At 36.4% G+C, this 72,089-nt stretch overlaps 1 protein-coding gene across 2 annotated transcripts; it reads right to left on the reverse strand.

Annotated features, from left to right (window-relative positions):
- Window positions 1–17,832: 17,832 nt before the first annotated feature.
- On the reverse strand, window positions 17,833–23,326 carry LOC149934909 (transcription factor Sox-11-B-like). Of its 2 annotated transcripts, none has more exons than XM_090181271.1 (3): window positions 23,126–23,326; window positions 21,768–22,797; window positions 17,833–20,024 (listed from the first exon to the last, which is right to left on the reverse strand). In XM_090181271.1, the coding sequence occupies exons 2-3, from the start codon at window positions 22,143–22,145 to the stop codon at window positions 19,239–19,241; spliced, it is 1,164 nt and encodes a 387-aa protein (XP_090037397.1). In that variant the 5' UTR covers window positions 22,146–22,797; window positions 23,126–23,326; the 3' UTR covers window positions 17,833–19,238. The 2 variants fall into 2 exon arrangements, with proteins under 2 accessions (XP_090037397.1, XP_090037396.1); XM_090181270.1 differs by having other exon boundaries at window positions 23,121–23,326.
- Window positions 23,327–72,089: the final 48,763 nt, after the last annotated feature.

The following is a 72,089-nucleotide window of genomic DNA, read 5'->3' on the forward strand; positions in this document are numbered from 1 at the left end:
GGAGTTCCCAAAGGTATCGGTTGTACTCCGCCACGATGAAAAATAGTTCTCTATAAAATACGTGAATATTAAACTTTTGCTTTCGATAATTTGGTTAATTTAGTTCCTAAATAAAGTAGATATATGATAGAAACTAAAATGCGACATTTTAATAATAATAACACGACTTTTGAAAAGAAATAAACTAGAATAACGCTCACTTAAATCGTGGAGAGCGTGGCGCCATCTAAGACCAGAGATCGGGACTAATTGGTAAATCTACGATGTTAAGGTCTAACAATTTGCAAGTTTAACTGAAATAATAGCTATAGCTACGAGCTTTTTTTGTTTATTTTACAATTGATATAGTAATTATTATTTAAAATCAACCGTTATCGAAGGAAATAATGGTTATCATTTGACAGAGAGACTATTTGAAATCGCGAGGTGGTGACATGGTTGCCAGGGAATAAAATTCAAAATTTTCATCTTGAGCGCGGACCGGAATACCACAAATGCACTACTTCGCGCGTAATGTGCTATCCTTATTGGTTAGAAATATAACGTGATCACTAGCTCTTTAAAAAGGGTGTCAAGCATGGTGGAAGGTAAAATCTGGAGGCAGTGATAGACTTTCTCCCCCTATTTACTTTTGCCGTGAGGTAATCAGGTATTTTAAACTTTTCATTATTTTCTGCGAAAAATTCACGATAAATAGCACTGCCCAAATCCAATTTTAGAACTGCAAATCCGAGTTTTAGAACTGCCTAAAACTGCCCACTATTTTAGGCCCAGGCTTTAGTATAGTCAAGTATCGTCCATGAATATATTCACTTCCAACCATAAAATATCTAACTGCATTAGGGAGGGACTCGTTATTATGACTTTGCTCAATAACCGCCACTGATTGTTTTGATGGGTAACGTTTGGAAACTTGACTATTTTAATTGCCAAGGCTTAGCGCGAAATTTAATTTGTAGAATTTTAATACGTTTATTTATGATTACAGGCCTGATACTTACTTACAGAGTAAAATTTAGTTAATAAAGTAAAATAATGGTAATAGGACCGTTAAATTTATTAAGAAAAAAGCGCAGTACTTCGAAAGAATATGCCTAAGAGGCGGTTACAAAATTAAGATTAAGGGAGTATGAACTAAATCGAAAAAGCGTCTCTAAAACGCGCTACGGCTTGCTTGAAACGTAACTAAAGCCAATCATCTAAAGCTTCCGTTAAATCTGGTGGCAGAAATGTGTTTTCTGATTAACTTAAAGCAACTGTCGGCCACCTGTATTCAGGGGCGTATTAACCATTAGCCAGAGTAGGCACGTGCCAAGGGCGCCAAAACTCTGATAAAGCCCCATGGTCGAAGTACTTAGCTTGCCCCTACTTAGCTGACCAGCCCGTTAGACAATGCTCAGGGGTGGGAAATGTTTCTGTGCCTTAAGTCGCCGAAAGCAGTGGCGGCGCTAGGGGGTAGGCCAGGTAGGCCACTGCCTACCTTAAAATTTTGAGAGGCCCCAAATTGACCTAGAAAGGGTCTCAAAATTGTCCCAAGAGATAAAATTGTTTATAAATAACAATGAAACAAATGTCGATAATGTATTTAGAAATTTTTGAGGTATCTCCTAGTAAACAAAACCAGTTATGTTATATTTGGACTATCAGATTCTTCGAAAAAACGACTTTACTGTAGAGCGAGGTGCAGTCTATTAATGGCACCGGAAGCTAAAATTAAAAATAGCTAAAAAATAATTAACGTCGTCAGAGAACCAATTATAATTATTATAATTAGACATCTCACACTCTACTTACGACGTTAGTGGACTTTAACCTTTATTATACATCCCATATAAAATATAGTGTTAAAAATTACAATAATTCAAGTTATGGTCAAATTTAAAAACGAGCCAATCACGCGAGGGGTACTTTTATGACCCACCTTTCGGTCAAAATGTAGCTTAAGCATCTTGTTTTGATCTCGACGCTAGTGACATCTTTTGAAAAAAGAGCTAGTACACGGCGAGCCGACACTTGCTTTAAGTGATTACGTAAAACTCAGAAAGGTACCGCCCATCCTAGCCACAGATGGTAGAAAGGGACAAGGGTAATGACATATTTCGATATTCTTAGTTGAAATGAATACATTCCTGGTATTACCAAGAAGTAATATTTCCGACAGCCAGGACTCATAAGTTATTATTTATATAGTGCTTGTTGAAATATTAGACAGCTGGAAACTTTCTCGAACGTAACATCGGTTTTTTGCTAAGCCTTAACATGCCAAAAAAGTTACCTGGTTAAAAGGAAACACTTGTTGCATACCGTACTGCAAAAGTAATATGTTTAGTTCTAAAGGAATGCGTTTTCATCTTATTCCAAAAGATAATTTTATAAGAAATGAATTAACTCTGCCTCCATGAGAAGATTTAAAATTGCCCGATATTATAAAAATATTACACATAATTATAATTATTTATACCATAAGAGGATGATAATAATAATAATAATATCTTCTTATACTTAGTTTTAGTAACATTATATATTTTACCTTAAACTATATTATCGAAAATTAACATTAGTATGTTCCTTATACACGTGAGCCGACGCGTTTCTTATCTGACGCAAAATTCTCATGAGGGCATTCTTATCTGACGCAAAATTCTCATGAGGGCAAAAACACGGCTCCAGTTGACTTAAATATGACTTTTTGGCTAGCCATTCTAACCGTTTAACCGACCGACCGGAAATAGCTCCTTCCCAGATGAAATTGGAGAGGGGGGTAAAAAACGAATATCTTTTATTGAAGCGTCCATTGGCGCCTGGTGCCATGATTCAATCGGTTACAGAATAACTCCGCCCAAAAAAACGCGTGCGGCGCGCGCTAAAGGTTAAAAGCGTTTCTAGTTCAAGCGCGCGCTCCATGCGGATTTTAGGGCGGAGTTATTCTGAAACCGATTGCATCATGGCCCAAGCGATGCCTTCTGTTCAACGTTCTTATACATATATACGTTCTTGGTATTACTTAGAGACGTTCTTTGGGAACAATATTACTTTATTTTGCTATTGCTCATTGAATAATGTTGTCTAATGATTAATATTAAGTTAAACTTAGAAATAACATTGTCAACATTTAACTTAATTTTTCATTAAAAATTACTATCTTAAACATGGTCAACATTTTATTTTTCAAAATTTGTGAATATATGTCTCGAATTTTACTAAATTTTCATTTTGGTTAAAAAGTACTCCTAGTGCAGGTTAACTGCAGAAAAGCCCAAAAATTTATTATTAAAAATGGGAAATTTGGAGTGGATTTATAGTATTTTATAATGATTTTTAAAACAGAAAAGGAAAAAAAAGGATATTTTGTGGAAATTACAAATATTTAAAGTTAAAACCAATGGTTTCAAAATCGAATTTTGTTTATTGTCTGTGCAAATGAAATAAGCTGGTTTCTACTAGGGTAGATTAAATTTAGCCCTGAATTTGAGTGATGTGTTCAAAATGCTTTCAAACTTTTGGATTTTCGATTGTCATCTACATCAAAACATATAATTCTAAAGGGTTAAGTACAAAACTTTCTTCAAATATAGGGAAATTATAAAATAAGATGAGGTGTGAACACCCTAATAACTGCTAATAATGTATTCTCAGATGTAGTTTGAATCAGTTGAAAGAATCTTAAAGTTATTTATAAATTTCTAAAAAATATAATCTTTCAAAAATTAATTAATATTGTAAAGATGTTTATTTTTTTTACTATTATCATAAGAAGAAAATAAGACCACAAGGCCAATAAATATCTAACAGGGTTGCCACAATATTCTCAGATTCAAAATCCCGGTTTTCCATCATTCCATGACTATTTTAAGTTAGTTTCCCTGACTCTTTAAGGCCAAAATTAGACAGTTTTTAACTTTTACATTTATCAGAAGTTAATAAATTAAATTAACTTATATTTCAGTACAAAAATATTTCAACGTTAAAAAACCTTTCAAGGATCTAAATAATAATAGCAGGATTTGCCAAAGATCTACAGTAAAATTACCTTAAAAAAGTGTCCAGATTAAATTGAATTCCCTGACTTTCTACAAATTCTTAAAATTCCCTGACCTCGTAGGTCCAATTTAAAATTCCCTGATTTCTCTGACGTGTGGCAACCCTGTCTAAGGTTTAAATGGTGTAGTGAATACTAATGAAGTGTGAAATTGGTCCAAAGTAGAGTAATCTTTAACGGACCACGGTTTTAATATTAAAATTGCGTGCCATTTAAATTTATTAATGCTCTAATAAAATCTATAATGTTCTGACCAAAGGTTTAATATGGTAATGAATAGTAATAATGTAATGTTGACAATGTTATTTATCTTATTCTGCTCAAATACTGCTGTGATGTCTTCCATTCATCTACTCAATTTTTAGAAAACCAAATTTGGTTGATTGAATTTTCCAGGACGACTGTTCTCCACATTTTCAATCCCAACGAGAGCCTGGAATAAACAGTAGAAAAATTAGGATAAGTGGACAGATTAAGCTCATTAGAGAATGAAGAAAAACTAACATTAGTTTCCACAATGTTTTTTTTGCCTTCAATTTGCTACACAATCAGTGAATTTTGACTTTTTCTCAAGGATGAAATAAATAGTTCTTTTTATAAAGTAACGTGGCCTTCTTGTTGAAATGTTGCTCTTACGTCACAGTCTCTTACTTTGACAAGCCTACGAGCGCGCGCTACAGTCGCGAGGAATATAGCTTTTTCTAGAGCGCGTGCAAATCGCTCGTGCGAGGAATACACTAATGAAGCTGGGTCTTGTGACGTAAGAGCAACATTTTAACAAGTTGGGCAAGACCACTTTTTATTTTATAAAATCAACTATTCCTTTTCCTTGTTCACAGAGTTAAAGTCCCAAACATTATATCTAATGATAAATAAATTGTATTATAAATTGAGTTTCATAATAATTGTAACAAAAATAAACAAGTTTAAAAAATCATCTATCAAATGTGACGAAATTCTCATGATTTTAGACTTTTTTGAAATAAAATATTTTATTAAGTCAATAGATGCTTCAATAAATCATCCTCCCAAGAAATCGCCAAAAAGTAATATTTCCGAGAGCCAGAACCCGCAAGGTATTGTTTATATAGTGCTTATGGAAATAATGGAAACTTTTTACCTGTAAACAGAACGTCGTGTTTTTGCCAAGCTTTAATATGTCAAAAAACTACCTGGTTAAAAGGGAACGCTTGTTGCTGCCATAATGGTGATTTTGTGTTTAGTTCTTGTATATTTACGGAATGAGCTTTAACGTATATGGATATAACTGATTTATTACATTGATGAATATATACATAATATGAAATGATGCATGACGCTTGTGTCGTAGTACCGGACTAACTAACTAACTTCTCGTTTCCTATCTATCTCGTTGACTGCCTCTACTATATGCGCCACCTAGCGGTGTCTATCTAAAGAGTCTATGATGTCATACACTACAACCACTTTCTTTTTTTTTATAAGAATTATAGTTATCTATATCAGTAGCTTGAGAGTTCAATTTTTCACTTCACAAATTCAATTTAACAATTGGTTTTGATTTTCGCGTACTTCTTCTCTTACATGGTTTGTACACTGTTTCTGAAATGTCTTTGGAAAAGTCTCTTCGAATTTGGATTGTCGATTTTGCGTCACGATTTGATCGTAATGATGCTGTTGATGTACTGGCCACATTCTAGGTATGATTGTCCTCATCTCTTTGGTCTTCAGGATCTTTTCTAGGTCTAGTCTCGCTGATGTCGTCTAATTGATTGAGTTCTCTCTCATGATTACTCTGGTCATGTTGTCGTGATGATTGATTGTTCACTGGAATGTCAGGCTTACTGGTTCCGGGAATCTGTTCTACTGGGATTGGATATTCTTCCCTGAATTGATCGTTGTCTCGAGAACGAATGCTCTGATTCTCTATGTCTGGATCTGGTCGGTTGGCAATCTCATGATCGGATTCAAGATCACTGCCTGGGATTGTCTGATAGCTGGAATTCGGTGATGACTGGTTACTAGAACTTAGTGATGACTGGTTACTTATATTTGGGTGCGCTCTAGTTACAGATCAGTATCCGGCATCAGGATTATAACAGGATACACCATCTCTCGGATAGAGTGCACATTCTTGGTTTTCTCTTCTATGAGGTATCTCGAGATGGGTTTTCTGCATAACTCTTCTCGGTCTCATCTGATTCTGGTGTCTTCTGACTATACCTCTTCCGGTCACAACTTCGTACATCATGTTTCCTAGTCTTCTCTTTGTGACTCCTTTTAACCATTTGTCTCCTCTACCGTAATTCTTGACCAATACCATTTCTTCGATCTGATACTTCCCGTAATTGTACTGATAGATGTTTTGTCTACCTTGATGATTCTGAGAACTACTTTTCTCCCATCTTTCTTCGTTTGAGTGATTTGGTTGTATTATGTCCAATTTAGTTCGGATAGTTCTACCAAACATGATTTCTGCAGGTGATTTTCCGGATTTCTGGGGAGTTCTCCTGTAGTTAATAAGAAATCTTGCTATCCTCAGGTCTAAGGTTCCTTCATGAAATTGTTGAAGTCCTTGATCAACGGTTTGAATTGTCTCATTAGAAGTTCCGTCTAATTTCTTCAGTGTGGTTTTTACTGTTCGAACAGCCCTCTCCGCTTGTCCATTGGAGGCAGGATGATATGGTGCAATTGTTCGATGTAAAATGCCATTTTTCTTCATATAGTCCTTAAATTCACCCCTAGTGAAACATGTTGCGTTATCGCTGACTAAAGTATGCATTATTCCGTAACGAGCTAAGTTTTGTCGCAGAAATGTAATAACGGAATGCGAACTTGTGTTATTCGTTATTCCAATCTCCAACCATTTTGATGTTGAATCAACCATTATTAATAGGTATTTCCCATTTATTGGTCCAGCGAAGTCTATATGAACTCGCGTCCATGGTTGTGATTCTTCTTTCCACTTAGAATATTTAGCTCTTGGTAATGCCATAAGTTAATGATACCTCTAAGTAGACAAATAAGCCCTTTCAAGGTGGAATCTTTGTCCAGAAAATGTGATGTCAAATCTTGTCTCTCCGATTCCCGCAAAAATGAAAGTTTTGAAAAATATCTCGGACCCAGCGCGCTGTGCGGTCGAGAATGAAACTATAGACTCTTAAACGCACCTCCCCAATCGACCGCCATTACCTTACAGTCTACGGGGAGGGTGATGAAAAAACCGGTTTTGGGGGGAAGAAATTTCTGTGGTAGAGGGCTTGCTCGATGGTTGTCTGTACGATAATGGCGGCGCCCAGTAAACGTTTCTAAAAAGAGTGTAGCAAAAAAACGTTCTTTGTCCTCTGCGGGGGGAACGAATTTTCTAAGGGAATACCGAAATTTATCTCTTTTGGGGAAGTTCAAGCTAGCCTTGCACCAAACGGGATTAAAGAAACGTCAGCTTCGGCAGTTCCAAGTCTATGTTAAGGCTACTTTTATACGCAGTACGGAGAGACATAGGTCAATTTGGACAAGCATATCCGCCATAGGCAGCATAGCCATTTGTCTACTTAGAGGTATCATTAACTTATGGTAATGCTGCGTTCTTTTGGCAAATTGAACATGTCTTAATTTTATCTTCTATATCCCGATTTAATTCAGGCCACCAAACTTTACTTCTGGCTAACTGCTTAGTTTGTACGATGCCTTGGTGAGTACTATGCAATTCATTGAGTATAGCTTCTTGGCATATCTTTGGAATAACAACTTTGTCGGAGGCTAGTATAACACCTTGATGGATTGTAAAATCGTATCGTCGTTTCCAATATGGTTTGAAAGGTTCTCTGACATTGTCAGGCCATCGATTCTCAACGTGTTGGTATACTTGTTTCAAAATCGGATCGTTGAGAGTTTCTTCAGCAATTTTGCTTGCAGACACAGGTCCTTCTTCCAACTGTGATAGTGCGAATACATATTCACACGGGATAGGTGTCTTTGCTGGCTCCAATAACAGTGGTAGTCTACTTAATCCGTCTGCATTCGAATGATTGTTTCCCTTTTTATACCGTATCTCATAACTGTATGCTCCCAACATGAGTGCCCAACGTTGAAGTCGGCTTGCTGCTGTCTGAGGTATTAGCTTTGACTGAGATAATATAGTGATCAATGGCTGGTGATCAGTCAATAATATGAACCTTCTTCCAAGTAGATAGTCACGGAATATTATCACTCCGAAAATAATGGCAAGGGCTTCCTTGTCCACTTGAGCGGGCCCTAAATGGGTTAGTGTGTGCAATAACTGGTGGCTTTACCGGGGAGTAGGGGTCCGGCTCTTGTAACCCTTAAGGGCGGTGGCGCACTGGGAGATGTTAGCTCTGATCAAATGGTCCTATCTCCACCTCCGACTTCGGTCAGGTTTGGGCTGGATACTGAGCTTCGGTTCAGGCTAACGGAGAGGGTCCAGGCAAACTGGCCGCCTCGGCGTCTTGGGTAGCCTGCTGTGGGGCGGCGGGCCTCCATATGCGGGCACGGCGGTCCTGTTTCCCGGGCTTTTGGGGTCCACCGGGATCTCCGGTGCCAGCTGTGCCGGGTTACTTGGGCTGCTGTGTGCTCGTCGTTCCCCTTTAGGAGCTCTCTCCAAAGGGTTTGACTCCTTACCTACGTAGGTAGGGTGTCGGCTGGAGTTGCTATAGCATCCACTCTTCATCCCACTGCTGTGTGCGAAGTGGGGATTGGTCCACCCATTGCTGCACCTTCTGCTGGGTTGAGTGGCTTGCGTCTAATGTGCGACCATTAGTAGTAGGGTTCTGCTACCCATGCTGGCTTTGTCACCTGTCCGGGCTTGGGGACGCTGGCGTAGGGCACTATGATGATAGGCCTCCGGTGGTATGGTCTTTGTTACTAGGTACACCGGGCTATAAATTCTGACACACTGTCCACTTGAGCGTAGTTAAGTTCTGCTGGCATCAAAGATCGACTTGCGTATGCCACAGGTTTTTCTTGACCATCAATTATTTGTGATAGGACTGCACCGACGCCTTTTGGAGACGCGTCGCATGCAAGGTATAAGTCCAATTCTGGATTGTAATGAATGAGAAGATTTGATGACACTAGGGCTTTCTTGGCTCCTTCAAATGCTTCTTTTTGCTCCTTTCTCCAATACCACTTGGCGTCTTTGCGTACAAGTTCGTATAAAGGTGACAGTAGTTGAGCACAATGGGGAATAAACTTTCTATAGTAATTTACGAGCCCTAAAAATGCTCTGAGTTCTACGTTATTTGGTTGTGGTGCATCTCTGACTGCCTTCGTTTTAGCTTCCTGTGGGTGCAACCCATGTTCATCCAGCCGATAACCCAGGAAATCTAATGAATTTCGCAGAAAAGTGCATTTTTCTTTACGTAGTTTGAGTCCACCCTTTCTAAATCGTTCAAGCACAGCTTCCAATTGATTTAGGTTATCTTGTTCATCAACACCTCCCAAAAAGATATCGTCTTGATATGGCACGTTGGAAAGCGGCGGATGCGGAGGCTAATCCATACGGTAGGCGATTGTTTCGAAACAACCCTTTTGAGGTATTAATTACTACCAATTCTTTGGATACATCATCCAATTCAAGCTGGCTATAAGCCTCTTTCATATCCAATCTACTGAAGACTTTGCATCCGGCTAAATTTGAAAATATGGCTTCAGGTTTGGGCATAGGGTATTGTTCAATGTCGATATTTGGATTCGCTGTTATCGAAAAGTCTCCACACAGTCTAACAGTCCCATCAGTCTTCATAACTGTCACTATTGGTGCGGCAAATTCTGAGTGAGGAATACTAGTGATAAGTCCTTCCTCCTCTAATCGCTTTAACTCAGCTTCCACTTTAGTCTTCATTGCGAATGGCATACTTCGAGCTCTACAAAATACTGGTTGACTATCTTTCTTCCTGTACAAATGTACTTTATAGCCCAGTGATTTTCCAGAACCACTAGAGAACACTGCTTCATTCTTCTCTAGTATTGCCGTCAAGGTTGTGTTTGCGCTATTTAAGTGTGCAACTGTCTTGAGGTGGGGTCTATCCTTCAACACCCACTTAGGATATATCTTCAATGTTTGAATCCATTTCCGTCCACCATTGCCTTGATATATGACCAACGGTAACTCAGCTGATCTACCTTCATATTGTGCCTTGACAGTGGTTCGCCCTTTAACTTGTAAGGTCTTCCCATGAAAATCTCCTAGAGTGATGTGAAAGTCTTCTAGTTCTTTTAGGTTTGGTATTGTCGTGGCAAACTGTTCTGAGATCAACGTGAAAGCCGATCCGGAATCCATCTCGAATTCAATGTCTCTTCCATTAACTTTACAAAAGACCATCCAAGGTTCTGGTATATCTGAATCACTTTTAATGTCACGTACGACTACATTCACTCTATCATGGTATTCGTCAGTAAATGCTTGAGTTTGACGGCTATTGGCATTATTGTTATCCTCATTTTCCTCCTCGACTGAGTCTTCCACCATAGGAGTTGTCTTGTCTGTAATAATATGGTACAATTGGTAATCAGACACAATGTCTTCACTCGGTGCCATGTAATGAGTGCTAGCGTGAGTATTTCCTCCTCGCTGAGGTGCTCTTCTTTGGTAACCACGATGTCTGGTACTTCGAGATCTTGCTCGTCCAGCATTAGTTTCCTTTCTGAAAGCAAGCACGTTCTAAATGTCCTTTCTTTTGACAATGTCTGCATATGGATTGCAAGTATGGACATGCAGATGAACCGTGATCAGTATTATTACATCTGTTACACTGATTGTTCTCTGCTGAATTCCGCTGTTGAAATCTATTTGTACGTGGCTGTGGAATCTCATTCCTATCGTGATGCGATCTCGTTTGCCTATTTCGATAGGTATGCGATCGGCCATAAATCTTATTGATGTTCTCTTTGTTATTTCCTCCACCATTAACTGCATTCATTTCTCTAGAATCCCTTGTGGCAGCTTCCATTGCCTGAGCTATGGTTAATGCTTTGTCGAGCGTTAATGCTTCTTCCTCCAATAATCGGATCTGAGTACGTTCATCCTGGATACCGGCAACGACCATGTCTCTTATCATGTTGTCTAATTCTGTTCCGTAATTACAATATTCAGATAACTTTCGTAGTTCTGCAACATAGATGGTTAATGTTTCATTGGCTTGACGTTGTCTGTTTCTAAACTTCAGTCTCTGAGCTGCTTCTGATGGTACAGGGTTAAAACGTTTCTTCAGTATCTCTACTAATTCATCAAAAGTCTTATCGATAGGTTTTTCTGGCAAGAGAGTATTCCTTAAAATTCCATGTCTCTGCTCCAACACAAGATAGTAGGATCACTTTTCTTCTACCTGGTTCATCTATTTCATTTGCAATAAAATACTGTTCCATCCGTTCCGTATATGATATCCATGATTCTTCATGCGAGTTATATTTCTCTAAATGTCCGTAAGTTGGCATGATGTCAGGTTGGTTAGGCTTAAATTTTGAGCTTGAAAAAGCAATATGGCGTCCCGGCGAGGCTTACGAGTTGCGGATCTGCGCAGTGAATTTCTTCTAGAATATTCGAAAATGGCGTCCTTTTCTTCTCGACGTTCCGTTACGTTGCCTGTCACCTAAGCCAAAGCCTATTTCTCGCTTGATTATCCAATGCCTTGTTACCTTCCTTGATGTTTTGTTATTGCACTACCTCTTCCGTGGAAAAGCTTGTTTCCTTTATCCCCGTCGCCATTTTTGTGTTTAGTTCTTGTATATTTACGGAATGAGCTTTAACGTATATGGATATAACTGATTTATTACATTGATGAATATATACATAATATGAAATGATGCATGACGCTTGTGTCGTAGTACCGAACTAACTAACTTCTCGTTTCCTATCTATCTCGTTGACTGCCTCTACTATACGCGCCACCTAGCGGTGTCTATCTAAAGAGTCTATGATGTCATACACTACAGGTGAAAATTTTCCAATATTTTAACAAGCACTATATAAACAGTGACTTGCTCACGGAAATATTACTCCTTGGCGATTTCTTGGAAGGATAATTTATTGAAGCGTCTATAGGAGGTGGATACTTTTCTTTTGTTTTGAGATTTCAGAGTACGGTAAGAACCGAGGGGCGGACCGTCTTACCCCTCGGTCAGACCCCTCAGTAAAAAGAGTGACCCTATGACGTCGTTTTACTCCGATTCTGTGGTGGAAAATAGCTTAGGCCATTATACCAGATACATTCTGGATAAGCAGACGATTTTATGAGCAGGAGTAATTCTCTAACCTTTACGGTGTAGAGTAATTACCTCCAGCAGAACAAGCGAATAGTTTAAATCGAGGTCCCTTACGTTTTGGAAAATTCGGCAATTGTTTCTGCTAAAATTCCAAATTTGTGTAACCTTGGACAGGAATCCATACCTCTACTTGGATGCTTATCCTGCCGTAATGCGTATGGTAAGATCACTCTGACGGCTTTGTCCCCGCCTACGAGAGAAATACTTTCTCCTGTGCGCGCGCTCCCCTCTCACGTTGTTGCTTGTTAAGTTAACATAGTGACGTCAAAAAAAACGGTTTGCCACATGGAGACGGAAATCTACCGCGATAAGCATTCCCAGTAGAGGTATGGATTCCTGCCTTGGATTAATAATAGAAGCTACGCTTATCCAAGGTGTAACAACAACCTCGCAATTTACGGACTCTTCAATTCCGCTCGCAAGCAAAATAATCCATGCTAATTTATATAAAAGTGTTTTAGCTTTTAGATTGGTAATCCCGTGCAAAGTAGTATGGAAATCGCCAAGAAGTAATATTTCCGAGAACTAGGACCTGTAAGTCATTGTTTATATAGTGCTTGTTAAAATAATGGAAATGTTTCACCTTGACGGCAGCAACAAGCGTTCCCCATGGCGTTCCCTTATAACCAGGTAGCAAGCACTATATAAACAATACCTTGCGGGTCCTGGCTCTCGGAAATATTACTTCTTGGCGATTCCCTGAGAGGAGTATTTATTTAAGCGCCTATTCTGGATACGCGGAAGAATTTTGAGCAGGAGTAAAAAGTAATACTCTGTCCTTCAAGGTGTAGAGTAATTACCTTCACCAGAACAACCGAATAGTTTAATATAGCGTAAAAGGTGTACCGTACACCTTTGGTTCCAGAACAAGATAAAAGTAACCACCTAATTACGTGAACGGATTCAAGCTCCGTTACGTGTTGGGAAATTCCGCATTCGTTTCTTTTAAAATTCAAAATTTGTGTAACCTTGGATTAATAATAGAAGCTACGCTTATCCAAGGTGTAACAACGACCTCGCAATTTACGGACTCTTCAATTCAGCTCGCAAGCAAAATAATCCATGCTAATTTATATAAAAGGGTTTTAGATTGTTAATCCTGTGCCCAGTAATATGGAAATTTGAAATTTTTAAAATGTAAAAGACGTAGATTTATTTTTGTCGCGTTCTTAAATAATCCTAAAAATAAACTGAAAATGGGTGGTTTTCCTACGTAAATTAACATGGAGATGTTTGCACAAGTGCTTGAGTGTTAAACGCACTCTCGCAAGCTCAAAATTAGTGTTAGCGTCGAGTTCGGGACTACTTATTTTCTTTCAAATTTTTTCCATTAGATAGTAGCGGCAATGAGAGTAGCGGAGGTTTCTCTAACTACGCTGTACAGCCAAAGGTAGCGGAGAGAGGATTTTCAGCCCCCTGGAGTGACTGATTTCTAACTCTTTGGGGCATATAGTTCATTCCTTCCCACATATACTTTTACTCTAAGCTTCGACTTTCGCAATAAAGATTGAAGTGAGATTGGAATAGCTCGTAGCACGCGTCGCGATAGACTCCATCGCCATCTCTTTTTAATAAAAGAACTAAAAGCTACCTATGTGAGGAAATTCAGCTGGCGAGAGTGCGTATAAGTAGGTAAATTATCACATCTTTGATAAACCAAAAAATAAGCCTTTCCGCTTATGACATCTGACATTTATGTGTCGCACACAAAAGACGTTTTACGAACATTGTCAAGCTGACAAGCTATTCCCTTAGATATTTGTTTACCTGCTATACATATAAACTCAAAAGCCAATTCAATATAAAGTACATTTCTTTATAATTTAATTTGGCGAATAGTCAGCTCCAATAGACGCTTCAATAAAATACCTTCAAGGAAATTGCCAAAAAGTAATATTTCCGAAAGCCACCTATACCATAAGTCTATAATATTGTTCATAAGTTTATCACTAAGGGGAATATTTTACTTAAGAGCTAGTAACGGAGTGACGCCATCACAAGAGTTAAATCTCCACCTAGTGAGGCGCTGTCAAAGGCTAAGAGTGGCGCGGTAACGAGCGGACGCAAAACGGTGACGAAGCCCGTAATACAGTCTGTCTTGTGAATAGCTCTCAGTAAAACTTTTGTACGTGAAGAATAGGAAGTGTCACATTTTTGTAACAATATTATACACTTATACTTGTACGGTATGCAACAAGTGTTCTTTTTTAACCAGGTACTTTTTTAGACATAATAAGGCTGAACAAAAACACGACGTTCTGTTTACAGGTGAAAAGTATTCATTATTTCAACAAGCACTGTATAAACAGTCTTTGCAGGTCCTGGCTCTCAGAAATATTACTTTTTGGCGTTTTTAGGGAGGCGGATTTATTTAAGCGCCTATTGAATTCTAAGAAACATTATGTACGCCAAAATAAATAATTAATATAATTTAGATTTAATTGAAGATTTTGAACTATTATAACCAAGAATATATTGATGTTACCATACGTAACATAATCACTCATAAGTATGCCATAAAAGTATTTTCGTTAATGAAACCTTGTTCACGGGATATGACGTAACTTACGTCACTTACAATTCCGTGACGAAATACGCGTAATCAACTTTACTGATTGGAAACGGAAGTTAGTGAGAATTCCTCGCGCGTTTCTGGCTTTGCCCAAGTCAAGTTTAGCTCGTGTCTCGCGATCACGAGATTTTGTTTCCATGGTAACCTTTTCAATAGCGCAAGGATTATAAGCATTTTAGCCTTTTTGGGTCCGCTTAATGTATGTTCCGCGTGAAACAAGGCCTCATTGAATTTTTTTCAATTTAAATGTTATACAGAGGCATACTTATGAGTAATTATGTTACATATGATGTTACTAAGAATATTTCACCATAGCATTAACCCCTGGTACCATCCTCACAGCTTTTGTGGAGAAAGTTTGTCTGCATTTAAGGGGCATTCAATGTTATACCATATAGCAAACTTAGATGGGAAAGCAGACGAATTTAAGCTACAAAGGCTGCGAGGATGGGAATCAGAATCCTGTAGTCCAATATTCTTAGTAACTTCAATACATTCTTGTTATAACTAAGAAGTGGAAAGCTAAGTGAACTCCCTTAATTGCAGATATACAAGACATATGACACTCACCATACCAGTAGCGTAGCCAGGATTTTGTTTCGGGGGGGGGGGAGCACACCATTGAAAAAAAAGTAAAAAAATAAAAATATTTGTACGTACGACCATACGTTTCGGGGGGGGGGGCATGTGCCCCCTGTGCCCCCCCCCCTGGCTACGCCACTGCACCATACATAAATAAAAAATTACCTTTTAAGTTAGTGAGGAATGGATGAAACAAAAACGTTGGCATCTATAATAATGAATTCTCATTGTACGATATTTGATTTACTCTTCATATGGACACCAGCGTGAAATTATTTTGCTGCTGATTGAGGGGCCAAAATCAAAGGATTTCCAATAACATCCTGAAATAAATAGTTAAAATAGGATAATAAGATAGATATTAGAATTATTTCTATTGTCAGAGGAACATAAGAATACAATATTTGAATGAAACCTTTGCCAGACTAAGACATCCATCAAGGTACGTATCAATAATATGACCACATTTTCTCCCGCAATGGCATTCCCATCTATATAGAATTTAAAAAAAGCGGTTAGCCTTTTATCAAGTATCAGGAGCGGAAGGTCGTTACTTAAGCCCGTGCCAGCCGGCTCAGGAACGAGCCCATAGGTCCAGCCGATTCAGCAAACGTTGCCAACTTTGGCCCAACGACAAATTACATCCGGTCGATGGTGTGCCTAACCGTGCACGCAATACTTACGTAAAGTTACGTTTTACTTCGATCACAGCACAGGCAAACCAAATATAAATTCTTCCATGTCGATCATCGGGAAACAGTTTTCTTGGAAAATTCGTCTTTTTCTGGTTATATAAACCGGAAATCCGAACGTCAAATTCTAAGTTCACCTTCGTCATACTAGGTGAAAAGTATCCGATTCCTGAAGGGAAAGAATGGTTAGCAATTGATTAGCAATAATATTAAAAAAATTATAATTTACGAAAGGTTTGTTAAACGTAGGAGCAACAAACACATTCAAGGAGAACGCAACCCGTCAAAATGTCGTGGATTTTTCTGCGTACAATTTTCACTGGCTAGCCTGCTACCATGGATTAAATAACCTTAAAGTTATTTAATCCATGCTGCTACCGTCGGAAGGGTAAAATTCGGAAATTGTCTTTCCCCTTTCCGTAAAACGCTCAGCATAAAGGTTCGTCCAATGAAATTTGTACACAATACTGTGTTCGCGTGTTTAAAGGCTAGCTGCTTTCTCCTTGTGTTTGTTGCTCCTAGGTTAAACAAACGTATGAAAAGTTCATAAGAATTTTAAAGAATATGAAATAAATTCTTAGAGAAAAAGCCCGTTTTTATCCATAATTTCCATATATAAAATTTAATAAGAATTTTTATAATAGTTAAAATAGGCGGGAATTTATTAGTTTTTAGAGATTTTAAAAATGATATCAAAGTGTAACCAAGAATGTATTTATTTATACTCAGGGAGAATGATCTGAATGAATATGTCAAAACTATCGACGGACACGTTGAGGCCCTAACAACGTCACGCTAAGGGGGGGGGGGAGGAAAAAAGGAGGCGGTCTTATTTTTTGCGTCCTCGCAGCAGCGTTAATCGCCTCGAAAAACGTAATTTTTAAGAACCAATGAGATTGCAGTATTATTTGATTTTATTAAAGCGGAGGAGCATACCGGGGGCCCAACGGGTAGAATTGGAGAAACGCTAAAAATAATCTCGACATATTCATTCTCCCTGAGTATAAATAAATACATTCTTGGTGTAACCTAAATGTTTTTAGGAATAATTAAAAAATAATTATTTCGTTGAATTAGCAGAATTACACAGCAGACGAATTTGTTATTGCTGCTCATACCAATCAGAGGCCCCAATAGTTTACCATTGTGTAAATGGAGTAAAATTATCGAAGCAATAATTTGTAAAATAGTAATTTGTGTACTCTTTAGTACACAAATTACATAACCCTCCTCCTGTTAGACAGGATAATTGGAAAGACCCTCACCCCTAAATTATTATAGCATTAATTATTAAATTACATAAAATATCCATGTAAACCCTTTTATTTTGAGAATGTAGATCTGATATTATAATAAACTTCTAACATTAAATAATGATTTTATCTTTCAAGATATTAATAATCATGACAATAATATGCCCTCACTTTAGCTTAAGTTTACAGGAACATTAACTTGAATGAAGTCTTGACAATAAATCAAAAGTTTTATAATTAACTAGAACCATTGTATTAAAATTGTATCTAACTTTATCCAATCTTCGGACATACCAAAGCAACCAGTAATAGAAATCTGTCTTAACTTCTACGATCAATTGTTGAATCAAAAAGGATTCCCAAAAGAATTATAGGGATTCCTTCGCAAGAGTTAGTTTTACTTATTTTAGCTTACGTACAATAATTAAAAACGAATTGTAAAATATAAAACATTTTTATACACAAGAATTTACATCATGTGAGGAGTAGGTACTATTGGCTATTGTTTGCCAACATAAATACAAAATAGACAATCTTGACTACAACCGTACGCGCGCTTAAAGTAATTCTCGGTGTAACTATACAAAAAATACCACTTGAGAATGTTTTAAACGCTTTCAACGCAAAAACTCAAACACACGGACTTTAAAGACCATCTAGGAAAAAACCGCTTCGATCATTTTTAACTAAACTATCGGTCGTAATAAATAGAACTGGTTATTGGCAGTTTTCGTTATTTCTTTTCAAATAAACGAAATGGTTGAAATAGATTAGTTTTTTATAAGATCTTATCCAAAATGTATTTGGACAAGAAATTGAATTTAAATTAAATACGCTTAACTATAATTTCTTCGACCAAATTTATTTGGTACAATTAACTACTGAGGTATTTCGAGGATTTAAATAAAACCAAAAACGCGATATGGAACAGTTTAAAATTTCTTTTTCTCATTATTAATTCAGTACAATTCTCTCATAATTATAAAAAAAAAAATTGATGAGAGCGGTATTACTATATTACAATTAGGAGATGGACACGAACAGGTTAATCATGGCCCCTACATTTATACTAATTTGTTAGTATAAAACGTGAAAAAATACAATTTTTTTGCTATTATTTCGATTAAATATCAAACTGATATTTTTTTACACCCTTTGATTTTTTTTGGCAAAAAGTTTTGCAATTTTTTTACATTTTTTTAACCGCTTGTATTCTATAATGTCTAAGTCTAAATGTTTGCGATTACAAAAACTATCAGTTTAGGTACATTGGTATATGTTTCGATAGTTTAAATACGAAAACGATAATATATGGTGTCATAGCGTAGTATAGCTAACTATTCACTATCAAATATACAGGAAAAAAACGTTTCTTTCCCCATTTTTTTACGTAGACTGGGTAGGGATTCAAAACTTTTAACCCATTTGGCAGAAAAATATTTACAAAAGTGTGTTTTTTTAATAATACCCTAGTTAAATTCGTACGATTACGACGTCGCGAAACTTAAGATCTTAACAAACTTCAAATAATATTTGAGAAATCAACGAAATTTGGTTGTTAACAAGAGAAACAAAGACTTAAAAATTCAAAAATGTTTTGGGAAATGAAACAAAAAACTACTTTAATAGTTTCGGGGTACGCGCACAGATGGCGCATCTGTTCCTAAAAACCGCGGAATCAATAAACGAATGAAAAAGTCAAATAGAGGAAAATGATTAAAAGGAGTGGTAACTGTTTCTTTTTTTAAAACCTTTCGCGAGTCCTCATTTTCGAGGGACTTGAAAATCGACGAGATCGCAAATCTAATACGAAAATAGATTAAGTTCAGTCACGAATATTTTTAGATTTCCATGAAGGAATCAATGCTGTACGATCCCAAAAATTCGCTGCCAATGATATCGGAAACTTCGGGAGTAGTGTAATCCGGGAAATCAAAATGGGAACCGGAACTCGAATGGGAGCTAGTCGTTTCTTGATAGTCGTAATCATCCTTCGGTTCCTGCTTAATGACAATGTTATTAGGGTGTACGGCACTGAGTTCTTCAGTCCAATTTTGGATGGTCTCGGTGAAGGTGTCGAAGTCTCCGAAATCGGCGTTTCCGGTCACGTTGGACGACACGATCGAGGACTCCGAAGACGAGCTGGACGACGAGGACGAAGCCGGGGAATCGGGACCCGTCGACCCGCGTCCGTACTTGCAGACGTCTTCGTAGAAGGAAATGTTGGCGCTTTCCGGCGAGCCAGGGTCATCGTCGGACGTGGCCGGACTGCAAGGGACTTTGGCCAGCGGTGTCAACTGGGTGGCTATGGAAGGCACCCTCTTACTTTGGCTAATACTTTCGCGAAATTTACGGTCGATGGTCAGCTTCAATTTGAGACGGTTCGCTGGGGCAACGTTGGACGGAGCTACGTGGCTCGACTGGACAGTTTGACGATGCGACAAAGCGCTGGCAGTCGACGGTTGAATGGGCCTGCTGACCAACAGGCTCCTGACGTGCTTCGTGGGCTTGGCTGAAGTTTTGTGTTTGACGTTGGTCTGATTGCCGCCGTTCGAACGAGGTGGTCGTTCTTGCTTAGGCGTGGGCTTGGCCTTCTTCCTCGGCCTGTATTTGTAATCCGGATATTCCTGCAATCCCAAAAGACAAAATGTCAAAACCACTTGTCTAATATTAGCGAGACTACAGAATTATTATTGCCGTTGCTAACGGAACCATTCAAGCTTATTCCGATTTTCCCCAATATTACAAAATTTCTTATCTTGGAAACAATTTGGTTCGACCCGAAAATTTTAATTTCACTTTCAACGGGAATTTGACAATACTATTATTTCTGTCGAAATAAAAATGTCAAAATTATTATTTCTTAAATCGTAGTCATTGTTCTTAGCAAACCCCAATTATTGAAAAATTGAGGAGCGCAATTTTAGGTTAGCTTGATTGATGGTGAACTGACAAGCATCAATACCCACCCATTAATTTCACAGAAGGTAAAATTCTCAACTTAAAAAGTATTAACATTTTTTGCTCGCATCGAAAGCCATGTACGACCGAAAAGTAAATTACGCCCACGTTAAAAATAGTCTCGTCTACTTCCAAGATGTCATCGCCGAGCTCGCTGCTTCCTCTCCTCTTCCTTAGGAAGGACCAAACTCTCAGAAACGCCAAAAAATAAATAAAACGCTCATTTTCTGAAGTTTCGATGCCAAGTAGGCCAAGATCACTCTCATAAGAGTGCTTCATGCCCAACAAAAGTGCCAAAATTTATGGGATAAAAGATACCGCAGTGTCAGAACTGTTGGTAAACAAAACGCGTTTATTTTTTGTTCGCCCGCCACTTGAAAGCCTAACCTAACCTTGGCCAGAGCTACCGAATATTTTTTCTCTCTCTAAATTATCTTTTCTCTTCGAAAAGTGGGCTAAGCTGGAGATAACTAGTTACAAAAACCACGGTTATTTGGTCATTTCAAATATACACGCTTGGTTACCCACCTACTTTCGATTAGCGTGCCAAATTACGTTTTAATTAAAGTTAATATAATTTTCCGAAGAAATGAACCAAAGAAAAGGGTTAGTAAGTGCGAAAAAAACCTGGTTAAAGAGGTTGGTTTACGAGAAAAAGAACAATCGGAAAAGTAAGAGTTTGTGGAATAATTTTCGAGTGAATTTATTCTTTTATAAAGTCTAGAAAATTATTTAACGGTGTCAAAATTACTGGACAACCAGGAGAACACACTTCTGCCGGAAATGAGTTTAGGATAAGAGATGGAAACGAAAATTTGAAAACAACTGGGATATCTCATTCGGGAGTCAACTAGGGGGGAACTACGTCATTTCCTCTTTCAGTTTAAGCGAGAAGAAAAAAGTGGCAAAACGAGAAGAAATTTTCCCTTATCTGTCGAACGGCGCGGCATTGGCAGTCTCTCATTATTATTATTTTGGCCTTCAACAAAAATATTTCTAAACTAGTTCTAAAATCGTAATGACCCTCGGGAAACATTGGCAATGAACTGCTCTCTTTCAATTTCGACGAATATCAAATTACACCACTAATTAGGAGAGAGAGACTGTTCTTCAAGTTAAAAGAGAAGAAAACGCGTTCCTCAGCCGAATGACTAAGGCCTACGCGTAACAAAACTCGTTCGATCGCGATGTCAATTGTCTTGACAACAACCCACCCTTATCCGGGTCTAGCGACGCAAATTCGTAATTACGACATTTGATAAATTTTGCGAAATGCAAAATCAGTTGGGCATGATTTTAGAACGGGCTACGACACTGGCCTAACCTTGGTCCTCCTGCCCCTTTAGCCGTCGCGCATTCTCGGGTTTTAAAAATAGGATTCTTTATATTTGTGGAAAATCGAGGCTTACCCGCATGTGTAGTAACCTTAGCCTTTCGGCTTCGGCAATGTAGGGTTCTTTTTCTTGGTCAGTCAGTAACCTCCACCTTTTGCCGAGCCTTTTGGAGATTTCGGCGTTGTGCATTTCCGGTTGCTGTTCGCATATCTTGCGCCTTTCGATTTGACTCCAGACCATGAACGCGTTCATGGGTCTTTTGATGTGGTGCGTCACTTTTTTGCAACGAGTAGCGTCCGTGTACGGTGTCCTAGAATTGGCCTGCACTTTCAGGGAGCCAAAAGGGGCGCCTGGGTTGGTGGCGGTATGGTCTTCGTCGAATCCCCCGCGACTGTCATCGTCGTCGTCGGAAGAGAGCCTCATCATGGCCAACCCACCGTTCTGCGGCACCATTTCGAATAGGCCTAAAACGTTGGCCACTTCGAAAGCGAAAACAACTCGGAGCGCGTCGAAAATTAGATTTTAAAACGTATTCCTTTCGTTGCAAAATTCGCGGCACAAGTTTATCCAAAGGCTTCTCGTCGTTATCCGTTTTTTGGCGCGAACACAGAGCGGAGAGCAAAATCGCGCCAAATCAACGCGTCGAAAGCAAAAACTCGTCTCTCCTCTCGCCACACACGCGCTATTTTGACGGAGAACGCTTGGATACAAGACCAACAACGCGTTTCCTTCGGAAGAAGACTAACCGAAACGAGCCAGCCTTCCCTTTTACACGAGAAAGACCCTAGACCGGAGGCGACGTCACGGAGACGCGCAGCCAATCAACGCGCGATAATTCAAGGTGAACGCCCCCGTGGCTCTTTCAAGGCTGCGGAGCGCTGTCAGCTGGAACAAAACGGGGCAAAATAAATATACGGCGACGTTCTCTCTCGGCGCTAACCCCCCCTTCGCAGCCTAATGATTTTTTCCCGCCATTTCATCGAGAGAGATTTTTCCATAGCCAAGCGTTTTCTAACACGTGCTCGATTTTTAAAAGGCGGGAAAGGCGTACAGACATGTCAATACCTTCCCGCTACTTTGCCGAATCACGCGTTTCACCATTTTCCTGAAAAACAAATCCTACATATCAAAAATAAGCTTACGCGTCTAAATGAAAAATAAACACAGGCTAGAGTGTAAATAAAACCGAAAGTAATTACTATTCAACCAACTATCAGGTTAAATTGTCAACCCGTACATAAAACAGCCTAATGGCAGGTTTTCACTTTGACGCAAAAAAAATTGTACTAGGCCTAACGGGTTTTTGAAAGTTAGGGAGTTTTAGCCGAAGTGAAAACCAACCAGCCAAAATTTCTAGAAACCTTTTACGTAATGAAACAAAAAAAATTTAATTTATTCCCATTTGTGAGAAATATAATGACATTTTACCATACCGTCGTTGACTTTTAAATTTATCTTGAATGTATGTTTTTTTAATACGCGAATACCGCTCCGCGCGTCCGGAGGCCACCGACGAGTCGAAGGTACTTAGTGGAGCCCATCGCCGTGGCTGTTATTAAAAGTCTTCCGATCAAGGCTAAATTCGAATAACCTCGACGGAAAACGTTGACCTTGTAACCTCGAGAGGCTCAACAACTTCAGTCTCTCTCTTCGCATTTGGAACCGTCCCAAGAAGCTCGCTGACCCTCCGAGTCTGCCAAACTTCGCGCCTGCGCCCTTTGCTCAATCATCCCCCCCACAGTTTCCTCCCCCTCCGACAATTACTACGAAATCGTGCACGTTTTCTCGCCCCCTTCTGTTTTTTTTTATCTCCGTCATTTTTAATAAATCCCTTACGTTGGGCGCGCCACCTTTTGGGCATATTTCGTAACGAAAAAAAAAATTACTCGCCAAGACGTAAATAACATCATTACGTCTTGGAGAGTAACGAACGGTTCGCGAAATATATTTCGTACACTGGCATATAAAACAAGGGGCTTTATGGCACTTATAGGATAAAGCTTTACAATAGTGGCTTATCATTGGCTAGGGTTCTTTATTTTTCAGACAATTTTGTTAGTCTTAACTTCCTTATTGATTAAAATGCCGTATCTCGCCCAAAATGAGGGAAATGCCATGGTTTAATTTTCTACTTTCGATAAGGCGATTCCGTTAACGTTGCATCATTGCAACGTGACTGGGAGCGGCTACAGTGCATTTCGTATCAGTCACAATCACTCTTATGTCTACCTTTGAGGCGTTATTAAACATTTTAACACATGTTAGCATTAACCCCGGATGGCTGAATATTCTACGTTTGCTTTAATTATGATTTTCACAAAAACTAGGTAAAAAATATATTAATTCATTTGACTAAACATTATGAACTTTGACCTCTAATATTTCGGGTCAAAGTTCCGAAATTAAAGTTGAACCATCGTAAGAGCATGGAGGGGCTGGTAGTTCTGTATTTATGCAATGGGCGCCAAAGATTTAGGGGCGCAAAATCAAAGATTTTCACTTAAATTGGATATTGAAAAATTAAAAAGTTCTACCTAAGGTTCTGGGGGCGCCATTTTTTTTTGCCCCAGGGCGCCATTTGGCTAGGTACGGCTCTGTGGGAATTACATTTGCTTCATATTTTTAGGTATTGCACCCAAGGGGCAGGTCACTTCCTTGATTAACGACGCCGCCCTCGAAAGATTAAATCTGATTTAATCGAGATTATTTTGATTAAATGACGTTTAATCGTGATTAGTATGTTTAAATCTTATTTAATCATTATTAAATGGTTAAATCTGATTAAAATGATTAAATCCTGATTGAAAAGATTAAATCGTGTTTAGTATGATTAAATCGCAATTAAAAATTAGAACGATAATCACAATGATTAAATCCTGATTGAAAAGATTAAATCGTGTTTAGTATGATTAAATCGCAATTAAAAATTAGAACGATAATCACAATGATTAAATTGGTGATTAAAATGATTATAATTGTGCGTGATTAGAACGAGCGGAGGATGTTAATTATAAAATCTCGATTCAACCGATTATATTGATTAAATCTGATTAAAATGATTAAATCTGATTAAAATTATTAAATCAGATTAAAATTATTAAATCTGTTTAAAATTATTAAATCCTGATTAAAAAGATAATATCATGATCAGAAGGATTAAATCTCGTTTAAATCATGATTAGATTATTTAAATCGTGATTAGATTTTATAATCTTGATTAGATTTTTTAATCTTGATTACCCTGATTTAATAATTTTACTATGTTTAAGACGCACCCAAAATAGAAGTGACCTGCCCCTCGATTGCACCACAAGAATTAAAATTTCATCTCACTTATACAATAGGTAACAAAATTTATAAGTTCGACATCTCCCCAAGGTCGTTTAGTACTTTTAGCCAAGGTTTAGCGAAATTTAAAATTGTTTCGAAATGAAAACTTACTTTCGCGTTGCTAAAATGATAATTTATTATTGAATCGGCACAAAAAAAAAATTATTAAAAACACTTACTTTCTAGATGTAATATTTTAAAATTTGGAATCTCAAAATGATTGGCTGAGATTTGATTTTGGCTGACCAATAGGAAATAAGAAACCCCCCAAAAAACTTCTAACATTCCTTATTAGCGACTAGTTAATCCCTATACTAATTTTCCAGTGCTTGCAAGTAAGAAACAATCCCCCCCCCCCAAATCTTCTAACTTTCCTTATTATCGACTAGTTAATCCATATACTAATTTGTCAGAAGTAAAAAGTAAGAAACCCCCCTCCCCGAAAAAATACTACATTTCCGTATTACCAACTTGCTTATCCATTTACAAATTTGCCAGTGATAGGAAATATAAACCCCCAAAAAAACCACTAAATTTCCGGATTATTGAGTTGCTAATCCTTCTGATAATTTGCCAGTGATAGAAAGTAAGAACCCCCCCCCCCCCCCCAAAAACTACTTACTATTAGCGACTTGCTAGTACGAACCAAGCTATAAGTGTCATACTTATATTAATTGTGTTACTTATACTGTCACCAAAATTAAAAAAGGAAATTGACGAGTGTTTGAAAACAGAATATGCTTAATCAGCACAAGCCGGCAACGCTAGTATCCCCCGCGAATAATTTGATCAGTCTCTCTCCCACACAACCATTACCGAGAGTCGAAGGGTTACGACTGGTCGATAACATATGGTAGCGTGACAAAGAACCGGAGACCTTTCAAACCACCAAAAAGGTTCAAGGGCAACCAAGTAAACAATGGAATATACTGACAACTCCAAATTGTTTCCGTGATGAAATTCACAACGGATCATTTACCGTCAAATGCCCTAATAGAAGTCCACAACAAGATAGACTTCATTTTCGAGAAAATAAACACCATGTACCAGTGCATTAAAAATGGTCAAGTTCTCATACAAGCAAAAATAAAAACTAATACCAATTGTTTAAAATTGTCAAGTCCAAACTAATATCAATTGTTTAAAATTGTCAAGTTCAAACTAATATCAATTGTTTAAAATTGTCAAGTTCAAACTAATATCAATTGTTTAAAATTGTCAAGTCCAAACTAATATCAATTGTTTAAAATTGTCAAGTTCAAACTAATATCAATTGTTTAAAATTGTCAAGTCCAAACTAATATCAATTGTTTAAAATTGTCAAGTCCAAACTAATATCAATTGTTTAAAATTTCCTCGTACAAGCAATATTATGAAAATTTAAACTACTGCCAAATATACAAATTGTCAAGTCATCGTACAAGCAAAAATATTAAATTAAAACTAATAAAAATTGTTAAATATTTGTCAAGTCATCGTACAAGCAAAAATATTTATTTAAAATTAATACAAATTGTTAAAAATTTGTCAAGCAATATTATGAAAATTGAAACCAATACCAAATAAAATGTACAAATTGTCAAGTCATCGTACAAGAAAAAATATTAAATTGAAATTAATACAAATTGTTAAAAATTTGTCAAGCAATATTATGAAAATTTAAACCAATACCAAATAAAATGTACAAATTGTCAAGTCATCGTACAAGCAAAAATATTAAGTTTAAAGTCGGAAAATGACCGAGGTCTTTTTTCCTGAAAATTTTCCGTATTTTTCCAATAAAAAATAAAAAGGTTTTCATCCCATGATTAGTTTGCAAATTTAAATAAAGCGGCATTTTCACCTCCTTTTTTCGAATCTAAAAGTTAAAATAAACATCTAGACTAGATTTAAACTGATTAACAATGTAACACTATTAATGTTTTGTAGTTTTCTGTTATTAGACATTTTATTTCGATAAAAAGTAGAAAAAAATTAAAAAATCTTAAAAAGTAATTTATGCTTCATTTTTTTATTTTTCAGATTTGCGGAAAATTTTCTGGAAATTTTCCACATTTTATTTTTCCCTAAAATTAAAAACTCTAACTAATAACAATTCTACTTTAAAAATTGTCAAGCCATCGCACAAGCAAAAATATTACACTTAAACTAATAAAATAAACACCCAACTGATTTTCAGAGTTATTACGATTTAGTTCAGAGCAGAGCCACCTAGTGTTTAAATATACCTATAGCCAAAATATTAAGGACGATAATATACAACTCAAAGCGTGTCAATATCGAAAAACGTTTGGATAAAAAATCTTCCATTAAAACAATACGAAGTGTCATACTTATTTTAACAGGGTTGCCACAAAATTTTCAGATTCAAATTCCCTGACTATTCCCTGTTTTCCCTGACTTATTAAGGCCAAAATTTTTCTTTTATATTTCACTTTTATCAGAAGTTAACAAATTTAGATGTTGAAAAAATTAGCCAAACATTCAAGGAAATAAATGATAATCGTGGAATTTATCATAGATCTAGATTTAAATTACCTTCAAAAAGTGCCAAGATAAAATTGAATTCCCTGACTTTTCCCCGAATTTTTACCAATTCTTAAAATTCCCTGACTTTTTAGGCCCATTTTTAAATTCCCTGACTTTTCCCTGTTTAAATTAAGTTACTTAAGCTAATACAAATTGCACTTTTAAATTATCAAACAGAAAAATATATAAAATTTAGACTTATATGGGGCTGGTCGCTTGACAGTACTATGAAGGCAATAGGATAAGTAAAATCTATTCAATTTACAAGCTGCGAGGTGTCCCTTCTAAAAATAAGTTCGCGGCAACAAGCGGGCTCCCTGATCCCAATTCAGGACGCCCATATATCGGGCTACAAGAGTAAGCTTATTTTTTTCAGTTTCTTTCGTATTTGGTCGAGAAAAATAGAGGAAAAAAAGAATAGGATTATAACCGAACGGCGGAAAAAAAACCAGAGAAAAGAGATTTTGGAAGGTAGAAAAAAAATAGAAAACTCGGAGAAGGCCCAACAATAGGCGAAAAGAACTGTGTACGAATGACCGCCCGGACTTTCTACCCCCCTTACAAGCCGCCCCCCTCTATTCTGGTTTCGGATATTTTGTACCCGAGGAAATGGGCCTAGCAAACTCCACGGGGAACCCGCGATTTCTTTAAAAAAAAAACTAGAAGGGGAAATGGAGGGGTGGCCAGCCCCGGTTGAAACTTCTGGTGCGTGGTAAAATGTTGAAAGGAACACCTGGTCGTGTCAAAATATCCTCCCTCTCACCACCACTCTCTCCTTGCACTATCAACAAAATAAGGATTTTTCCATTTATTGGTAAAACCGGGTTATCCTTTATTAGTGGCGTATAATTAAATACGTTTTGTTTTTGCCAGTGGATTCCTAGTATTATAAGTGAACTATATTTGTTGAGATCATCCTGCCACGGGGGCAAAACCAGGAGGGGGTGCAGCCGGCGACTCACGCGGGGGGGGGGGGGGAGAGGAAAATAAGTTATTTTGGCCAGAAATTTGGTTCGTGCGTTGAATAAGTTGCGCCTAAGTACTCGAAGGATCGTGACGGGTTGGGCTGACACTTGGAAATATTTATCCGTCACTTGGCTATTGGTTGTTTCCGCTGTTAAACCATTAATCTACCCGGATATGGCCAGTAATCGAAATATTATTTAAAAGAATTGGAAATTTTCTCATGGCAAAGTTGTGATATTTCGGGCTGAGATGGGCCCTAGGAAGTATGTTTGCGGCCCTTTTTCGCCAGCCCCCGATGATTTTGTCCCTACATGCCGAGCCCTGAATTCACCGACTAAATGTTTCGATACAATCAAGGATTATTTATTTATGTTGAAACGGGTAGTAGTTAATACGGTACTGCAAAAATGGGGCCCGGAGAAAGTTAATAGTATTTATTACATTACTGGGGCCCGGAACTAGCCCAAAAGTAAAGGGCCCCGAGAAAGTTAATAGTAATTACCACGGTACTGGGGCATGGAACTAGCGGAAAAAATAAGGGGCCCGAGAAAAGTTAATAGTATTTATTACGGTACTGGAGCCCGGAACTAACCAAAAAGTAAGGGCCCCCTAGAAAGTTAATAGTGTTTACCACGGTACTGGGGCCCGGAACTAGCCAAAAAGTAAGGGCCCCCTAGAAAGTTAATAGTGTTTACCACGGTACTGGGGCCCGGAACTAGCCAAAAAGTAAGGGCCCCCTAGAAAGTTAATAGTGTTTACCACGGTACTGGGGCCCGGAACTAGCCAAAAAGTAAGGGCCCCCTAGAAAGTTAATAGTGTTTACCACGGTACTGGGGCCCGGAACTAGCCAAAAAGTAAGGGCCCCCTAGAAAGTTAATAGTGTTTACCACGGTACTGGGGCCCGGAACTAGCCAAAAAGTAAGGGCCCCCTAGAAAGTTAATAGTGTTTACCACGGTACTGGGGCCCGGAACTAGCCAAAAAGTAAGGGCCCCCTAGAAAGTTAATAGTGTTTACCACGGTACTGGGGCCCGGAACTAGCCAAAAAGTAAGGGCCCCCTAGAAAGTTAATAGTGTTTACCACGGTACTGGGGCCCGGAACTAGCCAAAAAGTAAGGGCCCCCTAGAAAGTTAATAGTGTTTACCACGGTACTGGGGCCCGGAACTAGCCAAAAAGTAAGGGCCCCCTAGAAAGTTAATAGTGTTTACCACGGTACTGGGGCCCGGAACTAGCCAAAAAGTAAGGGCCCCCTAGAAAGTTAATAGTGTTTACCACGGTACTGGGGCCCGGAACTAGCCAAAAAGTAAGGGCCCCCTAGAAAGTTAATAGTGTTTACCACGGTACTGGGGCCCGGAACTAGCCAAAAAGTAAGGGCCCCCTAGAAAGTTAATAGTGTTTACCACGGTACTGGGGCCCGGAACTAGCCAAAAAGTAAGGGCCCCCTAGAAAGTTAATAGTGTTTACCACGGTACTGGGGCCCGGAACTAGCCAAAAAGTAAGGGCCCCCTAGAAAGTTAATAGTGTTTACCACGGTACTGGGGCCCGGAACTAGCCAAAAAGTAAGGGCCCCCTAGAAAGTTAATAGTGTTTACCACGGTACTGGGGCCCGGAACTAGCCAAAAAGTAAGGGCCCCCTAGAAAGTTAATAGTGTTTACCACGGTACTGGGGCCCGGAACTAGCCAAAAAGTAAGGGCCCCCTAGAAAGTTAATAGTGTTTACCACGGTACTGGGGCCCGGAACTAGCCAAAAAGTAAGGGCCCCCTAGAAAGTTAATAGTGTTTACCACGGTACTGGGGCCCGGAACTAGCCAAAAAGTAAGGGCCCCCTAGAAAGTTAATAGTGTTTACCACGGTACTGGGGCCCGGAACTAGCCAAAAAGTAAGGGCCCCCTAGAAAGTTAATAGTGTTTACCACGGTACTGGGGCCCGGAACTAGCCAAAAAGTAAGGGCCCCCTAGAAAGTTAATAGTGTTTACCACGGTACTGGGGCCCGGAACTAGCCAAAAAGTAAAGGGGTCCCTAGAAAAGTTAATAGTATTTAATGCGAAAAAAGGCCCCGTTTGAACAATAATTTCGGGCCCAATACATAGCGAGGATATTTCCCCCCCAGGGCAAAACCCCAAATTTGCGCCCCCCCGGGCTGCCCCCATCGCACATTTATATACCTTTTTTCAATCATTATCAGTCATAATATAATTATTTAACTATTACAATTTAATTGGCATAATAATAATAATAATCCAACAAATCCATTTTAATACTTTAGGCGCCCCCTTAGCCGGCAGTGCCTGGGGCGTATTCCACCCCTCACTACGCCACTGGACCCATAATGCTATTACTATACCCAGGGCCGCCGAGAGCGGGCCCGGGCCCCGGTAAAATATAAATTCCGGACCCCAAAGAGAGTCTTAAGTACTGTAGATAGCTATATTCTTTCTGAGATAAACCAGGGTGAAGTATACCTGGATTGTTCAAACTCGGGCCCCTAGGCTGCACGGGCCCCGTTAAATTGTACCGGCTGGGCAAAATCACTTACTAAGAATAATTACATTATAAGACCAACCTAAATTTATTATTTTTAAAGGGAGCTTACAATTCTTCTTCACACGACATCACCCATGCTTCTTCCTATTGGAAAAAAATTCTACCCAACATGGCGGCCACGGCCAAAGCTGCGGAGTGTTAGTACCCTATGATAATTATATTGGGCGAAAAATCGGCCGTTACATCAACCACGGTACATAGAGCCTAGCGCCGCCGATCCAACGCCGATATTTTCTATGGCGCCGAACCGCCGCCGAGTCGTTTACTTTTCGGCGCGCCGCCGGTCCAACGCCGCCGTCGCCGATAATTTCTATGGCGCCGAACCGCCGCTGAGCTATTTACTTTTCGGCGCGCCGCCGATAATTTCTATGGCGCCGAACCGCCGCTGAGCTATTTACTTTTCGGCGCGCCGCCGATAAATTATGTTCCCGCCGCAAAAATTATTTGAGTTTTCCTACGTAACTTTCAAAAACATTAAATTGTCAAAAGGGAGGGAGGAGTAATTTCACGCCGCCGCCGAGGATTTTTGAAAAACGGGGGGCCCGCCGCCGCCGGGTATTTTTCGCCAAACGCCGCCGTCAACCGATATTAAATCGGCGTTATGCTCTAACGGTAAATTCCGAAATCTGGAGAAATGAAATAACGTTCGAGAAACCGTTAAAAGGCGAGACAACTAAAGTGTTAAAAAGAAATATGTATTAAATAAATAAAAAAAATAGCAACATCGGAAAACCCCTCTTTGGAATTTTTGTTTGTGGAGATTTAGCATTGATCACGTACGCCAACGTTCAAACAGAAAACTACCCCACGCCAAGTACCCTTTCTCGCGGGATATTAAAAAATACATATTATATATAAACTGCCTATAGATTTCGCACGTGACATTAGCGAAGTGGCAAAATAGGTAGAGAACGGCGGCGTCTGTTTTAAATTCCTAGCATGGCAGATGGTTGGCCAAATCAGGGGTGGATAGCGGGACAGAGGGAGGGAAAAAATTAATGCGGGCCGTTTATAGGAATATTCCAAAGCGAGGGGGGGGGGACTACTTTAATGCCTCCAAGCCCTTCTTCCCCCCACATCCATCCTCCCTCAAAGCAGTGTTATCTAAGCACAAGGTGGCTACGAAGGGAAAAAAATAAAAGAAGTTTGGGGGGAGGGTGGCATGGCGGCACGCGCCCAACACGCGCGCTATTCCCTCACCCCCCTCCTCCTCCCCCCTCAGCGCGTGCTTACTCCCCCCCACACGTTCGCGTTTTAAAACCATCCGCGACTTTGAAAAAGGGGAGAGAAAAAACAGCCTTAATAAATGGAAAGGGAAATACAAAGAGAGAAAATAATATAATGTCACCCAAGGCTGCTGACGGATGGACCGTCGCGACTAGAAAAAGTTGACATTCGCCGGGGAGTTTTTTTTTAATATAATTTGGTTTCATTCTGTTGGGAGATTTTAGCGCGACTCGTTATCCGGCGGGGATCGAAGCGAGCCGACGAAAGGGTTCATTTACATTTTACTGACTTTTTTCTCTCTTTCTCGGATCTCGTCATCACCGGAATATCGAGTCTTTCGGATGGACGCTTTCGTTTTCACGTTAACTCAACGAGACGTCGCTGGAAAACGTTAAAAAATAATTCCAAGAAATCTTTCGTACTCATTTCACATTATTCAAATTTCATTCGAAAATCATTACTCACAAAGGAGACGACCCGAGGTGTAACACACCGATTCGGTTCAAACTCGGGGGTTTGGTAGACCTTCATGTAACTTGAAAAACCGTAAAGGGAAATGTCTCCATAGTCAACCGTTTTGCCATGGCAACCAAAAATGTTTTTGACAACACAAAATGGAAATTTTCCCATTGAATATAACATGGGAATCTGACCAATTTTTAGGGTACCCCGTGTAAAAAAATTTAAATTTTTTAAAATGCTAAAAATAGAAAATATAAATAAAAAAATAATGCAAAAGTTCGAAATTGATTAAATTTTTTACAGAGGGTACCCTTAAAATTGGTCAGATTCCCATGTTACATTCAATGGGAAAATTTCCTATTTATTTTGTCAAAAACATTTTTGGTTGCCATGCCAAAACGGTTGCTTATGGAGACATTTCCCTTTAGGGTATTTCAAGTAACATGAAGGTCTACCAAACCCCCGAGTTTGAACAAAATCGGTGTGTTACACCTCGGGTCGTCTCCTTAAGTTAAATGTAAATGTAATGACTCAATATAGAGTGTTCGAAATATTGATATTTAATTTTTTTTAACGTATCCGTTTGATAAATATTTAAGAAATATTAAATTTATAAAAGGAAAAGGTGAATAACTAATTACATTATTCAATTTCAATTTTCAATTTATTTCGAATTTTTTTTTGTTTTACAAAATTAAGTGGAACAGAGGGGGCCAAGTCATCTTGCGACTTATACGACCCATTTACACAGAGAAACATTTAAAAAATCATTACATAAAAATTTAAAATACACTTTTAGCCATTCATAATTAGGTTAAGATTGAAATAAATAATTTTTAGATTTAAAAAAAAATATTTACAGTTTTAAAAAGTTTACATTCTGCAGTCCAATAACAGGATTTCATAATTTACTTAATTGTTTTGAGTCATATATTTTGGTTTAAAATCGCTTGCTTTAGTTTTTTTTATTACCATAATTATAAGAACTCATAACATGATTCTAATATTTAAAATAGTGTTGTAAGTCGGAAAATTTTCCGCGGAAAATTTCCCGCTCGGAAAATATTAAAAACGTTTTCATTCCATGATTTGTCTAATATATTGTTTGCAAATTTAAATAAAGCGGCATTTTCACCTCATTTTTTCTAATCTAAAAGTAAAACTAAACCTATAGACTAGTTTAAACTGGTTGAAATGTAACACTATTAATGTTTTGTAGTATTTTTACTGATATTAGTCATTTTAAATCGATAAAAAGTTTAAAACATTAAAAACCCTTGAAAAGTAATTTATGTTTCAATTTTTTATTTTTCCGATTTGCGGAAAATTTTCCGCATTTTATTTTTCCGGAAAATTAACAACCCTAATTTAAAATATTTAATCGTAAACGCATATTTAAATTCGCATCGTCGACGGGTGAATTACATCCTAAAAAATCTATAAACCGATTACGGGCGTATTAAAGTTAGTATATCCATGGAACTAATTAAGCGTTGATTAGTTCCAATGGTACAGCCTTTGGTAATGTTAAATCTGTACAAATAAATCTAGAGATTTTTGCCTTTTAAGCGATTTGGGATTTTTTTTAATCTTGAATTTGTTCTAGGATTTGTCATATAAAATCTAAGGGAGAGGAAAATATAGGGTTTACAATTTTTGTAAAATCCTGATTATATTTAAAGATTTTGTCAATTTTATCATTTTTAGCCAAATTTTGTAAAAGATTTTGGCACGTAGGCCTATTCGTCTCCTCTTAAGAGAGAAAGATAAATTTTCAAAAAAAATAATAATACGTTAAAGAAAATGAATTCCAATTAAAAGGTACCATTTCTTAGGAAATTCGTCAAACTGGAAAATAACGTAGTCTAGTTTTAGAGTTATCTGGCTTTTAACAAAGTCATTGGGCGAATATGAATCAGACTATATCAACTCCCCAGACCGAAATTACCATATTGCCCGCTAAACAGAGTTGTGTTTTTTTTCCCTCTATTTCTTTTAACTTTCTAAGAATCGCTGAACGTTTTCCTATTTTTTTTCGTCGAATTTTATTATTTGGCGCCACTGGATCTAATGGCGAAGCACGAAAACTTGTGCCATTATTCTCATTACGCCTAGCCAAGGCATACGCTTCTATTTTCTCATTACGTAATTACAAAGCGGCGAGCGAAGTAGCGGAAGGTGGGGGTTGAACCTAGCGAGGTCAGAGCCCTTTCACCTTCAATCTCTCTTTCTCCACGGCGGAAATACGTCGACTTCTTTATCAATAAGATTTATAAAATCTATAAGGAAATAACATTTCCCTTGTTGCTCGCCCAAAAACAAAAACAACACTAAAAGTTCGTTGCGTAAAATTTATTAACCGTTGTCAGAAGTACATAAATACCAGATACGTATCCGCGTGAAACGCTAAAGTAATACCTAGAGGTCGGCGTTTGAATAAGAAATTATACGATTCTTTATATTTATCCATAGAGTAGTGTCAGTGCTACATCACGCAACGTCACCCATGCTTTTTCCTATAGAGAAAAAAACGCGCCTAAAATGGCGGCCATGGCCAAAGCTACGAGGTGATACTATTCTATAACCGATAATTATTCAGAAATATTCGAAAAAAATGATTAATTTTGCATGTTAAATCGTTGTTTAATCGTATAATTTATTCGTATATATCAAATAATACTAATTTTAATGATTAATTGAAATTTTTGCGGTTAATTTATTTGTTCCGCCGACCACTAGTACTACCTGTTGTTGATAACGTTTCTAAGGAATCTATACCTCTATTGGAATGCTTATCGCGGCAGGAAAGTAAATTTTAAGGGTGACATGCGGAAGAAAACCTAGGCCTTATTAAGGCATGGGCTAAATGGGCTACAGCCCAGGGCCCCCAGCCAGTTTTGGGGCCCCGGCTAGGGATAAGGGTTTAGTTGGTAAATATTATTTATGCTCATTTAATATTATGTATCTTTTAGTTACGTCTAAAGTAATTTGACTCATCGCCCCATCGCGTATCATACGGTACCAACAATTTCAAAAACCTAACAGCGAGTCACCGTCAGTAAAAATCTTATTTTCAGTAGTCTTCTCTTATACTTTTGAAAAGTTTTGGTTTGATTATTGTGTAGTTGAATTTAGACAACGGACATACAAAGGCTGACCGTTGGGGATCGCGAAGGTCTTAAAAAATAATTTAGCCCAGGGCCCCAAAAGGTCTTAAGACGGGCCTGGGCATAGGCGCGTGTTTAAGCCGCCTATTGGTAGGTTCAATGAAGTTTTCAATGTGCTCGGCATCCAACTCATAATTTACCGCTTGTACTACTCCGCCAAACGATGCAAAATGCCCAAAATTACACCGCGTAGGGATATTTACCTATTTATAAACTATATTTTTCAGGATGAAAAAGGGTCAGAAAATCATTATAATAAATAATTTCCATTTCACTACTTTTACAAATAATTTTTCTTACAAAATATGTCTCGGAAGGAAAAATAGTGCAAAATCAGCGGGACCGCACGATGGTACGCGTTTCAGGCGAATTTGCGATACAGGAAGATAAATACTTACCTGTAAGATATATTTTATATACTTCTGACATTATTTGTCACGCCACGCGATTGATTTCATAGACGGTCTTTGATACACGAGCTTTGAGAGTAATGTTTTTACGTACGCCTTAGGTAAATATTAGAGAATGACCATTTTTGAAGTTAAGTGCCGACGTTTTGAACGGAAGATTATGACTAAAGCCTTTCAAAACATTTATATAGAATTTATGATAAAAATCTATAGAAGGTTTAACGTTTTCTATATAGAAAGTGTTTTATAAATGTTTCTATAGAAAATATAAACTTTCTAGGTCTTTTAATGCCAATAGAAAAATAGCCCAAAAGTCTATGATTCTAAAGAAATCAATACAAATTTAAGTTAACTTAGATATAAATTTGGGTTAACCACTATATATTCTATATGAATTTGGGTTAACTTCTATAGATTCTTTATGAATTTGGGTTAACCACTATATATTCTATATGAATTTGGGTTAACCACTATATATTCTATATGAATTTGGGTTAACTTCTATAGAAATTTGGGTTAACCACTACATATTCTATATGAATTTGGGTCAAATTCTATAAATTCTATAGAAATTTGGGTTAACTTCTATAGATTCTACAGAAATTTGGGTTAACTTCTATAGATTCTATAGAAATTTGGGTTAACTTCTATAGATTGTATAGAAACTTGGGTTAACTTCTATAGATTGTATAGAAACTTGGGTTAACTTCTATAGATTGTATAGAAACTTGGGTTAACTTCTATAGATTGTATAGAAACTTGGGTTAACTTCTATAGATTGTATAGAAACTTGGGTTAACTTCTATAAATTCTTTATAAATTTGGGAACACTTTTATAGATTCTATAGAAATTTGGGTTCACTTCTATAGATTCTATATAAATTTGGGTTAAGTTCTATAAATTCTATAGAAATTTGGGTTAACTTCTATAGATTCTATATAAATTTGGGTTAAAATCTATAGATTCTATAGAAATTTGGATTAACTTCTATAGATTCAATAGAGATTTGGGTTAACTTCTATAGATTCAATAGAGATTTAAGTCAATTTCAATAAATTTTATAGACATCTATGGGAATTCGGGTCGGTTTCTATACATCCTATAAATATCTATAGAAGTTTGGTTCTATAGACTATAGAAATCAATTTCTATAGAAATAAATATAAAACTTTTCAGTTTCTATAGAAATCAAATGTCAGTATTACCCTAGCTTATTATTTTTTGAACTTCTATAGATTCTATAGAAATTTGGGTCAACTTCTATAGATATTTGGTTACATTTCTATATATTCTAAAGAAATTTCTCATTTTTCTATAGTTTTCCGATTACAATTCCATAAAAATTCGATAGAAAAGTTTGTAAGGGATACGGCAGTACCATTAAAATATCCTTATAAGTTCCTATTAAAACTTCTCGGCTTTTTAAATTAAATACAAGGCCAACCGTATTACCTCCTCACCTATTGAGTATCATATCAATTCCTTTCATTCAAATGAAAAAAAAAAACAAAAATTGGGAAAAGAAGCCGTGAAAACAAATTTTGACAAATCCTGGTAATCCAAAGTGACATTATTACTAACGGGATATAGGGTGTTTATTGAAACTAACGAACATTGAATTTTGCCCTTTGTATCGACGTCTGTAAAACCATACAAAAAGTACCTTTTCCAAAATATCACGCGGAGTATCGTGTTACGATAAATAAGGAAATGTAGAATATAAATATATATATATATGTATATATATATATATATATATATATATACACGAGAAAGGGGGCACAAGGCGAAAAGGGGATGGAAAAAAGCAAAAATACGACAGAACCATAAGTTCTTTCGTGGTAAGAAAAATGGGGAAACTTAGCTGGAATCCGAGGCAAGAGAAGAATGCATTAAGTTTAATTAGCGTTCGAGGCGACGGCGTTGACGGATTTCGTCATAAGATATTCTTAGCTTATTACGTCTATTATCGTTAATTGAAAGCCGTTCAACATCCTCGTCATTACGAATTAATTAATTAAAATATTACGATTGCCTAATCAAAAGATGTACGAAATCCAAGGATTTTATTTATATGAGCATTTTGGAGCGTGCAATAAGCCTTTTCGGTTTACACAGAGTCCCTTAGCGATCAAAGCGAGAAGCTCATTAACTGCCAAGCAGACGATTTGCCATTTTCAATAAAAATAAAATATACATATAATTAAATATATTGACGTAATATTGACGTATAATATAATATTGCCGTGATATTGACGTATAATATTGGAGTAATATTGACATGTAATATTGGAGTAATATTGACATATAATATTGGAGTAATATTGACATGTAATATTGGAGTAATATTGACATGTAATATTGGAGTAATATTGACATGTAATATTGGAGTAATATTGTCTTAATATAATATAATATAATATAATATAATATAATATAATATAATATAATAAATATAATATAATATAATATAATATATAATATAATATACAAATATTATAGTATATACATATAATGTAGTATTTACATATAATATATTAAATACATATAATATACAAATATTATAGTATATACATATAATGTAGTATTTACATATAATATATTAAATACATATAATATAGTATACAAATATTATAGTATTTACATATAATATAGTAAATACATATAATATAGTAAATACATATATAGTAAATACATATAATATAGTAAATACATATAATATAGTAAATACATATAATATAGTAAATACATTTAATATAGTAAATACATTTAATATAGTAAATACATTTAATATAGTAAATACATTTAATATAGTAAATACATTTAATATAGTAAATACATAATATAGTAAATACATATAATATAGTAAATCCATTTAATATAGTAAATACATTTAATATAGTAAATACATATAATATAGTAAATACATATAATAAGGTAAATACATATAATATAGTAAATACATATAATATAGTAAATACATATAATATAATAAATACATATAATATAGTAAATACATATAATATATCTATAGTATAATCAATACTTCCAAGACTGCCAACTTTCTAGAAACCATTTTTGCAAAAGCAATCATCATTGAAGCAGGAATGAAAACGGAGGCGAATTTTGTAAACACCACTCCCCCCTCCCCGTCAAAAATAACGGGCAATTTCGAAAGCGAAAAAGAGAGAATGCCAAATATTCGCCGTTTGGAAATCCGTGGCATCGGTATAGAAGAGTCGCCCCTACGCGGTTCGTTTTCCCCGCGAGATTTGTCCGGCTGACAGCAAAGCCGTCCTTCGCAAAAAGAAGTGGCAACGGGTGGGGGGGAATCCGGAGAACCTTAGCGAGGTTTTTCTCGAGAAATGAAAAACACACACGCATTCTGGGTAATTGCGCAACCTTCTTCTGCTTTATTTGATCGCTCATTACGCCAAAAATAGCGAGCAATATAACACGCGATGACGCTTTTACGATCCCGTTTCAGAAAACCTTTCCATTTTTTCGGCCTGTTGAAGATCATTATTCATAATAGGAGACAAAATTCTCAGTCCAGCATTTTATTTGGAAATACACGATTGGACTCGAGTATACGGTTGACAATCTCGATTTCCGTATGAGGTATATGGTAGCAGAGTGGGGGGTGGGTGATTCTCGGAAAAGTGAGGGGGAGGGAAAAGGGGGGGAGTTAGATATGAGATATATTTTCCCCGGGATCGTCACGAGCCTTCCCGCGAAAGTTCAACGGTTGAAGAGAGAGCGACGCGTTTTTTCGGAAAAACAAAACACAGCTGGCTGTTTTTGGGTTGTTGTTGCGCACCGTCTTCATTGCGTAAGACTCGAGTAGCTTTCTCTTTCGAAAAGGCTGCTCCTTGCGCCAACTATATTGTAATCAGGCTATTTTAAAATCTAGACTATTTGTCAAATTTTCATTTAATTTATGTAGACGTAATTAGGTTATAGAGTAATATCGGCGTGACGTATGTCGACGTCATCCATGCTTTTTCCTATAGATAAAAAACTGCCCTCAAAATGGCGGCCATAGCCCAAAGCTACAGACCGATACTACTCTATAGAACTAAAGGTAGGATATTCATAATTCGACAAAATCGTCTGTGAACACGCGTTACGTAACTAGCGCCAGTTATCCCTACCTTCTGATAACTCTGGTGGCAAAAATGTATAATTAGATGATAGTCCCTTTAGAGGGAGTAGAAACTATATCGACCAAATCGTCTACTAACGCTAGGACTTGTCTGTAACGTAACTTACGACAGTGGCAGCTAGGAGCAACAAACACACACAACACCCCACACAAGGAGAACGCAACGCGTCAAAAGTCGTGGATTTTCTTGTGTACGTTTTTCATTGGCTAGACGCTTTAGCGCCTGCTGCCGTCGGTAGGGAAACATTCGGAAATTGTCTTCCCCCCGCCCGTAAAACGTTCAGCGTAAAGGCTCGTGACGCTCGTCCAATGAAATTCGTACACAACCCTTCGTTAGCGTGTTTAAACGCTAGCTGCGTTCTCCTTGTGTTTGTTGCTCCTAGGTGGCAGGAATGTGCAATTAGGTGATCAAACATAAAAACAGAAGTTCATACTCCCTTTAAAGGAAGAAGAAACTAAATTGAAAAATCATCTGCTAAAATGCGCTAGGACTTGTCTGTACCGTAACTAGCTCCAGTTATCCATAGCTTTTGCTAAACCTGGTGGAAGGAATGTGCAATTAGGCGATCCACCATAAATATGAGAGTAAAAACTAAATTGAAAAATCCTCTGCTAACACGTGCTAGAACTTCTCTGTACCGTAACTAGCGCCATTAACAACTCTGGTGGCAGAAATGTGCAATTAGGTGATCCACCATAAATATGGGAATAAAAACTAAATTGAAAGATCGTCTGCTAACACGTGCTAGAACTTTTCTGTACCGTAACTAGCGCCATTAACAACTCTGGTGGCAGAAATGTGCAATTAGGTGATCCTCGATAAAAATGGATACTGCCTTGAAACGGTGTTAATTTATTCAAATTTTATTATCAAATAAACATATTTTAGACGTTTATAGTTCTTGTAATAAACGAAAGAGATATAATTGAAATTATCCTTCAACAAAACGTTGTTGTCAAGAATTGTAAATACAAGGTTCTATTTTATTCGTCCCACGTAAAAAAAAAATACGCTTATCAGAAAGGTCTCCAAAAAAACAATAACGTCATACTACAAGTTATAAATCTAACGTTACTTTTGGTGGCCAACGATAGAGAATGAGGAATCCTAAAGTTTAAATAAATTGGAGTCACGATTCTAGAGTTCCCAGTTCGTAACGATTTCGGATATCGAAAGTTTCCAATGCCAAACAAACGCCCTGATGACTTGGCAGCCATACTAATCAAATGTACAAAATCAAAATGGCTTCCTTTTACATATATTGGATCGTATAAATACAATGCGGGGAAAACCTTCGACGAAACGAAACTGACCTCGAGATATACGATACAGAAAACAGCCTGGCAAGGATGACGTAGATTAAATTTAAAAGCTGGTATTTTTACTCCCGGATTGGGACTCGATACAAATATACTGAGATTTTAAATGGTGAAATTTGATATTTTGTTACGCATCGACTCGGGAAATTTAATGCTTACGAATCTAACTCTTTATTCTAAATATAGGAAATGTTTAATTCGATATTATTTTTTTTTTAATATTTCGTTAAAATTTGAATTTTAGTAAAACAAAATTCGTTCTATATTTTAAGTTTAAATACAGTTAATTTTTAATTCGACATTTTCAAAATCGATCATTCTAGATGCAGGTTCTAAACTACAATTATTATAATAATTCCGAGTGACTTTTACACTACTTTTTAAAGGATTTCGTTATACCTTTTACGTAATATTTTAAAATTTGTATTTTAATAAAATTATTTCTATTTTTGAAATTTAAATATTCAACATTTATTAAAAGTGATCATTCTAGATGCAGAAGTATTTCATATTAACTTTTTAACTATATTATCAAAACTTGAAAATGAATCAAATGAAATTTCATCAGATTGTAATTGAATATTTCATCCACATAACCGCATACACTCATAAAAATAATCAAAAATCATAAATTAAATATTTATACAAATAAATTATTTCTCTGATTTATGTAATTGAATTGCAATCATATTCAATTACATTTCGTCTCATTTATAGAGAAATGAAACTAGAATTATTAAGTGATTTTTACATCTTTTATTTAGATTTCTTTTTAAGTGTTATATAATATTTTAAAACTTGCAATTTAATCAAATTAAATTCGTTCTATATTTTAAATTTAATTTTAATACGTAGTTAATTTTAAATTACATATTTTTAAACGATATCATTCTAGATGCAGGTTCTAAATTACAATTATTATAATAATTCTGAGTTACTATTATATTTTTTTTAAATATTTGATTTTTAACGTTTTTACTATATTTTAAAACTTGTTCTAAACTATAATTATACAATAATTCTGAGTGACTTCAATAATTTTTAAGGGTTTAGTTTTAACTTTTTAACACCACATTTAGAGCTTTAGGCTTAAGGTGGTACCACGCCTTGGGTATTAGCCTAGCTGATTATTATTATTATTATAATGATTTAACTACAGGTCGAATTTCATAAATTATGAACCAAATATAGCAAATCAATGTAACAATCATTGTATTATATTTATCCATATAACGTGATTAGAGCTCAACGGAACAGATAAATGAACCGCCAAAATTTAAATTATTCATAAAAATTTCTGTTAACTGTTTATTTATGGATATTATTCGCGGTTATAAAACGAATTAATATGCCAAAAATAAGGTTTTATTCGGATAATTTTCGGCTATGGATAAAAAAAAATAATACGGATTTTTCTTATCCAAAACCCGAGCTCTAAACGAGATACACTCATGAAAATAATCATAGATAATAAATTAAATATTTAAGTAAATAAATTATTTCTTTGACTTGTGCAATTGCATTGCAACCGTATTAAATGACATTTCGTCCCATTTATAGAGAAATGAAACTAAAAGTATACAATGGAATAAAACTAAATTGCGTATGGACTATGGATTCGTGGAAGTAGACTTACATTAAGGTAATATAATTACTATCCAAGAACCTTTCGTAACGTGAACTAACGCAAAATGTTTAATATTAATACAGACCGAGATGTCAAAATATTTCCTTAATTTGATGGTCGCTATTCCACGAAATTAAACGACTTTATAAACAAGTCACTTAACTGTCACAGATATGTGCTTAGGGTAAAGACCTTTGGCATGTTGTTTACCAAATACAGGGTGCGTTTAACTTTCTACAATTATACAATAATACAATGACACCGACGCAACTACAAATATCTCTGAACCGCGGTGATAATACCTTCATAAGTACTAAAAATAACAACAAAATAAACACGGTGTTAATTGTTTAATAAGGTCTAGACTGGGTGTCGGCTTTTTAGTTTGAATAACCTCGGTTCTATTCCAAAATAGATCTTGACTGTCATCACGTATTACATATCGGAATTTTTAACAAAAGAAATCGAAAGTTCAACGTCTTTGAAGAGAATTTAAGGGGAGAAATGACCCTAAACGGAATTAGAAAATAAATAATAAGTCACGGAGATCAGAAGAACAAAAAAATAAATTTAGAAACGAATTATCGGTGAAATAGTTCTCGAGTCTGACAATCGGAAAAGACAGCTGGCGAAGCACGCGAGTCAACGATAAAGAAAATTTATTAGGAAAAATCTGCTATTATAAAAGTACACGATAAAAATGACTAAATAAAGAACCGACTTTAGAGTTCAATATATTCGTCAGGCGAAATTTTCGTTTATTTAATAGCTTCGCCGAATGTTAGCGCAGCTGCGTACGATTTAGCCAGATTTTCCGACACAGGAGTGGATTATTATATGCCAGATAAGCAGCCTAGATTATGTTTTCCGAAGACAGCCATCTTGGCAAAGTACAACCACCTATAAAGGTAGAATAAGAAGGGGGGGGGGATATTTCCAAGGGTAGGGGGACACTTTCCGCGTTGATTGAAACTAATGCATTTGCACCCGGGTCAACATTTTGGAACAACATAGTGTTAGACTGTACAAATATGTCAATTTTCATTAACAAGGATGTTTAATATTAATATTATAATTTAGTTTGGTGTAATAAAGATAATGTGTATGAAAATTATTAAATTTAAATTAAATACTTGGTCAACTCGTATTCGTAAAACCATTAGTCTATAATATTGTGCCAAAAGTTTCTCACTTTGAGGAATATTTTACTGAGAGCTAGTAACGGAGTGACGTCATCACAAGAAGAAAATCTCCCCCTAGCGAGGTACTGTCAAAGGCTACGTGTGACGCGGGAGCAAGCGGACACAAAACGGCCACGAAGCCCGTAATGTAGTCTATCTTGTGAAAAGCTCTCAATAAAAATTTTGCATGTGAAGAATAGGAAGTGTCACACTTATGTACAAATATTATACACTTATGGTAAAAATCATCACCTTTTGGTTCACACGGTCCACCAAAACTTGCTGACATTACACGAGTTAGCCACCTGTAATTACGAATAAATATCCTTTCTACTACATTAATTATCATTATTAATTTACATTAATAAAGGGATTTAATATTAATAAGTAAGTTTTTATTTATACTAAGAAACGATGACTATCTTGAGACAAAATTCAGCGTAGCTACTAATCTAATTCACGCACTAATTAATTAATCCATGCGGTAACGGTAATAGTAAGTGTAAGGAACTGTTGGTTCGTGGGAATTTTAACCCGACCACCCGATTTAAAGGCATTATAAGTCGGTAGCTGGTTCCCGTGGAATTTTAACCCGACCACCCAATTTAAAGGCATTATAAGTCGGTAGCTGGTTCGCGTGGAATTTATACCCGACCACCCAATTTAAAGGCATTATAAGTCGGTAGCTGACACCCAATTTAAAGGCATTATAAGTCGGTAGCTGACACCCGATTTAAAGGCATTATAAGTCGGTAGCTGGTTCCCGTGGAATTTTAACCCGACCACCCAATTTAAAGGCATTATAAGTCGGTAGCTGGTTCGCGTGGAATTTATACCCGACCACCCAATTTAAAGGCATTATAAGTCGGTAGCTGACACCCGATTTAAAGGCATTATAAGTCAGTAGCTGACTTGGCCCTAGGGTGGTGCCTTGGGAATTAGCCTAGCTGATTATTATTATTATCATATGTTGTCTCCTTTTATACGAGGGGCTGATCACTCCCCGTAATCGGTGTACAAGCCTGTAGCTTTGACTGCACTAAAATGATTACGTAAGTGAGTACAGATTTAACACTACCAAAGGCCGTACTCATTTTTATATTTATGTAATCGGTGTACAGATTTTCAGGGAGTGGTTAGCCCCTCGCTTTTATAGGCCTTTAGTAATAAGGTCAATCACTAAAAGGGTTAGAAATTCGTTCTTAGAGGTTATTCAAAATTCACTTTAGTGAATAATAAGTTTGATCTAAATACAGGGTTATCTAATGATTTATAGTTTACGCTCTTATTATTTGGAACATAGACGTGTAGATTAGCGGATTGTTATCAGCCAGAGATTAGATTAGTAAGCATCGTATTAGGAATGAAGAAAATGCAGAATTGGAAATTTTTCTCACCAGTACATTTTATAAATAGCTAGCCTCATTCAAATTCTATATCTTTTTTTAATAATACGAAGATAGTGCAAATTTATGCGCGAAGAATTTCTTTGCATAAGTCAAGATTGCAGAAAATCTAGTTACTTGCTTGTTGCATCACTCTGTATTTTTGGCGGTGTCCGCAATTTTGGGAGAATCTATTTTCTCGTTGGTGACGTTGTGTTATGAGAGATTGATAGCACGGTAGTCCCTATGAAATCAACGGTAAAATTATTGATAGTCAAATATCGTTCGTCAAATATAGATGGCAAAATATCGATGCCAAATATAGATGATCCAATACCAATATCCAAATATGGATGACTAAATACCGATTCCCAAATATATATGCCAAAATATCGATGCTCAAATACCGACGATAAAATATCGATTCCTATATATAGGTGGCAAAATACCGATGCCAAAACATCCATAGCAAATTACCAGTCTCAAAATATCGATGCCAATATATAGATAACAAAATATCGATTCCAAAATAATCGATGCTCAAATATAGATGCCTAAATATCGATGCCAAATATAGATGATCCAATACCAATATCCAAATATAGATGATCTAATACCAATATCCAAATATAGACGACTAAATACCGATTCCAAAATATATATACCAAAATATCGATGCTCAAATACAGATGGCCAAATACAGATGCTTAAATACCAATGATAAAATATCGATGCCCAAATATAGATGGCAAAATACCGATGGCAAAACATCCATGCCAAAATACAGGTCTAAAATTATCGATGCCAATATATAGATACCAAAATATCGATTCCAAAATTATCGATGCCCAAATACAGATGCACAATTATAAATTCAAAAATTTCGATGCCAAAATATAAATATAAAATATTCAAATTAAGATTATTTAGTAATACCAGGACTTACATACTTTATAATTACTATTAACTTTGATGTCAATGGCCCTTTGGAGTAATTAAAAAAATTAACGAAAATTCGGCGAAGAACAAAAACGAAACACAAGCGCCATAATTTAGCGTTCGCCTCCGAGGAAGAATAAAGGTCAAAAGGTTAAATATTTATCGTGAAACGCGTGGTAATAAAAATACAATATCACGCGGTGTTAGTTAGCGGTAAAAGCAGCTCGTAGAGATTGTTACCCTCCAGTTTTCCTTTTAAAAGAAATGGATTTTTTCCTTTTAAGATATACGGAGCTGAGCTGAGGTCGACAACGAAAAATTTTTTTTTCCAAAAGAATATTTCTTATTGTTGAAGATAAAGCAAACTGGGTGGGGTGGGGGGATGTCGCAGGTGATGCTGGATTGGGCCCTCATCCTCGCCTCTCTCACCTGGTATCCCGTAAGAGGCAGATGGTCACCGTTGAAGCCCCTCGCGCATGGGTGGGACTTCTTATACTTATCCGAGGGAAACATTCAAGATTTGAAGGAAAAATATAGGTATCATACAAGATTCGTATCATCATGGCTATTGCTGTTGCCAGAATATCAATCATTACATTGGTACTTTAGCAGAGGCTAACCATCTTTCTATTTCTAATGAATGCATTGGGTTTTTGAATCAAGTACTTGATTGAAAAAAAAAAAAACACGGCGCGTATTACTATCAGTACAGTTTTCTTTCTAAGAAAAGCAAATATTTAGTTGTAAAGATAAGTTACATTGAGAGGGTTAACTCGAGATTATCTTAAACTATAGCGGTACTTTGATATATACAAAATGGAATTTCGTCTTCAAAATCACGTGTTTAATTTCTATCCTTTGGAAAGAGATTAGTGAGCTTCAAACAGGGCCCGGGGCCCCCCAAAACAATTCGTCCGTACCCAAGATATCCCAATATGTTTTCGCGAGGAGTTTTGTAGAAGGTTACCTAGTTTGCCCCCGACCCCGGGCCCCCAAGTTACACGGGTAATTTGTATCGGCTTCATACCTCTATCGTCGGGCCCGACTTCAACCAAAACCGGTTAAATGTAGTTAATTTTGTATATGTTATAATTCTAAATGGAGGTTCTTGGCTAGAATTACTAGAATTTTTCCAAATAACTTTTATACTTTTTTAAGGATTTCATATTCACTTTTTAACTATATTTTAAACCTTAAAAATGAATCAAATTAAATTTGATTAGGTATATTATAATTTCATATCTTATGCTTGTTATATTTCCTATTCAATTATTTATCCTTATACACTAAAAAATAATCATAGATCATGAGTTAACCCGGCCACCTGAATTAATGGCTTTAAAAGTCGTTTGATGACTTAGGCCTAAGGTGGTGCCTTGGGTATTAGCCTAGCCTAGCTGATTATTTGTACAAAGGATAGTTATTTCTGGTCTGATTTATAATTCTGTTATCAAGATATACTCCCTTTAAAATTGCGGTTGGAACATTCTTAGAAGAGTTGTAAAAAAATGTATTGTTTATTGGATAATTTGATATTGATGACTAAACAGAACAAAGACACTTCAATTTACAAAGATTCCCTTTAAAACTATGGACAGATTATGGGAAAATAATTATTCATTGTTTACACTTAATTTGGTACTATTTTTCGGAGGAAAAAAGCAGGTTGAGAATGGACGAAAAACATAATAGGAAATTTCTAAAAAATAAAACGTGATTGGCAAAATAAAACTAAAATAAAAAAGATATAGTGTATCGAAGAACAAGACAGTGAGCACCCTGAGGCCCGATTCGTCCATTCCCGGTCACGTGACGCCCTTTATTTCGAAAAAAAAACATGGCCGACAGCCACACGTAACTCACGATCAACCAATTAGCGGCGATTACTGCAAAGGTTTTAGTTTCTCTTAACTAAAAAAAAAGTCTAATCAGATTGAAATCGTGCCCGTTATGATTTCAATCTATTTCATAAGCCGGCGACGCCGGATTTAATTTAATAATAGATCTTCCACCGTATCCGGTTAAGGCGCCACTCGGCGATTTCACTAAGACGTTCAGTGGCGTCATCAGGATTTCCAAACTGGTGGCGCTTAAGCCAAAAGCCCTGGGCAGGGGCGTTCCATTGAGTTATATGGGGGAAGGGGGACCCCCCAAAAAGGTTTGGAAAGTTGGAACATAGAGGTTGACTTGGAAAAAGAAGGTTTTTGTAGCCAATTTTTCAAAAATAAATTGAAGAAACGTTTCGTCAATTATTTTGAAAAAATTCGGAATTTTAGGAGGCGCTTTTCGGAAATTTTAGGTGCCACTTCAGAAATGTAACCGGTGGCACAAGCGTCCACTAAAACATCCTAGCGACGCCACTGAAGACGTTAAAAAAGTATAAGTTCTTAAGTGCTAGACGATAAGGCCAAGATTTCAAATATTCACATTAACTTTTAAAGTCTTTTTGTTATAAATGGTATTTATATCGAAACATAAACCTTCATATACTTATGATCGATCAACGAGTTTCACAGAAGGTAGACCTTGTGATTGGCAATAGTTAGTTCATACTATCACAGGGCTATAAAAATTTGGTCAGGGTTGCTAGCTCCTGAAATTCAAATTATCGTACCACAGCCAAATAATGATCGATCTCAGAAAAAATTATCGAATGCCTGTGTGAAATACTGACGTTAAACTTGTGAAATAAATTTTTTTAATAACTTATGTTTAAAAATCGCAGTTTTAACTGGTTTTCAGCCAATTAAAAAAATTATCGTTTATTATCGTAAGCGTTAGCTGAATTATCGAAAATTGCGTACTATATAGTACGCCATTGAAAATATCGTACGTCCCAAAAATTATGTCGAAATTATCGACGTGTACGATAATAATCGTGCGTCTGGCAACGTTGAATATAGTTATACCAGAATTATAGAAATATCTCTTAGAGAGAGTTATTTATCTCTCATCATACCAGAAATATATAAATATCATATACCATTAATATATATAGTGATTAATTGTAAATTTCTACATCATATACAGATGAGACCAACCATTTACTTTATACCAGCAAAATTCAAATATTCCGGCAAATAAGAAAATCAGTGTTGTCAGATTCAAATTATCGTGATTGAAATACACCGAAAATGTCTGATTTACCTCAAATTGATTTAAATTTGTTTTTATTATATCCTATTTATGAAAATCTACGAACGTAGGTTCTCCAGTAATTTATATTTAGAGCAACACTCAATTGAATTTTATTTTTAATTAATAATTAAATGTAATGAAGATTAATATAACCTTTACTTTACATTACCGCTGTACTAAAATGATTAATAAATTTGTCAAGAAAACAGGCATAAAACCTTAAGAAAAATCAATAAAAATTTATAAAAATTCGATTAAGTCAAATAAATAGATTTGTCGAAAAATATCAACAACTCTGGTAATACTTTTAGAAAGTTTACCCATGGGGTCAATGCTTGAATTATTATATTTTTAAAAACAAGATGATTAACTCTTATACAGTACTCGCAAAATTCCACATTTCAAATAATATAAACGTACAGGTATAAATGAACAAACCACTAACTCCAAAACTCATCAAAACGCTAACGTACAAAGCGAGCATGTACCTAAGCCAACATACTTCTAACCACTTCCTACTTCGAGAACACCCACCTATGAGCTTTAACGTTAGAGTATTATAACATAAAAAGCGTAAAATTCAAGCGCCGAAATATAATCTACATACACCGTAATTAGGGAAAACAATACCAGTAATAAATAGGTCTTGTAAAAAGAGGCGAGACAATAAGAAGCCCCGTCCATGTCCGCGTATAATTAAACAAGAAGAACTGTACTGTTTCTGAGGAACAACGAACTCGCCTTGTACCAGCAAAGTTCAAGGCGGGATCGTCAACAAACGGCCCTTACTATAAACCGCCCTCCCCACCCCCTTCTACAAGGCTCGTAAAAAATAATGACTAGGATCGGAAGCAAGTTCGCCCAAGGACTCAATATAGTCCGGCGCTTCAGTCACTAGCTACATTCGTCGTATTATTTTAATATTAATTTAATTTATTTTTAATTTCATCCTTATATTTTATATTAAGTTCATTCTTAACTTCATCCTTAAATTTTATGTTAAGTTCATTCTTAACTTCCTCCTTAAATTTTATATTAAGTTCATTCTTAACTTTAATTTAATCTTAAGTCAATTCTTAACTTTAATTTAATCTTAAGTCAATTCTTAACTTTAATTTAATCTTAAGTCAATTCTTAACTTTAATTTAATCTTAAGTCAATTCTTAACTTTAATTTAATCTTAAGTCAATTCTTAACTTTAATTTAATCTTAAGTCAATTCTTAACTTTAATTTAATCTTAAGTCAATTCTTAACTTTAATTTAATCTTAAGTCAATTCTTAACTTCAATTTATTATTAAGTTCATTCATAATTTCAATTTAATGTTAAGTCAATTCTTAATTTTAATTTTATGTTAAGTCAATTCTTAATTTTAATTTAATATGAGTTACATTTTTCATTTTAATTTAATATTAGTTAAATTCTTAATTTTAATTTAATATTAGTTAAATTCTTAATTTTAATTTAATATTAGTTAAATTCTTAATTTTAATTTAATATTAGTTAAATTCTTAATTTTAATTTAATATTAGTTAAATTCTTAATTTTAATTTAATATTAGTTAAATTCTTAATTTTAATTTAATATTAGTTAAATTCTTAATTTTCATTTAATATTAGTTAAATTCTTAATTTTCATTTAATATTAGTTAAATTCTTAATTTTCATTTAATATTAGTTAAATTCTTAATTTTCATTTAATATTAGTTAAATTCTTAATTTTCATTTAATATTAGTTAAATTCTTAATTTTCATTTAATATTAGTTAAATTCTTAATTTTCATTTAATATTAGTTAAATTCTTAATTTTCATTTAATATTAGTTAAATTCTTAATTTTCATTTAATATTAGTTAAATTCTTAATTTTAATTTAATATTAGTTAAATTCTTAATTTTAATTTAATATTAGTTAAATTCTTAATTTTCATTTAATATTAGTTAAATTCTTAATTTTCATTTAATATTAGTTAAATTCTTAATTTTCATTTAATATTAGTTAAATTCTTAATTTTAATTTAATATTAGTTAAATTCTTAATTTTAATTTAATATTAGTTAAATTCTTAATTTTCATTTAATATTAGTTAAATTCTTAATTTTAATTTAATATTAGTTAAATTCTTAATTTTCATTTAATATTAGTTAAATTCTTAATTTTAATTTAATATTAGTTAAATTCTTAATTTTCATTTAATATTAGTTAAATTCTTAATTTTAATTTAATATTAGTTAAATTCTTAATTTTAATTTAATATTAATTTATATCTAAAATAACGTCTTTAAATGTAACCTCCATAGATCTAGATATAGGGCAGAACAGACAGCGACGAAGCGAAATATTCCTCTATGTCCTCTCCCGGAGTCCCTCTATACCCCGAGAGCGAGTTTGGAGATATCCAAGGGCCGCTCCTCATTTGTCAATGGTGTCAACCAAAACGAAACTTACGAAATTTGCCCTTTTATCAAATTATAATACCGGCTCCATCTATTAGGCGCTGGATTACAAAAAAAGCGGAACAGGCGAAGAGGAAAACTAAGTCTTGTGGCGGGGGCTATTCGGTTCAAAGTCCTACGACGCCAAAGAGAGAGGGTACTTAAAAATAGCACGAACGAAAAGGCTAACAGGAAGGGGAATTACTACTAGTTAAAAGTAAGGACAGGACAGGACAGGGGGGACGTCGAAAGCGTCGTCGTCGTATCGTTAAGTAATTAAAAAAGATTACCACTCACCGCTTCCATACTACGAAACGAAAAATGACACGGTGGGGTTAACCTGATATTGCTGTCTACCGCATCGGCTCCTAATTCCGACCAGGACGAAATTGTCAGGTGGTAGATAATAAAGCGTGTTGAGAGGAAATGTTACGTAACTCTAAAAAGTCTTTTACAAGGAAATTATTCGTATAAATTATGTAAAAAAATATATTAAAAATTATTTTCAGGCTACAAAGGTAAAGTACTTGAAAAAATACTTAATATTTAAAAATTTCAAAATATTACTGCGACCAATATTAGTCTAATATAGAATAAACATTTATATAAATATACTCTTAAATAATTTAAATAAATGACAAAAAACGAGAGGTCGGACGCTTGCCATTATTTTGTACGGGATTTCGGGATTTCGTAGAAATTTTGGCGATTTTATCATTATTTTTGAAGAGATTTTGGGATTTCAATGTTAATTTACCATAGAGAGAGTTAAAATTTTTTGCGATTTTAGACAAAGTGTACGGGATTTTGGTAAATGTCCGACCCCTCGCAAAAAAACTACAAAAATTTTCTTATTACATAGTGCTTTTCCTATTAGACTGCAAAATGACGTAAAACGTAATACTTGACATTAGCGTTCAACTACAAACCACGCTATCCCACCTTATACCCCACCCTCTCGTAACGTAAAGAGTTTCACGCATTATATCGTAACTGCTATATGGCATCCAGGTGTTGGATGGATGGTGAATTGCCCTTTTCATCTCTCAGAGCTAATTTTTGAAGTGGAGTTCCAAATAATGAAAGCACGCTGGGGGCAGAAAGGGGGGCGAGAAGCGCGTATCTTTTGCGCGCGCCCGATATAAAACCAAAAAAATTAACCGCTCCTATAGCACCGAAAGCTTCAGATAACGAAAGAAAAAATATATAAATTAGCCGAAACAGCTGTTTAGCCCCGGAAAAAACGTGTCCAACTAGTTTCCGAAATATATAATCGCTAATAGTTATTTCCAGTAAAAAAAGTATATTCATTTAACTAAATTTCTTATAATAGCCACATCTATTATCACCATAAGTTAATGATACCTGTAAGTAGACAAATGGCTATGCTGTCTATGGCGGATATGCTTGTCCAAATTGACCTATGTCTCTCCGTACTGCGTAACAAAGTAGCCTTAACATAGACTTGGAACTGCCGAAGCTGACGTTTCTTCAATCCCGTTTGGTGCAAGGCTAGCTTGAACTTCCCCAAAAGAGATAAATTTCGGTATTCCCTTAGAAAATTCGTTCCCCCCGCAGAGGCCAAAGAACGTTTTTTTGCTATTGGTATATTTCTCTGCCCAATATAGTTTCATTCTCGACCGCACAGCGGCGCTGGGTCCGAGATATTTTTCAAAACTTTCATTTTCGTGGGAATCGGAGAGACAAGATTTGACATCACATTTTCTGGACAAAGATTCCACCTTGAAAGGGCTTATTTGTCTACTTAGAGGTATCATTAACTTATGTTATCACGTATTAGCTATTAGGGAAATTGACTTTTTTCGCGAAGACTTAATGTTTACGCCTAGAGCTTTCAAGAGCTGGGGTTAAAAATATTCGACACTGAAAGATTGACCAAATAATTGACCACATCCTATGACGCAATGTTACTCAAAGGCGCTATATCGGAATATTTAAAAATAAAATCGGGGATTAAAAATAAAACCAGGGATTTAAAAGTGTCCTCCAAGGGAAGACGGGACGACGAAAAAGAACAGAGAGGTTTCCCAGGCAGCTTACCTTGAAAAGATTTCTAAAAACTGCTACATAAACATCTTTTACGATCTATAAGGATTTTATCAAATAATTTAAAACCGCTTGTATTTTTTAAGTTGATAGTTATATGTACAGGGTGATATACACGTGTTTTTTTTAAACCCCCAAAATTAAAATTATTTTAAGAATTCAACTAGAAAATCGCGAAATCAAAAAATCAATAAATTTAAAATTTAAATTTTAAAATTGATTTCTAAAAAAAATTAAAAAACCAGTTTTTAAATCGAAAAAACGGCACAAATCAATCACAAAGCTTTTAAATTTGTTTTGGATACAGGTTCGAATAATAGCTATAATTCTAGTTTGCCCCGTTGAAGCAAATATAGACGTAACTACTATAACATTGTTTTTGGTAAATTATGTAAATTATAAATTTACTTTAACGCACCTTATCATATGTTATACAAAAATTTTGTAAAACGTAAACAAAGCTGATTCGAATAAGCCCATCCAAAACAATTTAAACGGAGCTCTTTGCGATAGCAGCCTAGATTATAGCCGACGGACGAAAATAGTCATGAATAAAATAACAATTAACGAACTGGGAAGCCATGGTGTATACTTATATAGGAATGGAGCGAGAGAGAGCATGCTTGGCCAGGTAAGTTCAGCGGCGCTACTTCCCGAATGGCAGCTGCCTAGCTTGGCCCGCCTGCCCTCAAATGGAGACAATTCCGTTTGGGGGGAGGACATAGAACGTTGCTTCCGTCCTTTGATTGAAAGTAATTTGTTTCGGATAGGGGGACCAAATCATCACCCCCCCCCCCCTTGCCTGCCTGCTTTTGAGATGGTCCAATGACAAAAAGAAACGTTGTTTTTCGTCACCGAAATGACCTATAAAAAATAGAATGACCAAGGCCTCTCTCTAAGTTAAATAAATGGCGAAGGTTTTGTAGTTTCATTGTTGATCGGAGGAGACTGGTTTAAGCCAACGTCATAAATTACTCCAATAAATATTTTTTATATTTTAAAAGTATTTTCCCCCATAATCGCTCTTGCCACAAACATACCGACATGCAATGTGACTGAACTCCTAATTCCCACTATTAATTGTTTAGAACTTTTGTCGTAAGTAACATAATAAGAATAAGTAAGACACCTCCTATTGTTTTAATTCTAATTTTCTGCCATAACCTTTTTTCGACACTGAGATTGTCTTGGACTCGCAACCGAACTGAGTAGTATATTATCGTTCTTGGTAGTTGTATATCTCTAGACACTAGGGGTCTCTGTGCTGAGAACTAAGCCTCGATTGTGCAAAAGCTCAGAAAAACAATTCGGTGATAATTTTGGCTACTTAACATCATAGGTCAGCAACAATTTTGGTCTCCAGTCTCCACTGGAAGTTTGGGCCTCTAGTTTTTGGTCCCCTAGTCTCCATCCCGACTAGAGGTCTCCAGTCTCCATAGAAATCACAAGTCTCCGGTCTCAGACACGGAAACTGGAGGCCGGTGCCCCCAAAGTATGGTCGGCAACCCTTTTGGTCTCCAGTCTCCACTGGTAGGTTTCTCGTTCAGTCTCCAATCACCATCCCGACTAGAGGCCTCCAGTCTCCAGAGAAATCGCAGGTCTCCGGTCTCAGAGGTCGGAGACATGCGATTTGTTTTACGTTACTTATGATTTTATGTTATTTCTATTTATTTTTTAGTGATGTTAAGCTAATGAATTAGAGGTTGTAAAATTTTGCAATATAGAGAGTTGGCTACTTCTCCCGTAAGATAAATATTATTTACTTCTGTTACTATGTAGTCGATCAATCACCATATAATAAAAGTTCGTGTAACAAATTAATTCGAGAAGAAAAACGCGTGAAGGACTTGGAGGACAGCGATTTTACAAAGAAAATCCACGACTATTTGTAGCGATCAAAAAAATAAGAAGCTAAAGGAAAACACAGAGAGGTTGCGAAGAGGGGAGAAAGGATCAGAGAGCAGTCCTCAACGATCGTATCCGTAAGACGCCTAGAGAGGATGGAGAGCGGTAAAAAAACGTCTCTTTTCCCCTACATTCATCCACCCTCCTTATCTGTTCCAAAACGCCAAGGAAAAAATTCCGGGGATAAACTCCGAATGAGAGGCGAGCGAAAGTGATCGGTATAAAACAGCATGGGCTCTGCTTCGACTTTTTACACCGTAAACGCATAGACTATTTAATCAGTCTAACACTACTGCCAACGTAAATAACACAGAGAATCAGTGTAAAAAAAACCCGCCAAATAATTACAAAAAGAGCCCAAAATAATACCAACAGATATGGACCAATTTTTGTTATTTTTTAAAATTAAGTAAGAGTGGAAACTTTTTATATTTAATTAGGGAATCACTAAGACCAGGTTTGTCTCTGACTTTTCCTGGACCATTTTTTGAGATTTTCCCCAAACTTTTTATGTTCAAAATTTGTACGGTTTGTAACTTTATATTTTAAGTTTATTCGAAATTTAATGAATTTACTTGTATTTTAGTATAAAGGTGACTTTTCAGGTTAGATTTTTAACTAAAAAGCTTTTATTTCAACGTTTACAAACCTTGATAGGCCTTTCTATAAAATAAGCTTTGCTTGCTGAACTGGTTTTTATGTAGATTATTTTTCAGGAAATACGTAAATGTTCAGGTCAGCTTATGCTTAAAAACAGGGTGCCTCGTCGAATTTACTCTTATGTCCAGGGCTTTTCGTAATAAAACGTCATAGATACGTCACCCGTGACGCGGCAGTAACATCAAAATAAGACTTAAAAATTATCTTCGACTTTTTAGATAAATTTTTAAATTTCCTAACTTTTTAGGTAAATTTTAAATTTCCTAACTTTTTAGGTAAATTTTAAATTCCTTGACTTTTTCCCTGACCTAGAGATCGGCGGAAAAAATAAATTAACCGTCAAAATTTCGATTTATCATAAAAACTTTGGTTAACTGTTTATTTATGAACATTTTATACGAATAAACAACGATTTAACATGCAAAAATAATCGTTTTTTTCTGGTATTTTTTGGATAATTGTCGGTTATGAATAAAAATAAATAATTGGATAATTTCTTATTCAAACGCCAATCTCTACCCGGACGCGTGGTAACCCTACACGGATAAAACCACCTAATTGGGCGGTTTTTTTCCTCAGCTGGTAGCAGTACAGATCAATTCCGGCGCTCTCGAATTACCCTGGGGCTAAAGTATAGAAGCCAAAGGTAAGAATTGAGGGTGATCTAAGCCTCCCCCATCTCGCCTACAAACACCAAACGGAGGGTAACAACTGCCCCCTTTTCCGAATCTGCCCTAGAGCGGCGCACGTTCGTAAGCTAAGCCTAGGCATAGGCCTTTGCAGTAGGGTATATAACGGTAACTGCGGCGAATCGAGGCAGGAGCGCGGGGATGAAGGATACGTTTCCGGAAGCGATTCGTCCAATTCCAGACTGCGCGGGTTCCCCTCTGGTTCCTATACGAGCCTTCTCTCCAATTCTCGGTGTCTTTAATCCGAAAAGGGAGGCCCGCGAAAGCCCCCTCCTGATAAAGTATATATTAAAAAGAGAAGCTCCGTCTGGCGTTGGGTGCGAAGGGGGCAACGCCGGGTTTGACCCCGTGTCTGCGGGGCATGGCAGCGAGGGCAACGGCCTCAAGGTGGATCAAAAAAACCCCTCCACTATAAACAATAATCTCCTAGCGATCCATATACGTTGAAAAAAAAAGCCCTTAAATACTTTAAAGAGCGTAACTAGAGTAATCGAATGGCCATTGACTCTGTAAAGTACACTTTTTTAATCCGAGAGAAAATAAGATAAATTTAACTGAAGAAATAATACTCCAGTCTGTGTATGGGACTTGGTATCTCTCGAGAGGGTTACGAAATATAAGATATATCTAACGCGTTTCGCAATGTAACCAATTATTTGAGATGCTTCAAAACGTAAATACGAAAGTTGAACCAATAAGATAATGGGCCGATTTGATTGACTTATAAGAGGTGGGACATACAGGCGAACCGTGAGGTGGATTCAGGGACACGATAAAAATTGTCTCAACATTCTCCGTTACTGCCAAAAAGCTTACGGACATATGAAACTGATTATAGCCTTTGGTAATACTAAATCTTTAATCAGTTAACGTAATCACTTTAGTACAGTCGAAGCTGGAGGTTTGTACGTCGATTACGGAGGGGTCCAGTCATTTGTCTTTTTAGCGTAAGGGGTTTGGAATTTTTCAAAACTTTTATTTTAAGGATTTGTCGTATAAATTCTACAAAGGACACGAAGATAGGATTTGTCGTATAAAGTCTACGAAGGCATAGAATTTGTCATAAAAAGTTCACGAAGACATAGGATTTATCGTATAAAGTCTACGAAGATGTAGGATTTGTCATATAAATTCTACGAAGACATAGGATTTGTCGTATAAAGTCTATGAAGACATGATTTGTCGTATAAAGTCTATGAAGACATAGGATTTGTCGTTTGAAGTTTATGAAGACATGATTTGTCGTATAAAGTCTATGAAGACATAGGATTTGTCGTATAAAGTCTATGAAGACATATGATTTGGGATTTTTTTGAAAAATCGTGAACTTTCTTTTAATGATTTGTCATATAGTGTCTACGAACGGATATAGGATTTAGTATTTTTTTTTAAATCGTGAATTTATAGTTAAGGATTTGTCATATAAAGTTATCTTAGGAAAAACACAGAATTTCGTGAATTTGAGCCAAATTTTGTGAGAGATTTTGGCTAAATGTATTTGGCTATCCTTAAGAGAAAGATCAATTAGCACAAAAATAAAAATAATTGTAAATGAATACATCCTTAATATTACATTCTGTTTTTGACCGAATTTGGTAATTAGTATAAATGAAATATTAAGATTCGAGCCAAGACAGACGGTATTATTACTACCGTAAGCCCCCTAATAAAGCGGCAAATGCCGAACAATCAGCGTTGAAAATCGAATTAAAATGAATAAGAAAGGGTGGTGGTCCGATCTGGTAGGTCTATTCAATCAAAAAAGGGGTGGGAACCCCACCAGCAAATGACCTTAAAAATCAAGGTTCTCGCGATATTAAAAATCTGCCCAAAAATTTGATAACTCCGTACAATAAAAACTTCTAACAAAAGCGAGTTTTTTTCTTTCAATTCTAATAAAGCGCTGAGTTGTCGAGAGGCACTCGTTACAAGCTTTTGCATAACAGGGTTGCAACTGGCGCTGAGAGAGCGAAAGGTGTGGTCGAGGTCCTCGCATCTTTTTAAGGCGAAAACGATGGGAAAATCCAGCAACTCGCTTTTCACTAATAATAGGTTACGAGAGTTACTGCTAATCACTGGCTGAGATTCGACCCTCCTCCGCTACAAACCGGACTGTTTAGAGACGTCTACAGATCAAACCTCTCAGAGCTAAAAGGGGCTAAGTGCCAAAAGGTGGCTATACCTTCCATATTCGTGGCAGCGTAAGTAACGTAATAAGGGATAAGTATGGCACTTACTGTTCTACTGACGCTAGTTTCATTAATGATGGTCCGTTTCGCCAACGACTGGATAAATCATTACCTGGCTAAGGACTGAGAACCAGGGCCGTGAAAATGTGGAGAGGGGCCCGGTTCAATAAGGGCCCACAAACATGCTTCATAGTGGCCCGTTTCGATAAGGGTCTACAAACATACTTCCTAGGGGCCCGTTTCGATAAGTTTCTACAAACATGCTTCCGAGGGGCCCGTTTCGATAACGGCCCACAAACATGCTTCCTAGTGGCCCGTTTCGATAACGGCCCACGAACATGCTTCCTAGTGGCCCGTCTCGATAAGTTTCTACAAACATGCTTCCTAGGGGCCCGTTTCGATAACGGCCCACAAACATGCTTCCTAGGGCCCCGTTTCGATAAGTTTCTACAAACATGCTTCCTAGGGGCCCGTTTCGATAAGTTTCTACAAACATGCTTCCTAGGGGCCCGTTTCGATAACGGCCCACAAACATGCTTCCTAGGGGCCCGTTTCGATAACGGCCCACAAACATGCTTCCTAGGGGCCCGTTTCGATAAGTTTCTACAAACATGCTTCCTAGGGGCCCGTTTCGATAACGGCCCGCAAACATGCTTCCTAGGGGCCCGTTTCGATAACGGCCCGCAAACATGCTTCCTAGGGGCCCGTTTCGATAACGGCCCGCAAACATGCTTCCTAGGGGCCCGTTTCGATAAGTTTCTACAAACATACTTCCTAGGGGCCCGTTTCGATAAGGGTCTACATACTAGCTTCCTAGGGACCCGTTTCGACAAGGGACCACAAACATGCTTCCTAGGGTCCATCACAACTTCCTTCGCCAGCACCCCCATTTGGCAGGGCTCACACCGATATAATTTGCCCCGGGGCTCGAATCAGCTAGGCTAATAGCCAAGGCACCATCTTAGGTTCAAGTAATCTAGCGACTTTTAATGCCATTAATTCAGGTGGCAGGGTTAGCCTACTGTAAAATTGTAAAATATAACGCTTACTTTGGTAAAATGAAAAAAATATTGAATCGCAACAAACAAATTGACCTGTGAAACGCCATCACGCACTTATAATTAACCGATATTTTCCAGTGTCATACTTACGTTTATTACGTTACTTATTGCGAAAGGGACCTTCGGTTCGAGCTGATGGAATCAACGGTTTGTTTTGTCTCCGCGAGACAGTCCAAAACATTAAATATAATTGCTGCCAGAATAATTTTCCAGTCTTAATTAGGCTAAAAACCAGACAGGTTCTAGTCGAATTAATTATATAAACATAAATTCTAATCTAATCTTCATTTTTTTTTCGTAAATGAAGCAACGATATTAACAAGGATTTGAAGAGGTGAAAGAATCTTGGATTCATTACGAAATCATAACCATCCTCCGGAGATGCCCCAACTAGAACAAACTAGACCCCTCTATCATGGTTGCACCTCCACTGCAAAGATAAATAAATAAAATAAAAATTCTCAACGTTTCGAAGGAAGGTAACAATTATCACTTGTAAACAAAAATAAATTGTTCGCGATAGTTCACAACTGGTGACGAAAATTATCATAAATAAGGTCAACTTTAAACAACATTTCCCGCCTACTATCAAGAAGAAAGACACAGATAAAAGGTGTCGATAAATATGTTTTGTAAACAATAGGATGAGATGACAATCAACAAATTAGTTTCGCCAATCGTGTACCGAATTTTAACGAGGTACGTTTTTAAATTACTAATTGCCGAAAAAGCTGGTTTCTCATATCTCGATCGTAATTACCTTCCATTCAACAAGGATTTTTAATGAAGTATTAATTTTTGAATAGTAATTAACCTACGTTAGGTCAATCTGTTTTCAATCATTAAATATTAAATGAAGTTACCGCCTATTTTTCCAGCATTACATTCGATAATTGGGATTTATTAAAACTGGTAACGAGTATGATGGACAGCGTTGCCAGCTCCGAAATAAAATCAAATTATAAAATAATGGTCAGAAAATTATCGATTTCAGAAAACAAATTCTAAATTTATTTTCCATATTAAATTAAAATTGGTATATTTTTAAATTAAAGATTAAATAGTTTAAAAAAATTAATTAAAAATGAGCTTTCTAACTGCGGTCCTTCTTCAACGTTAAAAATGAATTAAATTAATTTATTTTATTTTAACGGAATATTGGCGTTAAACTTGATAGAGCAATAAAAATTATTATAATACTTGAATCAAGTTGACACCAATTAACAACCTTTAAAACTATTGTTAATTTCTACAATTAATTATAAAATTTACGAAAACTAAACTCAGGCAGTAGCCTATCCACGATTTTGCTAAATTAAAATTGGGATATTTTAAAATAAAATATTAAATAGTTTTTAAAATGAATTAATTAAAAATGAGCTTTCGAACTGCGGTCCTTCTTCAGCGTTAAAAATGAATTAAATTAAAAAATTTATTTTAACTGAATATTGGCGTTAAACTTGATAGAGCAATAAAAATTATTATAAAACTTGAATCAAGTTAACACCAATTAACAACCTTTAAAACTATTGTTAATTTCTACAATTAAATATAAAATTATCGTACTAAACTCAGGCAGTAGCCTATCCACGATTTTGGTTCGGGTGAAAAATGTAAAAAAAAAAAAAATGTACGTACAAGTATACTTTTCGGGTGGAGGGTCACTTGTCCAATGCCCCCCTTTGGTTACGACACTGCACTCAGGTCAAATTCTCGAAAATAACGAACGCCGTTGAAATTATCGTACGGACGAAAAATCGACGTACACGATAATTATCGCGGGTCTGGCAACACTGACAATGAATTAAAATAGGCAAATACAATAATTTGAAAAAATATCCTACGAAAACGCGTATTTTTTCAGAGAAAGAGAGAATTTAAGTTAAGTGGGTATTTTTCCATCGTACCACCAGTCAGTTAGCCTCCGATGTTAGTTTTTTCTTAAGAATACAAAGTCTATATACTTAAAAATTGCGGGGTAAAAACTATTCTCACGATCAAGATTAGATAGAGCTTTTTTGCCGTTAAAGTTGCAAAATGAAGAGGCTATAGACCCAAGTAGAAGTAGACCGCCTTATATCATTATTAGTTTCATTGTCGAGTTATTTTTTTCTGGCTGCGAGGAGTAGGATATCTGCGAGACGATTGTCGCCATTTAATCCGGCCACTTGATACGGAACAGAAAAGGAGCCCTTATAAAAGGCGCCATCTATCGACGGTTTTCTCTCAGGAATCGTCCATCGCGGAAAACCAGAACCACTTCTTAGGACGGAAATGAAATGGGACAAAAACACAGATCTTACGTAACGCGATATAACAGAACGAACTAGCGGCGCCCCCCGAGATTCCGCCTTATCTAGTACAATTATACAAGGCGGGGAATACGGTAAAGGCTGTTATTAGAGTATAAGAGTATCTATTTGGGTGTCGCTATAGATACGATTTCATTCTATTCAAGACGCTACTGGTATCATGGGAAGAAATAGCGGTGGATGAAGTCGGAGCGGATTCGAGGAAACAAATATAGAAATTCTGACCCGAAGACGGGCCTTCGCGATAAAAAAAGTAAGAGAAAAACCAACGTTTCCTGTCTTTAGCGAATATTTCCCAGGCCTATACGACCATGGTTACGGTGGTTGACAACTTCTCAACTTGCTCGGGAATGGTACGCCACTTTCAATAGACGCTGGGCTTCACCTTTCACTTTCAAGTTGAGTTGTCCTTGACGATTTCGGGAAACCTTATAACAATGCCCCCCCCCCCCCCCCACGTGTAAGGAGTTGGAGGGGTAGTTGCCAGCGCCACTGAGAGGATTCTTGGTCAAGGACACCTATTTCGGGGTCAAATTCGGCATCGCGTGAGATCCGAAAAACACCTAGACGTTCCTCGGGTATGTTCTAATCAGCATATTTATGCTCGTATTACCCTGGCTTGCCACAAAGGTGAAACCCAACGGTATAGTCTTTGATCAGCTTTTATTTATCGTGTACACGCTCGGAGGTCTCGGTACCCTTAGCTCAACGGGGTCTCGATCGAGAAACGGTTTGAAATAATTTTTGGATTGCCTCCAAAATTCGTCTGTTGCTGACGTCACCAAGATGAGATCCCATTGATTTTCAATAGGATTTCATCTCAGTGACATCACGATGTTCGTTAGCAACGAAGTTACCAACCTTAACCCTTAGCAACCACAGCGTATCGAGGCAACCTTTTATGGCCTAAAATTTACTAACCTTGCCCTTAGCTGACAGCTGCGAACAGTTCCTATTGGTATAATGCTAATTTAGAGATGGTCAGTCACAGGTCACACTATGAAACATGGTACGCATTTTGATTAGAAGCTAGTGCCAAAAGCAGTGACGTAGACATGAGGTGTTTTCATGTTCACCTCCCAACCCTTGTAGTTTGAATTGTACTTAATTTTTACCCCACTTTTCGACCCCTCTGTAATTTTACATATTCTGAATTTTCCCGAACAAAAAGATTTTAGGAAAAACCTTAGATTAGTCTGAAGACAGTTCTTAGTGGTTTTTATTGACAATCTTTATAAGATAACTACAGAATATCATTGGCATGGTTTATTTGGAATATCTTTAGAACAATTCTACTCTTTAGAATAACTGTAGAATACATTTGGCAACGGTTTACTGGTTTAAATTACCTTTAGAACAATAATATTCTTTAGAATGACTGTACAATACATTTGGCATAGGTTACTTGCTTTAGAATACATTTAGAACAATTATAACCTTTAAAATATCCATAGAATATCTTTGACATTTGTTTCTTGCTTTAGAATACCTTTAGAACAATTACACTTTTCAGAATATCTATAGAATACATTTGGCATGGTTTATTGGTTTTAGATTACCGTTAGAAAAAAATTATATTCCTTAGAATGACTGTAGAATACATTTGTAAAAGGTTATCGGCTTTAGTATAGATTTAGAAAAATCTATAATCAATATAATTTGTATAGCAAATGTTTCAATATAATTTATATAGCAAATATATCAATATAATTTGTATAGCAAATGTTTGAATATAATTTGTATAGCAAATGTTTGAATATAATTTGTATAGCAAATGTTTCAATATAATTAGTATAGCAAATGTTTCAATATAATTTGTATAGCAAATGTTTCAGTAGTATTTACATAGCAATTGTTTCAATATAATTAATATAGCAAATATATCAATAGAAGTTATATGTAACAATTTACATACTTAGCAGCGAATGCACTAATAAAGCTAGGAGATTCCCTCTTGGAAAAATGTCTACGGGCGCTAACGGTTTTAGAAAATAACAAAAATGTAAGTCAGTATACTTTCTAAACATAAGACAGAAGTTCCCACGTTTTTCGGGGTTGTTTACCTGAATAAACTAAAGAGGTATTATCCATTTACGGAAATTTAATAATAATCCCGCTCAAAATTACCGACGCCAGCAATTTAAGAAAAAGAGTTAAGCGTCGTTAAAATTGATAATTTTAAGGAAAGTATTTCGAAGATTCGACGCTTATCGGTTTAAAGGGAGAGAGAAAATAAGTTTTCCTCAGTCTTGTACGCCAATCTTGGAAGAATGCGCGGCCCGTGGAAGGAACATCCTGTATCCTGTTTGCGAAGGGCCAAATTCACTGACTTTCAAGGCTGGGAAAAAACTCTCTCCCTTTTGCGCGAAAGAAAGATAAAAAAAAAGGTTATTAATAATGAAGTAAAAATTATCTCTCTTTAACATTTTCTTTTAAAGGGAGCTGTACGTATAATACCGTAGCCAGCACTGTATATTTTTAATCTGCGATGCAAAAACCGTACACAGTGTATAAAGCCCTGCCTTTTTCCGTTGCACCTACGCAACTTGGGGTTTTTTCTGACACCATCTTTCTCCCAAGTTTTTCGAATCTAGAATATCAACTATATTCTCAGGGATACGTTTTTCGTCAGAATAATTTACCGGTTAAATTAATTTGATATCGATAAATTCCCACACTAAGGATTTAAGTTATATAGTGAATTATGCAAATCCTAAAGAAGAAGAAAATCAGACTTATTTATGTAGAATTTTAACGCTGGTAACTCTTACACTTTAACGTCAGTGGTGAATAGTGTTTTGGCGTGATTTATGCCGACTTAAAGTTGTCGATTTAAGTAGAACGACCTCCAAATATACCTTGATTATCGATATTTTCTATAGGTTTTATTTTTTGCGGAAATTTTAACAAAGTGACCCACCTTAATTCCATACCAGATTCCAAACAGTAAATAAACCATAAGCGGTTTTTTCGGGAATGGATAAGAAGACAAACAAACATTACATTCAGAACAACTATATCCAACGGGACTTGTAATGTTGTAGATAAATTATCTTAGTGGAAACGCTGAAATTTTTTAAAAGTAGAGTTGACTATTTTTATAAGTACTTTGTAAATTATTATATAATGAATTATAATTATTTTACTAATTATTGCGAATAAGAGCTGTGAAAAGATTCTAAAATAATGAATTATAATTTTTTACTAATTATTAAGAATAAGAGATTATTATCAATAAATAGACAGGTTAAGCTACCCCACGAAAACGTGAACGGGGAAACTTGAATGAGTATAGTTTGTACACAATAAAGCTAGGTCTTCACTCAGCTACAAGTTTCCCTTACACGTTTGCTAGTGCTGACTTAATCTCTCTATTTGGAATTTACAATATTAAATATTTTACGAGTACTTTTATTTAAAATTTTTATTCCGACTTAGCTGAAGCTTAAGCTACACAACATTTGATAACGGCGCGCGGCGAATGTTCGTTGGCACGTGTTTTTTAGAAGGTGACGAATATTTGTAGTGCCGTTACCAGTCCCGTTGGATGTAATTAGTCTAAGCTTCACTATATACTTGAGCTAAAAGAGACTGAATTAAAACCAACAGATAAATTTTTATTATTTGTTATGAAACACGTTATTGTCAACCATTTCTCAATTAAAACTTTTACAATAAAAATTTCCTTAAAATTACGCCCGTTCTACCATAATTTAAACAACGCTGGAAATATTTTTAAATAGCGTTAAAACTTCTTTGAGTCGTAAACAAAACAAACAAAACCCAAGTATGCGTAATGCCAATTTGAAAAATACAGGCTAATCCAGGTACGCGATCTATACTGGGAAAAACGAGTTACCTTAAATTCCTAGACGTAGTAATAATAATAACGGTGATAGAAGTTCCTCTGAAATTATTTCAAGCCGAAAATCATGGCAAAATGGACATAAAACAATTCCTAGAATTTAGGTAGCGGGTATATAAAACCAGTGATGGGCATTTTTAAAAATTTTGTGATAACTCTCACTCCATCTCATTCCCGTTTCTAAAATTATAAATTCAAACTCATCTCTTCTCAACACCGTAAACTAACTTTTGAGCTCATATCCTCTCATCGAATTTCGCTAATTAATCTAACCTCGCGCACACTCCCGCTAGATTGTTGAAAAATCTGATCTCATCTCACTCTCTTTTCCCTTTATGGATGTAATGAAGTATCTCCTGTCAATCTCCTCTCTCTGAATGCATACTTTGTGAAACTCCTCTCACGCTCCTCTCCTTTCGAAGTTTTGCGCATCTCACCTACTCTCAGATTCTCACACTGTTCTCACAGGGGTAGAAGAGCGACCATCACTGGCCGTTGGCCACATTAGATTTACTGTCTTTAACTTCTTTATAGCCTTCTAACGTCAGCATATTATGTTATTGTACGTTTGGGCTTTGTTATTGGCCAATTATTTCCAAGAAGGTCATGTTTTTCTATTTCCTTTGTTTTGGTTTTCTTACATCTAAAGTCAAACTCACCTCCTCTCACTTTTAAACTAAATAACTTTTTAGCTGATCTCCTCTCATCGCATTTCACTCATTAAATTAACCTCGCTCACACTCCAAATACATTCTTTGAAAAATCTTATTTCCACTCACTCTCCTCTCACTTTAATTCATAGCTTGGAAACTCATCTCACACTCCTCTCCATTGGAAGCTTAGAGCCTCTCACCTCCTCTCAATTGCTCTCAGTGATCTCACGGTGAGAGGAGAGTGCCCATCACTGTAAAAAACACAGGATGACCAAAAAGAGATTTCTACGATATAATAGCCCTAACGATCACGCGGCGCCTAGCTATGCGCGGAATTTCATCAGGAATCCACATATGCCAGGTAAAAGTGGTACACCAGGTGGATAACTAACGTTATTATCTATCAAACGGTTTCGCGCGGTAAAGGGTGTGGGAGAGAGTGACGAAAAAAATATATAGTAAGGCTCTAGATTAACAAAAAATCGCCGCGAGGCAAAAAAATAAAACTTTCATTGTCGAAATAAAAGAAATAAGTACGAGGACCTACAGCGCCGTATCATTTTTAAGTCATTTAGTGACTGCCAGATCCGGTTAGCGCGCAGGGGGAAAATGAAAACCTTGCTACGGGAAATTTAAAAAACCTCTCTTTTCCGCCGGATGTTCCATGATTAAAAAGTCGGTCTTATATTATACCGTCATTATCGTATCGTTGGATATCGTCAAAAAATAATAATATTATAAATAATACCGTTTTATAAACTATCTAGAGAACACACGAATCTTTTGTAATAATGTGGATATTGCTCGTGATAGGATGAAACATGGCCTTATTGGGACAGCTGTTTATAGGCAAGTTGTTAGTGGCTAAACCGAAACCCAATACGAAAAAAAATCCGGGATTTATTAGGCCAAAATCAAACTAGGTCATTGAAGGAGAGGAGCGCTTTCGCGGGGTTACTCTAATAATCGAAAGGAAGTCAGATTTCCACCCCAAAATCACGAATCGCTCGGATCATGAGGTTTCTTTTAACATACGCTTCTCTCGGGTTCTTCTGGAGGTGATATTGGTGAAACCGGTTGCCCCCCCCCCCTCGCTACAAAAAAAAACTTAACTGTTGTAGTTTTTGGGAGAGTAAGATCGGGGGAAGAGAAAAACTGTAGGTGGTGTGTGTGGTATAGAAGACTTAGCCGTTATTATTCTCAGGGCGCGAATGCATTTTTATTCAAGAGCTGTCACCCGCGCGATCTCCTTCAATTTTTCGCCAAATCCTGCTCGGGCGAAAAGGCGGAATTATAACAATATACATATCAAACTACAAGATTTATGAGAACGTGTTTTAACTTGTTACCGGAGATTGTGGACCGGATTTCTCGACAATCCCAACGAATTTTCATCTACGAAAACGACTTGATCCAACTGAAATCGGCAGACCCAGAGGCTTATTAAAGATTGTCCAGGAATTGAGTCTTCGATTTCCCTGATATTTCCAGGTTTTCTCAGTTATATTTCCCTGATTTTTCCCGGTGCAAGATAACCACAATTAAAACTAAGATTTACAGAGTAACTCATTTCATGATTGTCATTTAAGCTAAATTGGTTCCATATCATATTAAAGGTGTAATTAATTCAAATATTAGTATTATTGGTGCAAAAAGGTAAATACATTTTTTAAAGAAAAACTTATTGAAGTAAATTTGTACTCGTTAGGGAAAACTCTCTGAACTCTCATAAATTTCCCAGATTTTTACAAAAAAATGGGAATTTCCCTGATATTTCCCTGGCTTTTCTGTCGACTATCGAATTCCCTAATTTTTCCAGGTTTTCAAGGTTTTCCAGCAGTGGCAGCGCCAGGAATTTACACCAGGGTAGGCAAATCAAATAAATAGGCCCAATACACCCCCCCCTTTTTTCAACAAAATGCTTGAATAAAAATTTACGATTAACACCTTTTAATATACTTGGTTCCTGGAATACATTTTACAATGAAAGACTCAAATATCACTTTTTCATTATACATTTTATATAAGGAATTAATGAGATTCGCCTATTGTCACTTCTAGCGAATTTTATCTCTTGGGATAAATTTGAGGCCCTTTCTAGATCAATTTATAGGATGATTTGGGGGCCCCCTTGAAATTTGAAGGTAGGCAGTGGCCTACCTGGCCTACCCCCTAGCGCCGCCACTGTTTTCCAGGTCTGTATGAACCCTGTTGTAGTTTTGACAGAATTAAAGTAGTGATTACGTAATCGATTACAGATTTAGCACTACCAAAGGCTGTACTCGTTGTAATCGGCGCACAAAATTAAAGGAAGTGGTTAGCCCTTCGCACAGTCATTCTCCGTAAGTATAAATGAAGTCATTCTTGAGCGTACAGTACGATAGTAATAGAAGCAGAAACTAAGAAAAATTAGAGATATAACAACGTAGAAAATGGGGAAATTATCTTCCCACGCAGCGTGTGTGTTCCCTCTTACATTTATGATAACCCCCCCCCCCCTCGCTTACTAAAAACCATTTAACACGGGTCTTAGGGTTATAATTACATCGACCTCGACGACCTCTCTGACGGCGATTAATGACGCTAAAGCAGGCGATTTCCAATCGATTAATGCGTGTAGTGGATTGGAGTAGCGTCATTAATTTCAAGCCCTGATGGTATGAAAGTACGTAAGCGCGCGTAGTCCAGACAGTGTATGTATAATTCGGGTCTCTCCGGCGGCAGTCATATTCCATCAAGGGATCATGGAAGAGGGAACTTATGGGGGAAGTAGTCAGCGAAAAAATATTTCGGGCCACATGCTACGCTTTTGATATCGCGTTTCCAGCGTGAAGGGATGGCGGGGATCGCCTAAGCCCGCCACTACAACGAGGATGAGGGCCAGGGAGATGTGGGGCCTCCGATATCAGTGGAAAAGTAAGGGATGAAAAAACGGGAGGACGTGAATCAGACGTGGTCTCTACGCGAGGGTCTACTCTCCGACAACTACGAGCTACGCGACATACTCTTAACAGTAAGTAGAACGCCAAAATGACGCAAACCGTACCCTCATTCGTAACGTAAATCCTTCTGGCAATAGAGACGGTCATTTAAAAGTGAGATGATGAATCAGTCTGTTACGGGCGATCGGTCAAAAAATGCGCTCCGCCGTCACGCGAAAAGCTCAGCGCGATACTCGCGAGTGCGCCGTGGCGTTGAGGTTGCGAAGGTGAGTACGACTAGTATTAAGAGGAAGAAGAGGCGAGCTCGAAATGGATTTGTAACTAATGTACATTCCATTCCCTCTGATACATGCCAACTCTGAAAAGGCCACTGTCGGCCGATGCTAAGAAGCCGCGAACACTTCGCGTGAGATTCGCTTTGGAACGAACGAGCGAGTTCTATTTTATTAGGAATTCGAAACAGCGCCTCGTAGCGGAACTGGCGTTATTGAAAGTGAAAAAAAATTACGTCAATTTCTTACGAAATATGGCCCATCTAGTTTCGCCCGCTTTTAACATTAATCATAGTCTTAAAGCTTTGTTTGGGGGATATTGTCAATCGGGACAGTTATTTCGCGTACTCCCTTTCGCGACCCCCCCAGCTTCGATCATTCTTAATGGTATTCGCGCTGTTCGAATTGAAACGTTATTTTATCCATCAAGATATAATAAATCGGTTTTAGTACAACGCGCAAAAAGCGGATCGGAATATAAAATGTGTTTCTAGAAAAGCGTCTATTCTTATTATGTATATTTCCAATGGTATACTAACCCGATGCTTGACTGAAATCAGCCGGTTTATCAACCCTTCTATTTACGACTTAAAAAGCTGGGCTAACAACGTCACAATGAATATATTTCCATACAGGGAAACGTCCATTGTTACGCGATAGAAAGTGTAGACGATGCTAGAGATCCGCATTTGAAGCAAAAACGTTCAAAATACCGGTCATTCCCATTCTATTTCCGTTTAAATATTTGTCTTCCAACCATTCCCATTCTATTTCCGTTTAAATATTTGTCTTCCAACAATTCAAAACTATTTCCGTTTAAATATTTGTCTTCCAACCATTCCCATTCTATTTCCGTTTAAATATTTGTCTTCCAACCATTCCCATTATATTTCCGTTTAAATATTTGTCTTCCTACCATTCCCATTATATTTCCGTTTAAATATTTGTCTTCCTACCATT

This window comes from Leiobunum rupestre, chromosome 7, assembly GCF_980474605.1.
Source record: "Leiobunum rupestre chromosome 7, qqLeiRupe1.1.hap1, whole genome shotgun sequence".
NCBI lineage: Eukaryota > Metazoa > Arthropoda > Arachnida > Opiliones > Sclerosomatidae > Leiobunum > Leiobunum rupestre.

Coding starts and splice junctions, on each gene's coding strand:
- LOC149934909 (XM_090181271.1), bottom strand. CDS start 22,145: ATGGTGCCGCAGAACGGTGGGTTGGCCATGATGAGGCTCTCTTCCGAC. Junction 20,025..21,767: donor TAAGGTTACTACACATGCGG/GTAAGCCTCGAT, acceptor TTGGGATTGCAG/GAATATCCGGATTACAAATA.